Below are 72,089 nucleotides of genomic sequence, written 5' to 3' on the forward strand. Positions count from 1 at the left end.
GTAATCAGATTCGCTTCCCGTTGAATAATTATTTTTCATTTTTTAAAATTTATTTTTTTTTATTTAAAAAATTAAAAACAACTAAAAACAAAAGCAATCACCTGCTCTTAATTAATCACATATTTAATGTCATTGTTAAAGCACACGTTTTTCAAAAACTTTGAATTTTTTTCTTTTAAAATTATTTTTTTATTAAAAATACATTTAAAAAAAATAAAAAATGCATTATTTTAAATAAAAATATTTTGATAATTAGATACACCATTGATTTTTGGTTTTATAATATGATCACTTTATTTTTATACAGGTCACAGATGGATAACCTCAAACTCGGAGGATTGCAAAATCAAACTGCTAGGCCAAATGCCTCAAATCCTGTTTATAAAAAATAAAATACCTGATATTTGCCTCATCAACTCGGCAGAAAGAAACAACATACGCCCTTTTAATATCAAAAGCTAAATTAGTGGTCTTTGAGGTTACTTAAATTAAATATTGGTACGTAGCTTTTATTTATTTATTCATTTATTTCTAAATATTGACCTTAAGAATGATAAATGGATGCACTGGTTATAGTTAATTTGTAATATAAAAGATTTATAGATATTGTTTGATATGTCATTTCGATTTTCTTTTTAAAACCAAAATTTAAAATAGACACATAAAGTTTATTGGTTTGAATAAACGTTTAATTATTTGATAATCTAAGATTTTTAATACTAGGAAGCTCGCCACATATATGTCACAAGCAATTATTTGGTTGAATATATATATATATATTAGTTGTTAAAACTGTCTAGTTTGATGATTTATTTTAAAAAACTCAAAATTTTAAATTTAATTTAGATTGGATTTGTAATTGAATCAAATAAGATATTGATTCAGTGAAATTTTATTCATCTAATCAAACCAAACTACTTCATATCTAGCAATGTTAATAGAAAAAAATGAAGTAATATTATTTTAATAAAAATAATTAATAAATAAATAACTCGTAAGTTATTAAATATCTAATACTATATTAAAATATTATCTTAAACCAAATAAATTAAGCAGACTTAAAAATGTTATAATGTTACTTCCTAATAATTTAGTAAGGATAGAATATATATTCAAAAACAAACTTCATTAGAAGATTAAGTTATTTCAACAATGGGAGTGAATTGAGGATGAGGTCTGATGCACCTACCGACTTCAATATTTTCATTTAAGGATGTGCAGCGTTGTGTCCCGTGGGAGGCCACCAGGCAAATACTAGGATTATTTTTATTTTATAATGTAAATTTATTTTTGAAAAAAGTTAAAATTAATTTTTTTAAAATTTTTAAAATTATTTTAATATACTGATATTGAAAATAAATTTTAAAAATTAAAAAATTATTATAATATATTTTTTAAATAAAAATATTTTAAAATCAACTATAATTGATATAATTTAAACTGGCAGTGCCCTATACTAAACTATATTATAAACAAGATTTTCCTCGTATTAATTAAAGCATTCTGCATTTGACACAACTTGAAAACATGTTTCTTCTTAAAGCATTTGTAATTAGCACATTAACAAGTAAATTTGTTTTTGTGTTTTAAAAATATTTTTAAAAAAATTTTAAAGTTTTTTATTTATTTCAAATTAATATATTGTTAGTATTTTCAAATCATTTTAATGTACTGATGTTAAAAATAATTTTTTAAAAAATATTATTTGTATATATTTTAATATGAAAAGTTATTTAAAAAGCAACCGCAACCACACTCTTAAATAACCTTAGACATTGTCAGAAGTGATTTATCTTTGCAGTCACAATGTATTTTTCAAAAAATTTGATTTTGTTAAAAATAATTTTTTAATATTTTTAAATTATTTTTATGTATTAAAAAAATAAATTATTTTAAAAAATTATTTTAATATATTTTTAAATAAAAAATATTTTTTAAAAAAATTCACAGCATGCAGTAATATGCTATTCTTTTTAGAAAATCTCATGTGTTTACATTTTCTTGGCAGCTTCTTCAAAGTTTCAACATTGAGGCAGGTCCACACGTTAACTTTACATATCTTATAATATATCAAACAATACGTTAATTAATTATTATTGAGGCGACCTTACTAATAAATAATATTATGTAAAAGAGCTAGCTGCTGTAACATTCTCTTCCACATCTCATCTCATTATACAATTCCCTATTTTCCTTTCCCCATCTCATGATCAGTGCGAACTAGATTTATGTATACTGCATCTTTATTATTTTTCTAAACAATATATTAATTCTTCTCTGATCTGTGATTTCTCATCCTTTTCTTTTGGCTGATCACTGCTCAAGCAAACCAGCTAGCACTTGAAGAACATCTTGAATCCAGGTAAATTATTTGTCATTCATCTTGTCTGAATCTTTAAATTAATCCATGATAAATAGATAGATCTTTTTCTCAGATTTTATAATCCATGCCCTGTGGTGTTCATACTGTTTAAATTAACCCTAAACGTTGAATTCATTGTTTTCGTCTTTTCAAGATTCTTTGCTGTTTTTAACTCCTTATTTTAGATTCACCCTTTTCTTTTCCAATTAATGGGACTGCCATTTATTTTTATTCAATATTTTTCCACTTTTTTTTCTTACAATGATTCAATGAACTAACTTGATCAGTAATTACCTTTCATTACCTAAATCTTTTTGAACAAAACATTATCAAATTTTTTTTGTGTGTGTTTTATGATGTGTAACTAATTAAGGGTTAAAATAGAGGGAATTAATTTTTGTAATTAACAAAAATAATCTTGCATTTGTTTTGCTCCCCAAATTATGAATAAATAGGAGTTGAAAGAGGTTTTTGTTCACCCCGTCAAAACAATCAGCTCTTCTACCTTCCTTCCCCTGCATCTTTCTATCTATCATTCTAGAGTTTTAGGATCTCGTGTCATAAAAAGAATTTGAGTATGATAATTTAGCTTTAAATACAAAGGGTTAAATCATTAACAACAACATTTATATTTCATATTTTTCATCCGAATTTCTTTAACAAACAAAGAAAGTCATATATATATGTTCTTTTCTGATCTGTGCTTTCTGTTCTTTTTAAACCTCTGTACGTACTTATCATCTTATACTTGTGGTCAGATGGAAGGGTTCCTACCATCTTCTATGGAGGATGATGTAAACTTTACATCGAATCAGTTCGATTTTCAATCACTACTGTCGGAGCTTGAGCTTCTCTCGTACGTCATTCTTAAGCATATTTTATCAGAAGATGATTGCTTGCAGTTTAGTTATTCTTCAGTTTATCCTATTATTCCCAAAAAACAATATAATGTCGTCACTGTCCATGGAAGCAGGCCGCCACCAGAGGTTCCAGTCAGCCAAAGCTACATATCATGCAATGATCAAGGTGGACAGAACAATGTGATCAACGATAGTATTCAACAAACAACTCCGTTTCCAACGTCCTTTCCTGAAACAATGGTGAGTGCTCCAATTTGCTACAATGTGCATTGAATTAGCAAGTGTTTGTATTATGCAAAAAGTTTTATGTTTAGTGTATCGATCTCGAGCATCTTCAAATTGTTTACTGTTAAACAAACAGACAACAATTGGGAGATTTAGACATTTTTTATGATATTTTTTTATCATTAAGTTTTATATAAAGTTGTGATCATGTTTGGTGGGTGATCATGTTAAAAAAAATAAAATTAACAACTCTTACCATGTACCAATAGAGAAAACAAGGTAGATGTCTCTCTGTTTTTTTTTTTATAAAGCATTTTTGTTTTTAATTTTATTTGATAATTTATTTCAATAAACTTGTTATGGAGCTCTTGTGGTCTAAGAAGAAAAAACAATTCAATTTAGAGTTGATGTTTGACTTAACAAGATTTTGTTCAATTTAATTGATTAAAAATAAGTGAAATTTTGACCGTCAAATTTGATATTAAAATTTTGAAGATAAATATTCAAGACTGAATTTGATATTAAAACTAAAAATAAGTAGAAAGTTTTTACAAAGGTAAATGTTATGAAAAGAAATTGCTATCCAACTGATTTTGATAAGTGTATGAAAGTCTATTTTATTATTAGTTTGTTTTTGTATTTTAAAAGTATTTTTAGAAAATTAATTTTTTATTTTAAATTTATTCTTACTCTTTTGTTTTATCATTCTCAAAGTCCAAACAACAACGGTACTGTCAAGATTGTTATGCTTATGCCCGCATTCTAAACATAATTTGTTTTTGTACTCAGAGTTATGTTTATTAAAAAATCTGATTATTTAAAAAAAATATTAAATTAATATTTTTTAATATATTAATATTAAAAATAAAAAAATATTTTGCTTACTAAGAATAAATAGGAAGCTTACGAATCGTTAAGAAACGTATTCCAAAGTCTAGTTTACTGGTTGACTCACATATTAACTGAATAACCTGAGTAAAAAACTAAACCACATCATATTATGATGGTATTTATTAAAATAAAAAACTAAAATAACAACTTTTTTTTTAATATTATCTTTTTAAATATTTTTATTTTAAAAAAGTTTCACATAGTTGTAGATAAAAAAAAATGTTTTAATTTAGCAACGATAGAGCATCCACAAGAAAGATATTATACGGTTATTAATTTTCATTAAAAGAAAAGCTAAGAGATGTGGGAGAATCACTACATATATTCACACCTATTTCATTGTAAATTACAATAGTACGTAATTCAAGGTGTTTTGCCTTTTTTGTTTTGTTTTTTTTTTAAAAAAATTTGTTTATTTTATAATAGGCTGGTTATAATTCAGCTTTTATTTATTTATTTTTATTCTATTTTTTTATAAGATTAACGTGATTTACAAGTTTGTTAAAATAATTCAAATTATACTAGTTTTCAGGTTTAGTGGGATATTTTTTTGTTTATTAATTAAAAAAAAAAACTAAAAGGTGTAAGAGAATCATTATTCACCCACTCATTTCATTATGGATTACGTAGTAAACCATAGTGTTTTGCCTTTTCTATTTTGTTTTCCTTTTTTTTTCCTTTTTTTTATCATTTAATTTTTTTTTTGTCTATTTCATATTTGGGCCGAATTAGAATATATATATATATATATATATGTTATGATATTATTAAATAAAGATAATTTTTAAAAAAATTATAATGCTAGTTAAGTCCATAACCTAGTTCATAGGTTTGATGTGCTAGCCCAAATTACCTGATTCACAAGTTTGATAGGTTTATCCATTGATCAAATATGATTTTTTTTTTGTCTTTTAATTTTTTTAATTTTTTTTTTCAATTTTGTCTTTCAATATTGGATTGGTTTGGAAATAGACTAAATGCTTTATTTTTGTTTGATTTCTATAGGGTTATTAAAATCTTAAATAAATATTTATTTTAGGGATGATACTCAATTTTATGAGTATCTATTTTTATCATATAATTAAATAAAAAAAACTTATAAAAAATTACTAAATCCAATAGAATCCATGACCCAGGTCGCGAGGGACAAAGATCGATCAAATCTGTCATTGTTTCAATATTTTAATTTAAAAAAAAAAAAGTTGTTGTCTACAAGTTTTTTTAAAAGCTAAGCCATGTTTTTCTAGTTTTCTAAGTTGTATTTGGATATTGATCGATTTAAACTAAGTTAATTCCCATATAATTTAATTAAAAGTTTAAATTACATAAAAAGTTAAATTAGAATATTTTAATATTAACTCCCCTGACCAGGATTAATAATATCGCCAACAAACTTTCTTCACTCTTCACATTTTATTTTTATATTTTAAAAAATTAATCCCACCACGGAAAAACACTGGCCAAAAAAACTAGGACATATTATTGAGTGTAGGTTTTGTTTATTAAAAGTAAGGATGGAGTCTTTGACTGCATGTAATGGCATCGACTGAAAACCTTTAATCACATGCTATTAATCACATATTTAATTTGTTATTGTTAGAGCACATGCTTTTCAAAAACTTTGATTTTTTTTTCTTTTTAAATTATTATTTTTTTATTAAAAATAAATTTTAAAAAATAATTAAAAATTATTATTTTAATTTTTTTAAATAAAAAATATTTTAAAAAGAAAAGTATATTATTGTTTCTCATATTCATGTGTTTACATTTTCTAGGCATCTTCTTCTAAGCTTCATAATTGGGTAGGTAAAGTAGTGTTTTTAACTCCTTATTTTTTATTCACCCTTTTCTTTTCCAATTAATGGGACTGTCATTTTTATTCAATATTTTTCAACTTTTTTTTTTCTTACAATGATTCAATGAATTAACTTGATCGGTAATTACCTTTCAATAAACAAAATAAGAATAATTAAAATATCAAATGTGTTCAAGGGATTTCAACCAAGGTTGTTAAAATCGCGATTTTAACACGGCACGGAAAGCTGCTCACAAAATCGGATTGTAAAATCGTAAAAAAATCATAAGGAATTTTAAAATACATTAAAAAAAAATTCATGCTTCAAATAAAAATTCATACATAGTTCAAGCACCTTAAAAATAATGCTTGTGTTTCTTAGTCATATTTCTTTGTGTTTATATTTTAGTTATTTTTCTTTTAATTTGGTATGTTTATCCTAAATTAAAGTCTAATTTTATTTAATTAGGCGGTTTATTTAAAATTAAAAAAAAAATATGGGAAAAAACTGAACAACTTGACTGTTCATGTAAATACATGAAGATCCATGAAGTTTCTCATATTTTTCTATTAAAATAAATATTTTTTATGGTTAAGTACTTCCTTATGAATTAATAAGTGAAAAAAGAAGAAGAGAATCTCGTGAAGTGCTCATTCAATTTCAAAAATCTCAGTTCATAAAGGCATTTAGGACATAAAGCGGAAAATTAGTTTATTAACTAGTGTGTACTGTATTGTATTAATTAAGCAGTATTAAAAGCTGTAGACAAGACAACGCATGCTTCAAGTTGCAAATTCTTTTTAGTAGAAAGTGAAGAGAGAAGACTGATTCGATGAGTCACGGTTACTGAATAAATTGCCTTCGATCTGTTCAAGCCAATCGACGGGTGACACGTGGCAGATGCACTGGATTTTGTTCTCCTGCGGGTAAACTAGTGCAATCGGTGGTGAAATCGCGATTTTATGTGATTTCACCCGATTTTACCGATTTTAACTGTTTTTGACCCGATTTTGCTCATTTCCGAGTTTTATAAACGGTTTAGCACGTAAAGTCTATATTAACTCGTAAAAACGTACGATTTTACGACTTGAATCGTGATTTTAACAACCATGATTCCGACTATCTATCAGTTGTTTGTAGAATTTAAGCACTTTTTTCATTAGTCACTTTTATTAAATCATTTAATATTTGCTTTTATTTTTTTAATTTGCTTCAATGTGGAATCGACACTCCAGAGAATGTGTAAACTAAAAAACGGCAACGGTACTGCCAGGATTGTTATGCCCGCAATCAAAATATAATTTGTTTTTTAAAATCTGTTTATTTTGAAAAACAAATATTAAATTAATATTTTTTGATATATTAGTATTAAAAATAATAAAAAAAGGCTTTTCTTTTCTTAGATTCACCCTTTTCTTTTCCAATTAATGGGACTGCCATTAAAATATGCTTTTCACCATTTATTTGTTTTTCTTTTATTTTGACTTGCGTAACGTGTGTACCCAGTAATCCACTCAGATGTGCTTTCTGTTCATTTTTCACCTCAGTATGTACTAATCATCTTGTACTTTTGGTCAGATGGAAGGGTTCCCACCATCTTTTATGGAGGAGGATGACAACATGACATGGAATCAGCTTCTTCTCTCGTACGTCATTCTTAAGCATCTTTTATCAGAAGATGATTGCTTGCAATTTAGTTATTCTTCTGTTTATCCTCTATATTATTCCATGGAAGCAGGCCGGCACCGGAGGTTCCAGTCAACCAAAGCTCCATACTATGCAATGATCAAGGTGGACAGAACATTGTGATCAACGATAGTATTCAACAAACAACTCAGTTTCCAACTTCATTTCCTGAAACCATGGTGAGTACTCATGCTTACTCCAATTTGCTACAATGTCCATTGAATTAGGCATCATTATTCCTTTATTCATCAGCCTCAGACGGGACATGTTTATATGACACGGAACGCAACCACATCACAACATGGTGAATTCAATCAATCTGGACCTTCTTCTCCTTCTCCCTGGTATCCAATTTTTCATGTTTAGTATATTCTGAAAAATAAAATAAAAAAAATTTCAATCATTATTTAACTTCTTCTTCTTCTTCCTCTTGTTGTTGTACTTATCAGTGAATTCATTATGTTTGAATATAGGTGTCAGCCTAATCCCAATTTATTTGATCCCATGTTACCTGGACCATCAATGCCTTTGAGGTAAGCTAAAATGATATCAAATGCTTAGTGGATTAATAGCTAACAATTATGCATATGTATAAATAAATCACTAACAAATGTTGCTTATTTAGGGACCAACAATGGACTGATTATCAGTTACCAATGAGCAATCAAGTGCCTGCGATGCTACCTGGACCTCAACCTCCAATGAATGAAAGGTATTAACCTCGAATATACACTTTTTTAATCATGAAAACAATGAAGTTGACCAAAATTGACGAGGATCTTTCAAGTCTTTTTGAGCTCTCTATCTCTCTTTTTTGTGAGAATAACAGTTCTAAGTTTAACTATTTGAATATTATTCAGGCATCAGAACTCCAATATTCCTCAACCTTATCCGAGACATGGCTATATAACACCGAACGCAACCACTTCACAACATGGTGGCTTCAATCAACCTGGACCTTCTTTTCCTGCTCCATGGTATCGAATTTTTCATTTTTAGTATTTTCAGTAATAAAAACAATTATTTTTTCTACACTGTATTAATACCTTTCCGATAATTAGATACACCATTGATTTTTAGTGCTTAAGAGAGACTACCAATTATGGAAAGGTTTTATAATATGATCACTTCATTTATATATAGGTCACAGATGGATAACCTCCAAGTCCGAGGATTGCAAAATCAAACTGCTACGCCAAATGCCTCAAATCCTGGCCCTGACACTTCCTTGCAAAGTCAAAATAGGGGTTTAAATACTCAACAAGTAAGAAGTATAACTGAATTATCGTAGTCTTTTTTCCCCTATGATTGTGCTATAAACTAACTATCAATTTTGATAGCAAAATAATTTCTCAATCCGGAAACTTCTGTGCTGTAACTTGATCCGTCAATTTTTATTCCATATTTTGACTGATTTTTGTTCTATACTTTGACTTCTTTTTTCTATAGGTCGAAATGGTTGGATCAAATGATCCGTTTTGGAATTCTGTTGAAGAAAGTGATAAGGGTAGGATGAAGTGTACGTTTTGTCCACATACATATGACATTAAAACTTCCATTTCAAGGATCAAATGGCATTTATCAGGAGAGAAAGGGCATGGTGTTGCCATTTGTCGTGGGGTGCCCAAAGAAGTTCAAGAAGCAGCCTGGAAAGCTATGTGTGGTGGCAACAAAAGACATAAAATCACAGCAAGTTCAATCAATGTTAATGATTGTGGAATTTCAACAATGGTAGGAGGCATTGGAAGGGTACAAAGAGAAGTTCAGGTAGGGGAAGAGAGGATTTCTTCACAAGCAATAGCAGGCAACGACGAAGTAAGCATGACGGGAATGAGAGCACAAGAAGATAGAGTTTCCGAAGGGGCACTCGAGAGCAGAACGAGGACAGAGCCAGTGGGAGTTCAAGGTCCCGGAGAAGAGAGAATTCAGTCGCATTTACAAGCAGAAAATGACATGGAAAACACTGGTGAAGGATCTTTTCAGCATGATGCATTTGAGACTATTCCAAGAACAGAGCAAGTGCAGCTTCTGGAGCCTCGAGGAGATTCATCCCAATTTTGTCTTGACATTGGAAGATGTTATGATCAACCTTGTGCTCCATCAGTAAACAATGATGTAAATAGGCATGATGCGCTGGACATGGTTAGAGTGAGGACAGAACCAATGGAGGAGGCTGGCGCGGGAGCAAGATCTTCTGAAAGTCTGAAATACAACAAGACTAGAGGAGTTCCATTACCTACTAGCTCCACAAATCCAGTGGGTCAAGCATTTGAAGAGAATACGGAGGAGATACGGTCTTTGTTAATGGATGATAAAGTCCCAACCATTGGCATTTATGGCATTTATGGCATGGGGGGGATTGGTAAAACGACAATACTCAAACATATCTATAATGAGCTTCTACAAAGACCAGATATTTGTGATCATGTTTGGTGGGTGATTGTGTCTCAAGATTTTAGCATTACTAGATTGCAGAATCTCATAGCTAAATGTCTTCATCTAGACCTTGCAAACGAAGATGATGATGTGCATAGAGCTGCCAAATTGTCAGAAGAATTAAAGACGAAACAAAAATGGATTCTCATTTTAGATGATTTGTGGAACAATTTTGAGCTTGATGAAGTGGGAATTCCTGTGCTGTTGAAAGGATGCAAGCTGATTATGACAACTAGATCAGAAACGGTTTGTAATCGGATGGCTTGCCACCACAAAATCAAAGTGAAGCTACTTTCGGAGGGAGAAGCTTGGACTTTGTTCATGGGAAAACTTGGACGTGACATAGCACTTTTACCAGAAGTGGAAGGAATTGCAAAAGATATTGCTGGGGAATGTGCTGGTTTGCCATTGGGAATTATTGCAGTGGCAGGAAGCTTGAGGGGAGTGGATGACCCATATGAGTGGAGAAATACATTGAACAAATTGAGAGAATCAGAATTTAGGGACATAGATGAGAAAGTATTCAGGTTATTGAGGTTTAGTTATGATCGGTTAGGTGATTTAGCACTAAAGCAATGTCTCTTGTACTGTGCATTATTTCCTGAAGATGATGAGATTGAAAGGGAGGAGTTGATAGGTTATTTGATCGATGAGGGAATTATTAAAGGAAAGAGGAGCAGGGGAGATGCATTTGATGAGGGCAACACGATGCTTAATAGACTTGAATATGTCTGCCTATTGGAAAGTGCTAAAATGAGGTATGATGATATTAGACGTGTCAAGATGCATGACTTGATTAGGGACATGGCCATCCATATACTGCAAGACGAATATCAAGTCATGGTTAAAGCAGGTGCGCAATTAAAAGAGTTGCCAGATGCAGAGCAGTGGACGGAGAATCTGACGATGGTTTCACTAATGAGAAACAAGATCGAAGAAATTCCTTCCAGCTATTCACCAAGGTGTCCCTATCTATCAACTCTATTTCTATGTGATAATAAAGGGTTGAGATTTGTTGCGGATTCATTTTTCAAGCAATTGCATGGGCTCAAGGTCCTCGATCTGTCTTGGACAGGTATTGAAAACTTGCCAGACTCTGTCTCTGATTTGGTGAGTCTCACTGCGTTATTGCTTAAACAGTGTGAGAACTTACATCATGTTCCATCATTAAAGAAGCTTAGGGCACTGAAGAGGTTGGATCTCTCTCGTACTCGACTTGAAAAGATGCCGCAAGGAATGGAATGCCTAACCAACCTGAGGTATCTTAGAATGAATGGATATGGTGAAAAGGAGTTTCCTAGTAGGATATTAAAAAAACTCTCTCAACTGCAAGTCTTTGTACAAGAACAGTTTCCTAGTAGGATAATAGTTAAAGGAAAGGAAGTAGGATCATTGAGAAATTTGGAAACTTTGGAATGCCAATTCAAAGGTTTTTCTAACTTCGTGGAGTATCTCAAATCTCGGGATGGGATCCTATCATTAAGCACATGCAAGATTTTAGTAGGAAAGGTGGGTAGATATTTAGAGCAATGCATTGAAGATTTTCCAAGTAAAACAGTTGGGTTGGGTAATTTGAGTATCAACGGAGATAGAGATTTTCAGGTCAAGTTCTTAAATGGCATTCAAGGACTGATTTGTCAACGCATCGATGCAAGAAGTTTATGTGATGTTTTGTCATTAGAGAATGCAACTGAACTGGAGCGCATCAGCATTCGGGAATGCCATAACATGGAGAGCTTGGTTTCATCTTCTTGGTTCTGCTCTGCTCCACCACCATTGCCACCATATAATGGTATGTTTTCTAGTCTTAAAGAGTTTTATTGTTATGGATGTAAAAGTATGAAGAAGCTCTTCCCGCTTGTGTTGCTGCCAAACCTCGTAAACCTGGAAAGGATTGATGTGAGTTTCTGTTACGAAATGGAGGAGATAATAGGAACAACAAATGAAGAAAGCAGCACCTCCAATTCCATCATGGAAGTCATTCTCCCAAAGTTAAGAATTCTGAAATTGGTTATTTTACCAAAATTGAAAAGCATTTGCAGTGCAAAACTGATTTGCAATTCTCTTGAAGATATTGAAGTAACGTATTGTGAGAAGCTGAAGAGGATGCCAATTTGTCTTCCGTTGTCTGAAAATGACCAGCCATCTCCTCCCCCTTCTCTTAAGGAAATCCGAGCATGGCCAAAAAAATGGTGGGAGACAGTAGTGGAGTGGGAGCATCCTAATGCAAAGGATGTCCTTCATCCCTTTGTAAAGTAATATAATATAGTATGCTTACAATTACATAAATAACATTTTTCATTTTTTTATTTCAATAAAGACTACAGAATTGTCATATTTTTTTTAACTCTATAGATAAATAATTATAATTTGAAGTTTGATTAATATTATATTTTCATCCTAATGAATTTCTCCAATATGAAAATCCAAAAAATAAAAAAATACTATATTGATTTATCATTAAAGTAACCTAATATTATAAATCATCAGTGAAAGTATTCTTCTACACACATTTTTAAAATGTCTAAGAGAGAGTATGAATATGGTAGTTTTGGTTTCTAAACCTAAAACTGCCATATTCATAAACACATTTTTAAATACTAAATTTAATACTAAAACTAGAAAGTAGCATATGCGTGATTTCTAAAATTCTGATCCCAATAATTATTATCTTTTTTATTTTTAATTATAATCTAAAATTTTATTGTGTTTACCTTTTGGTCACGAGTTTAAGATGAAAGCACACAAAAAAGGAATTGCCAAAGCAATCGTGAAATTTCACTAATGAGGATTTCAAAAAAAGGAACTGCTAAAGCCTAAAATTTAGGCAATTTGTTTTTGACACAACGGGGATCATGGAGACGTGATGAAATATAATTTGAAAATTTAAAATATTTTTAAATAGTTAAGATTAAATAATTTTTTAACTTAAAACCATTCAACTTCAATAAAATATCAAAATATTATAAAATTAAAATATTTTAACACTAATATTTTAAATATAAAACTAAGTCAATGTTATCAAGGCTAATGAGATCTAAAACATCTATTTTTTTGTTTAAATTCCTACAAAGTATAAACTTGAAATAAAAAACATGAATATAAATCATATATATTAGTGATAAATCAAATTTTAAAAAATTAATATCATAGTTAATGAAAATAATAATGAAAAGGAGTTTTTTATACTTTGATGGTTTAATTAATTAATTGAACCAGGTTCAATTTGATTCAATGACTTTTTAAAATCGGAACAAAACATATAAAATGAAACCAGAACATTCTGAACGAAATTTAGCCGAAAAATTTGGAAGGCACCAAGATTTGAAATAAAATAAATATTATTTTATTTTATTTTATTTTTTAAATTGGTATGAAATCATTACAAATAAAACGAAACAAAATTAACAACTTTCATTTTAATATATTTATAAAAACAATATTTTAAAAATAATAATAATGACATTTCCTGCTACGATGTCAAAATCACTTTAAAAGTAGTAATGTTTTTTAATCACAACTTTCCACTCACATGTCAAACTGTTGTGATTCTTGACGCATTATCTTGTTTGGAAATGCTTGTGTTTTTAAAAATTTTGATTTTTTTTAAATAATTTTTTTATATTTTTAGATTATTTTAATATATTGATGTTAAAAATAATTTTTTAAAAATAAAAATATTATTTTTATATATTTTTAGATGGCCGCCAAAGAAGTCCTAAAATTTAGGTTTTTTGATGAAAACATGTGGGAGACAGGGACCATGGGGACATGATGAAAAAGAGGGTTTAAAAGTGGGGCGGACGTGTGGGAATTCCACCAGAGAAAAAAAAAAACAAGAAAAGAAAAGGGATTAATGTAGTTTGTGGATTCAGTAATATTTTTTCTATTAAATGGATTAATTGTTTAATTATATTTAGTTCATTTATTTATCTGTATTGATTTAATTTTTTTACTATAATATTGATTTAATAAAAAAAACTCCTAAAGCATGTATGTGGCTGCCAAAAAAAATCCTAAAATTAACTCAATTGGAAACGATCATGGTACTTACTGCCAAGATTGTTATGCTCGCAATCAAAATGTAATTTGTTTTTGTACTCAAAATTATGTTTGATTGCATTTAAAAATCTGTTTATTTTGACAAAAAATATTAAATTAATATTTTTAATATTTTCTTATATATTAATATTAAAAATAAAAAAAATATTTTGATTACTGAATCTCCACCCAACTTAAATCCATGCATTATGAAGAGGAAAAAAAAAGTAGGGTTTTTTCTTCTCTTTTTCCTCAATAGAATAACTTCAAGAAAAACTAAGAATGAATAAGAAGCTCACGAATAGTTAAGAGATCGTATTCACATCTATTTCATTATAAATTATAATAAGTAATCCAATGTGTTTTTTATTATTATTATTTTTTAAAATTTGTTTTTTTTTATTTCATATTGGGTGGTTTAAAATTCAATTTTATAATTTATTTATTTTTATTGTATCTTTTTATAAAGTTAACGTGATTTATACTAATTTACTGGTTTAATGAATTATTTTTTTGTTTATTAATTAAAAAAAAAAAGAAGCTAAACAGTGTGGGAAAACCAATATTCACTCACACCCATTTCATTATGAATTACAATAAAAATCTATAGTGTTTTGCTCCTGTTTTTTATTTCCCTTTTCTTTTTTTGGTTATCAATTTTTTTATTTGTTTTTCTATTTTATATTTGAGTTGGTTTAAAATTTAGTTTCATAATTAGTTTATTTTTCTTTGAATGATGTTATTGCGGTCTAAAAAAATATATATTAGTATTGGGCTGGTGTTTAATTTTATAATTATTCATTTTTATTATCATATTATTAAATAAATTTTTTAAAAAAAAATATAATCCTACTGGAGTCCATAACCTTGTTAATGATGGAAAGTGAATTGAACATTTATTACTTGAGTTTTCTTCTTCATTTTATTGAATAAAAATGATTTTTTTTTTTTATTTTATTAAGTTTTTTTATAAGCCTAATAATTTTTCAGATAATTTTAGCAGAGTCATATGTATGTTGGTCAAAAGCCATTCCCATCAATAAGATGGAGTAGCATGAACAATTTATTTATTTATTTTTGGTTTCTACTAACGATTTATTTGATGATTAATAATTTAATATCGATTTATTTCCACTTTCTAGTATACCATAGTAGCGTAGGTGTGTTTTTTCCGGAATGGTTATGACTTATGAGCATTTTTCCAATCTGCTGGGGGTGATGTTGGTGGGCTTGGGCTAGGAGCATGGTTATTTTTAATCTTGGGCTATTGGCGAGGCTTCACGCTGCTACCTTTTTAGTTAATGAATTTGAGATTAAAAAAATCACCAAAAAGCTTGGAAAAAGATAAAAAGTTATTGGTTTATAATTTTTTCAACAACAAAAAAACACGATCTTTATATTAATGGAAAAATCATGTGCAGATTGGATAGCAGGTCATAAGAGTGTGTTTGAAATTGTGATAACAGTTATAATTCAAAGTGTTTTTTACTTAGAAATACATTAAAATAATTTTTTTTAATTTTTTATTGATATAACACATTAAAATGATATGAAAATATAATAATTATAATTTTTAATAAAAAAAATCAAAATTTATAAATACATAATTAACACATCATTACCAAACACAACTCTTATAATAGATGTTGAAGTTTCCTACCGCAATGAAGCTCCCTCTTGTTGTTTGAAGCTAATGCTTGATTGCGTTCGTGGGGTTTCTACCCCCAGAATATGAAGTTATTTTCTAATTAAGGCTTTCTACCCTCTCTCTAATAAACTGAAAAACGGCAACATTCATTTTCTAGCCCAGCAGTGGTTCGACTAGCCTAGCTGTGATATAAAACAATTTTATTCCATATTTGAAGGAATAGATTGTTTCTTCAATCTATTTGTACAATATAACATCTTCTGCTACTGTGATTAATTATTAAAGCCTTACCAATAATTACAGATTATAGCACCCACGAGGATGACGTTCATTAAATTTTTCTCTACAGTCAATCTTTTTCCTTGACAAGCAAAGGCAATATTAGTGGTAAAATTTGGGATGTTATATTCCTTGACAAGCACAGGCAATATTATTGATTCAACTTTCCAAAATGTATTCTTTAGCCATCACAAAGCTTCACACACACACACACACACACACACACGAGTGTGAAAGTTTATACACTTCAAAGTAAAGTTAAAGATAAGAGCATATATAATTGTTAAACCCCGTACGATTTGTTTAAAAAAACACAAAATCTAAAATTTAACTTGGATTGGGTTTATAATTAAACCATATAAGATATTGATTTAGTAAAATTTGACCGATTCAATCAAACCTAGTTTATATCTGACCAGATTAATTAAAAAAAATGAAATGATATTATTTTAATAAAAATAATTAATTTGAATTAACTTAATAAATGACTTATAATATTAAAAAATTATCTTAAACCAAAAAATTTAAACGATTTAAAAATGTTATAATGTTACTTTCTAATAATTTAGTAAGGATTTGGAGAACACCAGGCTAAGCTCCAAACACATCGCCACCTGCATGCTCTCCAGCAGAATTCACGTTGCCTTTTCAACCATCGAACACCCCACAGCCTAGCTCCTTCTCCGGTTCTGGTGCATGGAGCCTTAACAAATGAGGTTCTCTGATCTGTTGATTGGGTTTGGGTCTCAAGAGTTTGTGAGATTACAAGAGCTTGGATGCTAAAAAAACTGGTCGCAATTACTTGTCAGGAGTTCTGGCAGTTGATAGTAATAGAACAAATTTATTATTTTCGTTTTGGTAAAACCATATTAAGATAATTTGCTAAAGATTAGTTAAGAGGAAGACAATTCTAGCCATTACGTCGATAAATTAGTGAGATTGCTCCAATCACGGGGAAGGCTTTGCCAAATACTTCATCTCATGGATTCTGAGTTCTTAGCTATCAAATACTTCCACTTATATTTCCTCGCCAACCAAGAAGATGAAGAAGACGAACTTTTCTATGACGAAGCTGCAATCAACTCTGTCCTTGATGAATCAAAGAGCAGATCCAGAAATATTACAAAAATTTAGGTAACAGGTTTACGTACAAAAATGATTTAATTTGTAGAGGAAAAAAGATTGAACTTCGCGTAATTAAATTGATGTCGTTCTCTGAAACTTACAGATCCTCTGTTTGTTATATTACGGTTTCTTATGAAGTGTAAATGGCTTCCTTACTTTATCCGTAAGAGAGTTGGAGGGAGTTAACCTCCATGAGATAGTTAACCAAGGAGTGGAGGAATGCCTTGGAGGACCTGAGACAATCAAGAGTTAGGCATAGCAACAATGTTTGTTGTATTGTTCATTATTGTGATGAAACGACTTTAGGGTACATGACCGACAATGTAAAAGCAGTGCTATAAAAACATCATATTTATGTTAAGTTTTGGAACATGTATATCAAAAAATAAATACATATAAATTTTGCACATCATTTCATAATTTTTTAAAATTTATTTTTTAAAAATTAATAAAATCAAATAATACTTCAAAATATATCAGATAAAATAAAACATCGTGGAGTAAAAATAAAATTCAATTTTGAAATAAAATCTAAATTTAAATAAAATATTATAATAGTGGAGTATCTAAATTATCTAATAAAATATTTTTATTTTTATAAATTTTGTGAAAAAAAATAAAAAAACTAATTTAGGAATTAATTGAGTAATTAATTAGTTCACAGAGGATTTTATTTTATTTTATTTTTAGTAACAGCTAATTTCATCAAACACCAATTGCCTTGTTTTCGGATCACATAAGCTTCAGACATGGCACGTGCTACACTACTAATGATGGGACACTGTCACGTTCTAACAATAATGTTTGAACCATTTAAGAGTGGACCCTACTTCACTTGAACTTTATTTTATATTTATAATGAGGAAAAAGTATGATTGGGTTGAAAACCATTTTATGCTTGGTCGAAAGCTTTTGGACAAGGTTATCATGTGTTTGATACTGTTATATAAAGTATTTTTAAAAAATATTTTTTTTAGATTTTTTTTAATATCAATACATTAAAATCATTAAAAAAAACTAAAAAATTATTAATTTAATATTTTTTAAAAACAAATATAAATTTTAAAAAATATTTAAAAGCATATGGACATACCCAAACCGGTAAACATCAAAAGCTATATTGGTATGTCTCTATGAATATATGATAATGGAGCCTTGTTTTGAATATTTAAAACTAGAAAGTAGCATAGGCGTGATTTTTAAAATCTCGATCGCTAGACTTTTGCATGTTTTATTTTATTTTTTTAGTTTTGATTCAAAATTTTATTTTATTCACTTTTGATATATGATTTTGAGATGAAAGAAAAAAGTCACCTAAAATACTTAAAAAAAGATAAAAAGTTATTGGTTGACAATTTTCCGGTAACAAAAATACAATATATTTTTTTTAATTCACTAAATTGTCTAAGCTAAATTATGCACATATCAACTAATTCTCACGGGTTTAAAGTTAATGATTAGATAAGCCTCCAATAGCTATCAATATTAATAATTATAGGGCTCGAACCTGAGACCACAGGATAAGCAAACCCCTTAATTACAAACTATTACTATTAGATGGTTAAAAATGCAGTAACCTTGTATCAATGGGAAACTGATGTGTGGATTGGATAGCAAATCAAGCTTCATAGTAGATGTTAAAGTTTTCTACTGCACTGAAGCTCCCGATCTGGTTGTTTGAAGCTAATGGTTGATGGCGTTCCTGGGGTTTTGATGAGTCTATGAAAGTGCATTCCAAATGCTCTGTCATTGGAATAAAATGCTAAAATGTGAATAGAAATAATAGAAAGTAAAGGGCATTTTTTAATCGAGCTTCTATTTAATTTGATATACTATCAAGCTTCATAGGCGTGCTTTTTTTTTTTCCTTAAAGTTTTTATTTTATTTTATTTTAATCTAAAACTTTATTTTCTTGACTTTTTAAACAGCAGCCTGGATAAACTTAAAATAATGTTCTTTTTTTTAGAAACAGCCTAGATACACTTAAAGTATTTTAATCATAACTTTCCACACACATATTAGATTGCTCTGATTCTTGATGCGTTGAAAAGGTATCGTAAAGGGCTACAAGTTAGTCTCTGATGAAAAAGGAGGGCTGCCTGCTTTTGAGAAAGGGGGCTGCCTCCTCTGTAAAGAGGGCTATTTGGCATAAAGAAGACGTGAGGGAATTGCACTAGAGAGAGGGAAAAAAAGAGAGCACAGATGAGGAAAGTGATGACTAATACAGTGATGGGTAACTAAATTGTTCAGATTTCTAATTATTCTAACTCTTTTGTTTTATCATTCTCAATTTGTTGTTGAGAAGTATTCTTCTCCGAATTTATGCAGTTTATGGATTCAGTCATGTTTTTTTCTATTGAATGGATTAATCTTTGGATCATTTATTTACCTGTATTGATTTAATTTCTTTGCTTTAATATTGCTCCTTAAACACATTGTCGTCATTGGATTTTCTTAATAGGGTTATTTATTTTAAAGTAGTGAATGATTTTTCAAAAGGGTTATATTAATTTGGTTTAATGTTGATTTAATTATCTATATATCAAATGTGTGCGCAAGGGATTCCGACTATCTATCTGCTGTTTGTAGGATTTAAGTACTTTTTTCATTAGTCACTTTGCTTTATTTTAATCTGCTTTGAAAATTTATTTTAAACTGAATCTCCCGATCTGGTTGTTTGAAGCTAAAGCTTGATTACGTTCCTGGGGTTTTGATGAGTCTATGAAAGTGCCTTCTATCATTGGAATAAAATGTTAAAATGTGAATAAAAATAATAGAAATTATACAGAGAAGTCAAGTCCAAGGAGTAGTGAAATTTCACTTTGAACCAGCCTCCACACACTAAAGTATTTTAATCGTAACTTTCCACTCACATATCGGATTGCTGTGATTCTTGACGCGTTGGAAAGGTATCTTGAAGGGCTATAAATTAGCCTCTAATGAGGATTTCAAAAAAGGAACTCCTAAAGCATGTACGTGGCTGCCAAAAAAAAGTCCTAAACTTTAGGCAGTTTGTTTGTGACACAACGGGAATCATGGAGATGTGATGAAAATGGAGGTTGAAGATGCCTAATTTGAAAAGAGGGATAAAGAAGACGCGTGGGAATTGCACCGGATAAGAAAAAGGGATTTATGTGGTTTATGGATTCAGTCATGTTTTCTCTATTAAATGGATTGATTCTTTATTATATTTGAGTTATTAAACGAAATAAGAATAATTAAATTACCAAAGATTCCCGACGCTCTAATGTTTGTAGAATTCCAGTTGTGCTTTCTCCATGAGTCACTCTGCTCTATTTTAATTTGCATTTAAAATTAAATTTTATTCTCTATTAAATCATTTACTGAAGTTCGGAGCTTTAAAGTGTATGCCATGTACAATTATATAACAATTAATTTTCATTGTCTCGACATTTTTCCTTGTTTCTAATCCTTCACCTGCATTTCCCACGCAAATATTTTATAATGATTAGGGGAATCACTAGGGATATATTATTAGTTATTATCTAAACTCACTTAAAAAGCTATTAGCCTGATATTTGCCTCATCAACTAGGCAGAGAGTAAACACATACACTCTTTTAATATCAAAAGCTAAATTAGTAGTCTTTGAAGTTACTTAAATTAAATATTGGTATGTAGCTTTTATTTATTTATTCATTTATTTCTAAATATTGACCTTAAAAAAATTGAATTTGTAATTGTATCAAATAAAATATTAATTTGATGAAATTTGATAAATTTAATAAAACCAATCTAGTTCATATTTGACTAGATTAATAAAAAATAATGAAATAATATTATTTTAATAAAAATAATTAATTTAAATTAACTTAACAAATAACTCATAAGTTATTAAATATCTGATACTATATTAAAAAAATTATTTTAAACCAAATAAATTAAGCAGACCTAAAAATATTATAATGTTACTTTCTAATAATTTAGTAAGGATTTGGAGAATATATATTCAGTAACAAACTTTATTAGAATATTAAGTTATTTCAACAACACGAGTCCATTAGACTTATATTGTCAAACAGACATAAGTCATAAATATACTATTCTTTTTTGAAAATTTCATGTGTTTACATTTGCCCTCGGGATGTTTAATCTGAGGCCCTTTTTGAATTGTTCTGGCAGCCAAATAGCCTACTGCATATGGTTGCTCAGTTCGATCTCAGTACTTTTAGGTTTTTCGCAGTTCTTGTTATGACCCGTGGCACCGCGCGGGCAATTCACCTAGTACATTCTATTTGTGTACTCTAATTTGTCTCCAATATCTCCCACCCCTTGTCAAATACTGACATGTAAACTGCTTGCATGGTTATCAATATCTTTCAAGTGAGTGTTGGATATATAGCTTAAGATAAAAAAAATTTCCTTTTTTATTTATTTTTCATTTTTTTTCTTAATGTTTGAGAAAGATGCCTACAGATGGGAATGAATGGACTGATTCGAAATCTTCTTCTCTTGAAAGGGATAGCAGATAAGCTAATGATGTTGGGTTGTGATGGAGATTCATTGTGTCTTGACCATGGAAGATATATATTATGATCAACTCTGTGCTCCATCGCTAAACAAAGATGTCATTATGTGTGATGTGCAGAACATGGTGGAAATGAAAGACGTATTGGTCTGAATATTTCTAATGAAAATGAGGAGCTGCATAGAGTGGTCGAATTGAAAAAAGAAATAATGGAGAAACATAAATGGGTTCTGATTTTAGATGGTCTAGATATTCTTACAACCCGATCAGAAAAGATTTGTCTATGGATGAAGTTTCCTATTTACTTTGCAACAACCCTTAGCATTGACGGGGGAGGAGTGAGAGGCATCATTCCTAGCTTAGTCCTCGCCGCTCTTGAAGCTAAGCTCTAGCTAGGTTCTTGAATAAAAAACTTACGCAGCGTGGGCCACCTTTCTTGGCTTTTTGCTCAGATGATTTTTGGGTTTTTTTAAAAAATATTTTTCATGTGTTTACATTTTCTTGGCAGCTTCTTTTGAAGTTTCAACATTGGGGTGGGTACACACGTTAACTTTTCATATCTTATAATATAATATGGAGAAGTGGTGGAATTAATACTCCCAAATTTCTGAGATTGTTTGAATTACCAGAATTGAAAAGTATTTGTAATGCAAAACTGATTTGCAATTTTCTTGAAGATATTAGTGTAATGTATTGTGAGAAGCTAAAGAGGATATCAATTTGTTTTTCGTTGCTTGAAAATAACCAACCATCTCCTCCCCTTCTCTTAGAACAATATTCTATGCATGGCCAAAAGAATGGTGGGAGACAGGAGTGAGGTGGGAGCATCCTAACGCAGAGAATATCCTTCATCCCTTTTACACTTTATGGGAGGAGAGAGAAGAAACTTTAAAAAAGAATAATAATCGAGTTACATGATTTGGAATTTTAAAATGTTTATAAGAATATATTTAGAATAAAATTTCATACCTCTATCTATTTTCTTTATGGGAGGTACAAAAATTCATCTTTTTTGTTGGGGTGATGTTGGTGGGCATGGTGTTGCCTCGAATATCTTTCCAAAGTTTTAACATTACCTCGCTTTCCCTAAGCGGTGGCCTGACAATACCTATCATCTTTAGATGAAAGCTAACACTGTTTCCTCGCAAAATCCCATGCTTTTTTTGCTGTTCTTCATGGAGTTCCATTGTCGGTCCTGCTTTGCCAGCATCATTCTCCTTCACTAGCCACATGCAAATCTTTGCTTTTTATTTCATCTGGCTCCACCATTATTTGCACTCATGATGTTGGGTTGTGATGGAGATTCATCTCAACCAAGAAGACGCGTGGGAGTTGCACCAGAGAAGAAAAGGGGGAAGAAAGAAAAAGGGATTTATGTAGTTTGTGGATTCAGTCATGTTTTCTCTATTAAATAGATTAATTCTTTATTATATTTGGATCATTTATTTATCTGTATTGATTTAATTGTTTTATAATATTGATTTAATAAAACCAGCACCAACAAATCCTATAATTTGCATTTAAAATTAAATTTTATTCTCTGTTAAATCATTGACTGCTGTTCGGAGCTTTAAAATGCATGCCATGTACAATTATATTAACTTAATACATTTAAAAGTCATAAATATTCCATCTTAATTAAGCAAACTTGATAGATATAACTTAAGATATGAAGCGAAGAGTTAGCAGGGAGTGCAGATAGATGGCATATCATAAAAAAAAAAAAAAAAAAAACACTTAATTTTCCTAATTTTTTTTAAAAATAAATCAGGTAGGATTGAGTTTTTTTAAGTAAAACAGTTGCGTTGGGTAATTTGAGTATCAACAGAGAGAGATTTACAGGTCAAGTACTTAAATGGCATTCAAGGACTGATTTGTGAATGCATCGATCCAAGAAGTTTATGTGATGTTTTGTCATTAGAGAATGCAACTGAACTGTAGGACATCAACATTTGGGATTGCAATAGCATGTAGAGCTTGGTTTCATCTTCCTGGTTCTGCAATGCTCCACCACCATTGCCATCATATAATGGTATGTTTTCTGGTCTTAAAGAGTTTTATTGTTATGGATGTAAGAGTATGAAGAAGCTGTTCCCACTTGTGTTGCTGTCAAACCTCGTAAACCGCATCCACACTTTTGAGCGGCACCGTCAAAATCCCATGCTTTTTTTGCTGTTCTTCATGGAGTTCCATTGTCGGTCCTGCTTTGCCAGCATATATATGCTTTTATCCCTTTTGCTTTGTATCTTGTCGTTTGTGTCTTTGTCCACTGGCTTAAGGGTGTTTAGTAATTCTACATACGGTTTTTTTTAAAATATTTTTCAAATAAAAATATATTAGTATAATGTTTTTTAATTTTTGTTAATACCAACGCATTAAAATTAATTTGATATTTTTAAATAAAAATAATTTAAAAAGTAATATCAATTACATTACCACCAACTCTATGGGTTGGTTTATTGGGATCAAAGTCAAGAGAAGCATAGGTTTACGCTAATGGATGATTACGACCAGAACAAGGGGTTTAGCAAGGATCGGAAGAGGGACAGGAGGGTTTAGAGGACACGTGTCAAGTCTTACCATAAAGTTAAAAAATGATTCATGAGATAAGCTCGTCCTTTGAACCAGTCGCCATCTTTCACCCTCTCCTCTGGAATATGGATCTTTTTTTTCTTTTTTCTTTTTCTGTTTGACACCTTTCGCTGTCTCCCTTTCCCACCTTCTTATTCAATTATCAATTCAACTAGGAACCTGATACGAGTTAGATTTTAAGTCTAGATTTTGACTTATTATATATTTTTAAATTTTTTTATTTTTATTTTTTCCATTAATATCTTTCCTTACAGTAAATAAGAAAACATATTTCATTGTTCTTTTTAGAAGATATTTGGAATCATTTGCTGGATCTATTTTCTGTTTTTATTTTCAAATTTGAGATGACTCCTCGAAAAACAAATCCAACCAATTATTTGCCCTGGAATTTGGATGATGTGTAATTCCAAGTGGGCACGCTGCATTTCTTAGCCAGGTGGAGCAAGACTTGAGGTAGCTTGTTTCTGGCTTTTGCTTCTCTGGGTATGATTTGTTGTTGTGTTTTCGTCCTTTCTGCTAATTTATCTAAATATGAACTTTAGAATCTTTTAAATGAAACTAGCGTTCTTGATTTCTAGGCGGTTGATATAACAGTAATATTATTAAAATAAAAATAAAAATAAAAAAATAAATATGCTCAGACTTTTACCATGTAGCAATAGAGAAAACACGGCGTCTCTCTGTTTTTTTTTTTTTAAGCATTTTTGTTTTTAATTTCATTATAATAATTTATTTCAATAAGCTTATTATGAGTCTCACAGTTTAAGAAAAAACATTTCAATGTAGAGTTGAAACTCTCACAGACAAGTCAAGGCCGAGGAGTCGTGAAATTCACTTTGATCCAGCCTGGACGCACTTAAAATAGTAATGCTTTTTTTCTTGGAAACAGCCTGGATGCACTTTAAGTATTTTAATCACAACTTTCCACTCATATATCGGATTGCTGTGATTCTTGACGCGTTGTATAGGTATCTTGAAGGGCTACAAATTAGCCTCTGATGAGGATTTCAAAAAAGGAACTGCTAAAGCCTAAAATTTAAGCAATTTGTTTTTGACACAACGGGGATCATGGAGACGTGATGAAAAAGGAGGTTGAAAAGTGGGGCTGCCTCCTTTAGAAAAAGGGGGCTGCCTAATTTGAAAAGAGTATTTCGTGTGGGAAATGCACCAGAGAAGAAAAGAAGAAAAAAAGAAAAAAAGAAAAGGGAATTATGTAGTTTATGGATTCAGAAATGTTTTTTCTATTAAATGGACTAATTCTTTGATTATATTTGGATCATTTATTTATCTGTATTGATTTGATTTCTTTACTGTAATATTGCTATTGAGTATATTGTTGTCGTTGAATTTTCTTAATAATCATTTGCGTTATTTAAAAGTGATGAATGATTTTTCAAAAGCGGAAATTCTGGGAATTGAACTTCCATTGAGTTATTAAACGAAATAAGAATAATTAAAATACAAAATGTGTGCAAGGATTCCCGACGCTCTACTCTTTGTAGAATTCCAGTAGTACTTTCTCCATTAGTCACTCTGTTTTATTTTAATTTGTATTTAAAATTAAATTTCATTCTCTATTAAATCTTTATTTTTAATCTGTGTTTTTTAAGTTTTTTCTGTCTTCATTAAAAAAAAAAAAAACTAAAAAGGATTGGTTAATCAATTCCTCAAGATTTTTTAATTTGTATTTTAAAGTTTTTTCTGTCTTTATGAACAACATAAAAAAATAAACTAAAAGAATTGGTTAATCCAAAGACGCGTGTTTCTAAAGGTTGTTTTTTTGTTTTTTTTCTTTTCATTTGATGTTTTTTTTTTTTTTGTTACTTTTGTATGCTTTCCTCTGTTGCTAATATCCACCTCAGCATGTAGCATCACTCTGTTATAAACACCTTGGGTATATTGGTAAAATAGAAAAACATTCACTATAATTTGTCTCACAAAATTTTCATGGTTAAATAAAATCACTCTGCTCTAATATACACACTCGAAGGCAGAAGCATAATAACTACCATACACACCTGCAAGCGAATATTGGTAATGGCGTTGACTCAAAACCTTTAATTTGTCTTTTAATTTCTTTTATCCCAATTAGTAATTGCTACCTTGAGAATATTGACTGGTTTATCTTTACAGTCATAATGTGTTTTTTAAAAATTTTGATTTTTTAAAAAAATAATTTTTTAATATTTTTAAATTATTTTGATGCGCTGATAAAAAAAAAAAATAATGTATTTTTAAATAAAAAATATTTTTTTTAGTTATGCTATTGTTCTTAGAAAATTTCATGTGTTTACATTTTCTTGCAGCTTCTTCCAAGTTTCAACATTAGGGCGGGTCCACACGTTAACTTTATATATCTTATAATATATCAAACAATACGTTAATTAATTATTATTGAGGCGACCTTACTAATAAATAATATTATGTAAAAGAGATAGCGACTGTAACATTCTCTTCCACATCTCATGATCAGTGCATGATAGAAAGCAGCACCTCCAATTCCATCACGGAATTCATTCTCCCAAAGTTAAGAACTCTAGCATTGTATTAAAATTAGCTAGCGTTCTTGATTTCTTGGCGGTAGAAATAACAGTACTATTATTAAAATTAAAATAAAAAAAAATCTGTTCAGACTTTTATCATATACCAATAGAGAAAACACGGTAGATGTCTCTCTGTTTTGTTTTTTTTTTAAATAAAAAAAGCATTTTTATTTTTAATTTCATTTAATAATTTACTTTAATAAGCTTTTTATGAAGCTCTTATTATCCAAAAAAAAAAGACGATTCAATAAAGAGTTGATGTTTGACTTGACAAGATTTTGTTCAATTTAATTGATTAAAAATAAATGAAACATCTACGAACAAATTTAATACTAAAACTAAAAAGAAGTATAGGCGTGATTTTTAAAATTTCGATCCCTATAATTTTTTGCATCTTATATTTTTTATTTTGGTTTAAAATTTTATTTTGTTTATTTTTTTTATTCACAAGTTAATTTGAGATGAAAGAAAAAAAGTCACCCAAAAAAAACAAGATGTTTTGATCCCTATACTATTATTTATTTATAAAAACTAAAACAATGGTATTTATTTTTAAAAAATTAAAATTAATATTTTTTTAAACATTATCTTTTTTGATATTTTTATTTTTAAAAAGTTTCACATAGTTGTAGATAAAAAAAGATATTTTAATTTAGCAACGATAGAGCGTCCACAAGGCTGATATTATAAGGTTATTAATTTTCATTACAAGAAAAGCTAAGAGACTTGGAGAATCACTATATAAAAATAGTATGTAATTCAAGGTGTTTTGTTTACCTCTTTCCCTTTCCACATCTAACCATTGTGCAGATAGAAGACCTGATATTTGCCTCATCACTAGGCAGAGAGTAACAACATAAGCCCTTTTAATATCAAAAAGCTAAATTAATGCAATTGAGGTCTTGACCCAGCGGTTAAAGGGACTTGTTCCCTTCCTCTGCATCCTAGGTTCAAAGCTCACCGTGCACGCCTGTCATCCCCACGGTGCCTTACATGCTCACTGGGTTTGCAGGATGTTCAGTGAGCCGTGAGATTAGTCATGGTGCGCGCAAGCTGGCCCGAACACCCACGTAAATGAAAAAAGAGCTAAATTAGCAGTCTTTCAGGTTACTTAAATTAAATATTGGTACGTAGCTTTTATTTATTTATTCATTTATTTCTAAATATTGACCTTAAGAATGATAAATGGGTGCACTGGTTATAGCTAATCTGTAATATAAAAGATTTATAGGTATTGTTTGATATATTATTTTGATTTTGTTTTTAAAACCAAAATTTAAAATAGACAAATAAAATTTATTGGTTTGGATTAAAAGTTTAATTATTTGATAATCTAATATTTTTATACTAGGAAGCTCTACACATATATGACACAAGCAATTATTTGGTTGAATAATATACACACACCGAGTGTGAAAGTTTACACACTTCAAAGTTTAGTTAAAGATAAGAAAATAATTGTTAAACCGTGTTTATTTTAAAAACTTAAAATTTAAAATTTAACTTGGATTGGATTTGTAATTAAACTAAATAAGATATTGATTGGGTGGAATTTAATCGATCAATCAAACCAAACTAGTTCATATCTAATTGGATTACTGAAAAAAAATGAAATGATATTATTTTAATAAAATAATTAATCTGAATTAAATTAATAAATAATTCATAAGTTATGGTATTATATTAAAAAAAATTATCTTAAACCAAATAAATTAAGTAACTTGAAAATGCTGTAAAGTTATTTTGATAATTTAGTAAGGATTTGGAGAATATATATTTAAAAACAAACTTTGTCATAAGATTAAGTTATTCCAACAATCCGAGTCAATTAAAACCTCGTTTGTTAAGGAGGTAAACCATAACAAAAACAACAATTTTTATTATTTTATTGGCAAAATGCAGGTATAACAGCATTGCATCATGTTGCCCAAAAAAAACACAAATCTTGAATTTTATTTTTAATTATTTTTTAAAACCGGAAAAGCAGGTAAAATGTGACTAAAATAATATTTGATATTATGACAGTAATTGTTTTTTAAAATATTTTTTATTTAAAAATATATTAAAATAATAATTTTTTATTTTTTAAATTTATTTTTAACATTAACATGTGAAAATAATAAAAAAATTAAATTAAAAAAATATCAAGTTATTTTAAAAGCATGGTTCAACAACATTATTATTATTATTATTATTGCTAGGGGTTTGGTTGTTCCAGGAAGGGCCAGAAAGGTCACGGGATGGAGAGTTGTTGATAACCATTAAACAATAATAGGGCTAAGATGAGTGAGGCTAATCAAAAGCCTGTAAAAGTGTATCAAGTGACTGTCTGCTATTAATATTTTTGAATTGTTCTGAGGTGGTAGTATAAAAAAAAATTAAAAATATTATTTTAATATATTTTAAATAAAAAATGTTTTTTTAAAAGAAACTTGAAATATAATATTCTTTCTCATATTCATGTGTGTACATTTTCTTGGCAGCTTCTTCAAAGTTTGAACATTGGATGGCCCACAGACTCCACACGTTAGCTTTCTATATCTTATAATATAGTTTATAGGTATTTTTGCACTAGGATTTTTGTCCTTATACTAATTTATCTAAATATAGGATTTATAATTTTGATGAATGAAACTAGCGTTCTCAATTTCTTGGGATAGAAAGAAAGTTGGAATAACTTATAATTTTGATGAATGAAACTAGCGTTCTCAATTTATCTGCGTTGCAGCCTGTGTTTTGCATCCAAAATTATTATTATTATTTGTGCTGCTTTGTGTGTGTGTATTCTTTAAGTTATGTATATATATATATATATTCTTTAAGTTCTGTAACGTCATTGTTATTGTAGGAACATTACTATTATTTAAGTATTATCGAAGTCCTAGACTTTGGTCAGCTTTTTCAAAGTTTCAACAATGGGGTGGGTCCACGAGTTAAAGTGTTTGGCATTATTGTCAGAAAATGTTTTTTTTTTTAAATAATTTTTAGCTTCTGATTCTTTTGTTGAAGATTTTAATTATATGCAGCGCTAGACAAAAGAAAAGCGAAATAGAGGTGTACAGCAACTTGTTGTCTCTTGTAATATGATCTTTGGTAGGAAAGTTATGGCTTTTTTCCTAGCAACTTCTTGTCAAACAATAAAAGAATCTTTGTTACTGTAACATTCTCTTCCAAATCTCATTCTCATTATACCATTGATTTCCAATTTCCCTCATCAAATTTCTTAAACCTTTCCGATGATCATCTGGAGCTCAACATCTTGCAACTTCCTTGTTATTTTTAAACCATATATTCTTCTCTGATCTTGTTTTTCTTCCTGAATACTACTTAAGCAAACCAGCACTTGAAGAACTACTTGAATCCAGGTAAATTATTTATAATCCATCTTCTTCTTTTTGTTTTTCACATGTAACTCTGGTTTGAATCTTTCAAGGAAAACACAAGTTGTAGAAATTATAATGAGAAACTTTGGAGATAGGATCATCAACAGTTTCCAAAAATAAATAATTTGATCTTTCTCAGTTGTAACAATCCATGCCTTATGGAGTTCATACTAAATTGACCCCAAGTTAACCTTGAATTCATTGTTTTTTCTTCATAGTTTCTTTGCTGTTTGTAACTTATTATTTTAGTTTCAACCTTCCTTTTAAAATTAATGTACTTCCATTAATTTTTATTCAATATTTTGACCCTTTTTATGTATAGGACAAAATGGTTAGACCAAATGATCCGTTTTGGAATCATGTTGAAGATATGAATGATGGAAGCATGAAGTGTAAGTTTTGTGGGCATTTATTTTCCAAGGATACTTCCATTTCGAGGATCAAATGGCATTTTTCGGGGGAGAGAGGGCATGGTGTTGGCATTTGTGGTCAGGTGCCTAAAGAAGTTCAAGAAGCAGCCTTCCTAGCTATGAATGGTGGCAACAAAAGACATAAAAGCATAGCAAGTTCAAGCATGGAATACACTGGTGAAGGATCTTTTCAGCATGTTGACAGAAGTGTGGATGCTCATGAGAATAGAGGAGAAGCAACACAAGGAACAGATTTAGTGGATCAATTTGCTGATGCTACTTGGGTTCAGATGCACTCTGCCCTTTCAAAGGAGCAACAGCTGAATGAAATCTCTACGTATTTAATGCAGGAAGATGAGGATGTGGAGCGTCTGCATGATGGATCTGAAACTATACCGAGAACAGAACAAGTGCAGCATCTGGAGAGAGGTAGCTCTTGTGAGAGGCCATCAATTAATCAAGCTGATGAGCCTCGAGGAGATTCATCCCAACCAACAGATCCATTGTGTCTTGATCATGGAAGATATTATGACCACCTATTTGCTCCATCAGTAAACAATGATGTCATTATGTATGATGTGCAGAACATGGTTAGAGTGAGGACAGAACCAGTGGAGGAGGATGTGGAGAATAGTCGAAGATCAATGCGGCCTGACGCTGGAGCTAGATCTTCTGAAAGTCTGAAATACAACACAAGTGAGACTAGAGGAGTTCCATTACCTACTAGCTCTATAAAGCCAGTGGGTCGAGCATTTGAAGAGAATAAGAAGGTGATATGGTCTTTGGTAATGGATGATGAAGTCTCAACCATTGGCATTTATGGAATGGGAGGAGTTGGTAAAACAACAATACTAAAACATGTCCATAATGAGCTTCTACAAAGAAAAGATATTTGTAATCATGTTTGGTGGGTGATTGTATCTCAAGATTTCAGCATTAATAGATTGCAGAATCTTATTGCTAAATGTCTTAAGCTAAACCTTTCAAGCGAAGATGATGATCTGCATAGAGCTGCTAAATTGTCAGAAGAACTAATGAAGAAACAAAAATGGATTCTCATTTTAGATGATTTGTGGAACAATTTTGAGCTTGACGAAGTGGGAATTCCTATCCCGTTGAAAGGATGCAATCTGATTATGACAACTCGATCAGAAACGGTTTGTCATCGGATGGCTTGCCACCACAAAATCAAGGTGAAGCCACTTTCTGAGGGAGAGGCTTGGACTTTGTTCATTGAGAAACTTGGACGTGACATAGCACTTTCATCAGAAGTGGAAGGAATTGCGAAAGATATTGCAAGGGAATGTGCTGGTTTGCCATTGGGAATTATTACAATTGCAGGAAGCTTGATGGGAGTGGATGATCTACATGAGTGGAGAAGTACATTGAAGAAATTGAGTGCATCAGAATTTAGGGACAAGAAATTATTCAAGTTATTGAAGTTTAGTTATGAACGGCTAGGTGATTCAGCACTCCAAAAATGTCTCTTGTACTGTGCATTATTTCCTGAAGATCATAAGATTAAGAGGGAGCAGCTGATAGGTTATTTGATCGATGTCGGAATAATTAAAGGAATGAGGAGCAGGAAAGATGCATTTGACGAGGGCCACACGATGCTTAATAGACTTGAATATGTCTGCCTATTGGAAAGTGCTCAAATGGGTTATGTTGATATTAGACGTGTCAAGATGCATGACTTGATTAGGGACATGGCCATCCAAATACTGCAAGACGAATATCAAGTCATGGTTAAAGCAGGTGCGCAATTAAAAGAGTTGCCAGATGCAGAGCAGTGGACGGAGAATCTGACGATAGTTTCACTAATGCAAAACGAGATCGAAGAAATTCCTTCCAGCTATTCACCCAGGTGTCCCAATCTATCAACACTATTGCTATGTAGCAGTCGTTGGTTGCGATTTATTGCGGATTCATTTTTCAAGCAATTGCATGGGCTCAAGGTCCTCGATCTGTCTTGGACAGGTATTCAAAACTTGCCAGACTCTGTCTCTGATTTGGTGAGTCTCACTGTGTTATTGCTCAATGATTGTCAGAAGTTAAGATATGTTCCATCATTAAAGAAGCTCACGGCACTGAAGAGGTTGAATCTCTCTCATACTACTCTTGAAAAGATGCCGCAAGGAATGGAATGCCTAACCAACCTGATGTATCTTAGAATGAATGGATGTGGTGAAAAGGAGTTTCCTAGTGGGATATTACCAAAACTCTCTCACCTGCAAGTCTTTGTACTAGAAGATGTTATGCCGCAAGATGAAGATGATGCTCCTATAACAGTTAAAGGAAAGGAAGTAGGATCCTTGAGAAATTTGGAAACTTTGGAATGCCATTTCGAAGGTTTTTCTGACTTCGTGGAGTATCTCAGATCTCGGGATGGGATCCTATCATTAAGCACATGCAAGATTTTAGTAGGAGAGGTGTTTAGATATATAGTGAAATTCATGGAAAGTTTTCCAAGTAAAACAGTTGGGTTGGGTAATTTGAGTATCAACGGAGATAAAGATTTTCAGGTCAAGCTCTTTAATGGCTTTCAAGGACTGGTTTGTCAATGCATCGATGCAAGAAGTTTATGTGATGTTTTGTCATTAGAGAATGCAACTGAACTGGAGCGCATCAACATTTGGGAATGCCATAACATGGAGAGCTTGGTTTCATCTTCTTGGTTCTGCTCTGCTCCACCACGATTGCCATCATGTAACGGTATGTTTTCTGGTCTTAAAGACTTTTTTTGTAATGACTGTAAAAGTATGAAGAAGCTGTTCCCGCTTGTGTTGCTGCCAAACCTCGTAAACCTGAGAAGGATTGAAGTGAGTTCCTGTAAGAAAATGGAGGAGATAATAGGAACAACAGATGAAGAAAGCGGCACCTCCAATTCCATCACGGAAGTCATTCTCCCAAAGTTAATAACTCTGGAATTGGTTGGCTTACCAGAACTGAAAAGCATTTGCAGTGCAAAACTGATTTGCAATTCTCTTGAAGATATTAAGTTAATGTTTTGTAAGAAGCTGAAGAGGATGCCAATTTGTCTTCCGTTGCTTGAAAATGGCCAGCCATCTCCTCCCTCTTCTCTTAGAAGTATTCAGATACATCCAAAAAAATGGTGGGAGACAGTAGTGGAGTGGGAGCAGCCTAACGCAAAGGATGTCCTTAGTCGCTTTGTACACTTTGCATAGGAGAAGACTACTCTGCCCTTAATATAATATAATATAATATAGAATAGAGGGTAAGCATCATCTCTCTCAATTGAATTGTACCTTTCGTTTTTTTTAATCCTCTCGTTGTTAGAATACTTCTTTGTTGCATCATTTATCAATTCTATCCTAATGCAAAGAATGTCCAAAGGACTTTTTTTTCTCGAAATAATTAATATGTAGAAGGGTGGGAGTCAGTAGTGGAGTGGGAGCATCCTAACGCAAAGGATGTCCTTCGTCCCTTTCTAAATTAATATAATATAGCATGCTTATAATTACATAAATAACATTTTTTATTTTTTTTTATTTCATTAAAGACTACTGAATTGTCATTTGTTTTTAACTCGATAGATAAACAATTATAATTTGAAGTTTGATTAATATTATATTTTCATCCTATTGAATTTCTCCAAGATGAAAATCCAAAAAATAAAAAAAATACTATATTGATTTATCATTAACGTAACCTAATATTATAAATCATCAGTGAAATATTCTTCTACACACATTTTTAAAATGTCTAAGAGAGAGTATATGAATATGACAGTTTTGGTTTCTACACCTGAAAGTAGAAACACATTTTTTAAAATACTAATTTTAATACTAAAACTAGAAAGTAGTATAGGCGTGATTTTTAAAATTTTTAAAATCTCCCTCTGGTTGTTTGAAGCTAAAGCTTGATTGCGTTCCAGTGGTTTTTGATGAGTACGAAATGCTAAAATGGAATAAAAATAATAGAAATAATGAGTCGTGAAATTTCACCAATGAGGATTTCAAAAAGGAACTGCTAAAGCTAAAATTTAGGCAATTTGTTTTTGACACAACGAGGATCATGGAAACGTGTGATGAAATATAATTTTAAAATTTAAAATATTTTTAAATGGTTAAGATTAAATAATTTTTAATTTAAAATAATTCAACTTCAATAAAATATCAAAATATTATAAAATTAAAATATTTTAACATTAATATTTTAAATATAAAACTAGTTCAATGTTATTAAAGCTAATAAGATCTAAAAAATAATTAATAAAGTGTAATTAATTAATCAATCGAATGCTGGAATTATTATTTACCCTGGAATTATTAGAAGTCAATTCACCACCAACTTAAAAATTCAACCTCTTTGATTAAAAATCCTTTTTATATATAAAAAAGTTGAATTTTCCATGAATGATTGGTGAGAGAATTTTTGTTGATTTCATATAATAATAATAATAGTTTTTTTTTGTAAAAATGATACCGAGAAAAAATAATCTCAAGTGTACAAGACAAAAATATAACCACCCCATTCATGTGTTAGGTTGGAATCCTTAAACTTTTTTTGCCACAGTTCTTCGACTAGGTTCAGGAATTCATTTTATAAAAACCTATAGATTTTGTATCGATTCGTGGGTATATAATAAAAAAAATTCCTTTTTATGTTAAGATTTAATAGTTTAGTACGTCACCGTTATACTAAATATTCAACTATTAAAAACTTAACTATGTTTTATTAAATTAATATTTTATTTGATTCAATTAAAAATTTAATACGAGAAAGATTTTAAGTATAGATTTTGACTTGTTATATATTTTTTAAATTGATTTTTTTAAAAAAAATTTCATTAATATCTTTCTTTACGGTAAATAAAAAAACATATTTCATCGTTCTTTTTAGAAGATATTTGGAATCATTTGCTGGATCTATTTTCTGTTTTTATTTTCAGATTTTGAAATGACCCCTCAGAAAACAATTCCAACCAATTATTTGCCATGGAATTTGGACGCTGTATAATTCCAAGTGGGCATGCTGCATTTCTTACCCTGGTGGAGCAAGAATCGAGGTAGCTTGTTTCTGGCTTTTGCTTCTCTGGGTATGATTTGTTGGGCTAGTTTATATATTTTTAGTGTTTTTGGTATTGCGATAGATATTTTTGATTGTGGTTTGAAAAAAATTATTTTATAAAAAGTATTTTTAGTTGAGATTGGTTTAAAAAAAATAAATGTTTGGTTAAAACTGTAGTTGAAATTGAGGTTGAAAAAAAAATAGTTTAATGTGTTTGGTTAAGAATGATTTTGAAATTGAGGTTGTAAAATAATTTTAAAAAATATATATTAATATTGATGATTTTTTTAATTTAAATATTGTGGATTTAACTATTGCTATTATATAATGAAATAAATCATATTTTATATAAAATATTTTTTATTATTTCATGAAACCATCTACAATTCCATTATATACGAAATACTTCTGACAAGAACTACAATTTCCATAATTTTTTGAGTACGTAATAAAATTAGATAAAATATTATCAGGTATAAAATTGATATTATAATGCAGGTGAATTTAATTCACTCTATACTACTTTTTTAGGAAAAAAAAATATTATTCACATCAGTGAATTTAATTTACTCTAAATTAGTGTTTTAAAAAAAAAAATCATTATTTTTTAAGTAAACAGTTAATTCTTTGTATTGTTCACATGAAAAGTATATTAATGTATACTATTCACACTTAGTATTTTAATCATAACTTTCCACTCACATATTGAATTACTGTGATTCTTGACGCGTTGGAAAGATATCTTGAAGGGCCACAAATTTATTTCTGATGAGGATTTCGAAAAAGGAACTCCTAAAGCCTAAAATTTAGGTAATTTGTTTTTGACACAACGGGATCATGGAGACATGATGAAAAAAGAGGTTGAAAAGTGGGGCTGCCTCCTTTGAAAAGAGGGGTATTTGGCATAAAGAAGACGTGTGGGAATTGCACCAGAGAAAGAAAAAGGAAGAAGGAGACACGCAAGGAAAGGAATGGCCATGAATACAGTGATGGGTACCCAAATTGCTGCCTAATTTGAAAAGAGTATTTCGTGTGGGAAAGGCACCAGAGAAGAACCAAAAAGAAAAGGGAATTATGTAGTTTATGGATTCAATAATGTTTTTTCTATTAAATGGACTAATTCTTTGATTATAAGATCAATTATTTATCTGTATTGATTTGATTTCTTTACTGTAATATTGCTCTTTAGTATATTGTTGTTGTCGTTGAATTTTCTTAGGCCTTGTTTGTTTCCCAGAAAGTAGTTTCCGGAAAACCATTTTCCAAACTTTCTTGTGTTTGTTTGTCATTAGGAAAGTTCGTCAACGGAAAACACTTTCTAGTCAACGGAAAACACTTTCCGGTCAACGGAAAACACTTTCCAGTCAATTTTAGTCAAAAAAAAATTGACTTGGTTTTCAGGAAAGTGTTTTCCTTTTAACTGTGTTTGTTTTCCGGAAAGTGGTTTCCGGGAAAGCACTTTCCAAACTTTCTTGTGTTTGTTTGCCAGTAGGAAAGTTGGTCAATGGAAAACACTTTCCAGTAAAAGGAAAATTTGGCTTGGTTTTCATGAAAGTGTTTTCCTGAAAAATTTGAGGGGAAAACACTTTCCGGAAGTTGTGAAAAATTTAGAAATGTCATTATTTGCTGATTATATCAAATTTGATCCTCAAACTTTTGATTGTTATATATATTTTGTTTTGAATATTTATTTTTTCAATTTCATCTCTTAAAATTTTATTTTTATATTAACTTTTGGTTCTTATTTTTATAATTGCTATTTGCTTTTTTCTTATCATTTTTATATTGAAATTTTTTATTTATCAAATTTGATCCTCATTCTTTTGATTGTTACATATTTTATTTGAAATAATTTATGAAATGTTGATTATTATTATTTTAATTTCTTCATTTTTCATTTTTTTTTAATTTTTTAGATTTGATCCCTATTATTTTGATTATTATTTGTTTTATTTGAGATAATTTATGAAATTATATATTTTTTTTCAATTTCCATTCTCATCCAACTTTTTAATTTGTAAGATTTGTTCCTCATTATTTTAATAAACTTGAGAAAAATAAAATATTAATAAGTTATTTTCCAGCTCATTTTCCATGACATAACTAAACACTGGAAAGTGTTTTCCAATTCATTTTCCATAACACTACCAAACATCGGAAAATACTTTCCCGGAATTCACTTTCCAGGAATTCATTTTTCCCGAAATTCACTTTCCAAAAGGAATTCACTTTCCTGCAAACAAACGGAGCCTTAATAGGGATAATCATTTGCGTACAAAGTCTGTTTCCCGTACAAAGTCTGTTTCCTGTACAAAGTGATTGTTGGCAATCAATTACTGTACTTGGATTTGAAAATAAAAACTAATAAAATACAGAATGGGTTCATGTTAACTGAGGATGAGGTCTGATGCAATATTTTCATTTAAGGATGTGCAGTGTTGTGTTCCGAGGGAGGCCACCAGGATATGCTTTCGTCCTTGCTATCAAATAATTTCTTTTCTTTTTTTGGTTACTTTTGTATGCTTTCCTCTGTTGCTAATATCCACCTCAGCATGTAGCATCACTCTGTTATAAACACCTTGGGTATATTGGTAAAATAGAAAAACATTCATTATAATTTGTCTCACAAAAATTTCATGGTTAAGTAAAATCACTCTGCTCTAATGTACACACTCAAAGGCAGAAGCATAAGAACTACCAAACACACCTGCAAACGAATATTGGTAATGGCGTTGACTCAAAACCTTTAATTTGTCTTTAATTTCTTTTTATCCCAATTAGTAATTGCTACGTAATTAGATTTGGAGCCTCACTCCCATTTGCACACTTAGCACTGGTTTATCTTTAGAGTTACAACGTATTTTTTAAATATTTTTAATTTTTTAATATTTTTAAATTATTTTGACGTGTTGATAAAAAAAAATTAAACAAATTATTTTAATGTATTTTTAAATAAAAAATATATTTTTAAAAAATTTACAGCATGCAGAAATATGCTATTCTTTTTAGAAAATTTCATGTGTTTACATTTTCTTGGCAGCTTCTTCGAAAATTTCAACATTGAGGCAGGTCCACACGTCAACTTTATATATCTTATAATATATCAAACAATACGTTAATTAATTATTATTGAGGCGACCTTACTAATAAATAATATTATGTAAAAGAGATAGCGACTGTAACATTCTCTTGCACATCTCATCTCATTTTACAATTCCCTATTTTCCTTTCCCCATCTCATGATCAGTGCGAACTAGATTTATGTATGCTGCAACTTTATTATTTTTCTAAACCATATATTCTTCTGTGATCTGTGATTTCTCTTCCTTTTCTTTTGGCTGATCACTGCTCAAGCAAACCAGCTAGCACTTGAAGAACATCTTGAATCCAGGTAAATTATTTGTCATTCATCTTGTCTGAATCTTTAAAGTAATCCATGATAAATAGATAGATCTTTTTCTCAGATTTTATAATCCATGCCCTATGGTGTTCATACTGATTAAATTAACCCTAAACGTTGAATTCATTGTTTTCGTCTTTTCAAGATTCTTTGCTGTTTTTAACTACTTATTTTAGATTCACCCTTTTCTTTTCCAATTAATGGGACTGCCATTTATTTTTATTCAATATTTTTCAACTTTTGTTTCTTACAATGATTCAATGAATTAACTTGATCGGTAATTACCTTTAATAAACAAAATAAGAATAATTAAAAAAGAACAAATAGGAGTTGAAAGAGGTTTGTTTAACAGTAAACAATGAATCTTGCATTTGTTTTGCTCCCCAAATTATGAATAAATAGGAGTTGAAAGAGGTTTTTGTTCACCCCGTCAAAACAATCAGCTCTTCTACCTTCCTTCCCCTGCTCTCTTCATCAGTTATCCTGCGTCTTTCTATCTATCATTCTAGAGTTTTAGGATCTCGTGTCATATAAAGAATTTGAGTATGATAATTTATCTTAAAAGACAAAGGATTAAATCATTAACAACAACATTTATATTTCATATTTTTCATCCGAATTTCTTTAACAAACAAGAAAGTCATATATATGTTCTTTTCTGATCTGTGCTTTCTGTTCTTTTTAAACCTCTGTACGTACTTATCATCTTATACTTGTGGTCAGATGGAAGGGTTCCTACCATCTTCTATGGAGGATGATGTCAACTTTACATCGAATCAGTTCGATTTTCAATCACTACTGTCGGAGCTTGAGCTTCTCTCGTACGTCATTCTTAAGCATATTTTATCAGAAGATGATTGCTTGCAGTTTAGTTATTCTTCAGTTTATCCTATTATTCCCAAAAAACAATATAATGTCGTCACTGTCCATGGAAGCAGGCCGCCACCAGAGGTTCCAGTCAGCCAAAGCTACATATCATGCAATGATCAAGGTGGACAGAACAATGTGATCAACGATAGTATTCAACAAACAACTCCGTTTCCAACGTCCTTTCCTGAAACAATGGTGAGTGCTCCAATTTGCTACAATGTGCATTGAATTAGCAAGTGTTTGTATTATGCAAAAAGTTTTATGTTTAGTGTATCGATCTCGAGCATCTTCAAATTGTTTACTGTTAAACAAACAGACAACAATTGGGAGATTTAGACATTTTTTATGATATTTTTTTATCATTAAGTTTTATATAAAATTGGGCTCAAACTCCATCAAGGCATCATAATTCCTTTATTCATCAACCTCAGCCGGGACATGGCTATATGACACCGAACGCAACCACTTCACAACATGGTGGCTTCAATCAACCGAAATTATCTAAATATGGACTTTAGAATCTTTTAGAGTAGTTCTTGATTTCTTGACGGTAGAAATAACAGGACTATTATTAAAATAAAAATAAATAAATAAATAAATAAATATGCTCAGACTCTTACCATGTACCAATAGAGAAAACAAGGTAGATGTCTCTCTGGTTTTTTTTTATAAAGCATTTTTGTTTTTAATTTTATTTGATAATTTATTTCAATAAACTTGTTATGGAGCTCTTGTGGTCTAAGAAGAAAAAACAATTCAATGTAGAGTTGATGTTTGACTTAACAAGATTTTGTTCAATTTAATTGATTAAAAATAAGTGAAATTTTGACCGTCAAATTTTATATTAAAATTTTGAAGATAAATATTCGAGACTGAATTTGATATTAAAACTAAAAATAAGTAGAAAGTTTTTACAAAGGTAAATGTTATGAAAAGAAATTGCTATCCAACTGGTGTGCAGATTGGATAGCAAATCAAGCTATGTTGAAGTTTTCTACTGCAGTGAAGCTCCCTCTGGTTGCTTGAAGCTAATGCCTGATTGTTGCGTTCCTGGATTTTGATAAGTGTATAAAAATCTATTTTATTATTAGTTTGTTTTTGTATTGTAAAAGTATTTTTTAAAAAATAATTTTTTATTTTAAATTTATTCTAACTCTTTTGTTTTATCATTCTCAAAGTCCGAACAACAACGGTACTGTCAAGATTGTTATGCTTATGCCCGCAATCTAAACATAATTTGTTTTTGTACTCAGAGTTATTTTTATTAAAAAATCTGATTATTTTAAAAAAAATATTAAATTAATATTTTTTAATATATTAATATTAAAAATAAAAAAAATATTTTGATTACTAGGAATAAATAGGAAGCTTACAAATAGTTAAGAAACGTATTTCAAAGTTTAGTCAACTGACTCACATATTAACTGAATAACTTGAGTAAAAAACAAAACCACATCATATTATGATGGTATTTATTAAAAATAAAAAACTAAAATAACAATGTTTTTTTTAATATTATCTTTTTAAATATTTTTATTTTAAAAAAGTTTCACATAGTTGTAGATAAAAAAAAAAAGATGTTTTAATTTAGCAACGATAGAGCATCCACAAGAAAGATATTATACGGTTATTAATTTTCATTAAAAGAAAAGCTAAGAGACGTGGGAGAATCACTATATATCCACACCTATTTCATTGTAAATTACAATAGTACGTAATTCAAGGTGTTTTGCCTTTTTTGTTTTGTTTTTTTAAATTTGTTTTTTTTTTTATTTATAATAGGCTGGTTATAATTCAGCTTTAATTTATTTATTTTTATTCTATTTTTTTTATAAAATTAACGTGATTTATAATTTTGTTAAAATAATTCAAATTATACTAGTTTTCAAGTTTAGTGGGATATTTTTTTGTTTATTAATTAAAAAAACACTAAAAGGTATAAGAGAATCATTATTCACCCACTCATTTCATTATGGACTACAATAGTAAATCATAGTGTTTTGCCTTTTCTATTTTTTTTTTCTTTTCTTTTTTTTATCATTTTAATTTTTTTTTGTCTATTTCATATTTGGGCCGAATTAGCAAATATATATATATATATATATATATATATATATATATATATATGTTATGATATTATTAAATAAAGATAATTTAAAACTTATAAAAAATTACTAAACCCAATAGAATCCATGACCCAGGTCGCGAGGGACCAGGATCGATCAAATCTGTTATTGTTTCAATATTTTTTTTTAAAAAAAGTTGTTGTCTAGAAGTTTTTTTTAAAAGCGAAGCCATGTTTTTCTAGTTTTCTAACTTGTATTTTGGATATTGATCGATTTAAACTAAGTTAATTCCCATATATTTTAATTAAAAATTTAAATTACATAAAAAGTTAAATTAGAAGATTTTAATATTAACTCCCCTGACTGGCTGACCAGGATTAATAATATCGCCAACAAACTTTCTTCACTCTTAACATTTTATTTTTATATTTTAAAAAAATTAATCCCACCACGGAAAAACACTGGCCAAAAAAACTAGGACATATTATCGAGTGTAGGTTTTGTTTATTAAAAGTAAGGATGGAGTCTTTGACTGCATGTAATGGCATCGACTGAAAACCTTTAATCACATATTTAATCTGTTATTGTTAGAGCACATGCTTTTCAAAAACTTTGATTTTTTTTTCTTTTTAAATTATTATTTTTTTATTAAAAATAAATTTTAAAAAATAATAAAAAAAATATTATATTAATTTTTTTAAATAAAAAATATTTTAAAAAGAAAAGTATATTATTGTTTCTCATATTCATGTGTTTACATTTTCTAGGCATCTTCTTCTAAGCTTCATAATTGGGTAGGTAAAGTAGTGTTTTTAACTCCTTATTTTTTATTCACCCTTTTCTTTTCCAATTAATGGGACTGCCATTCATTTTTATTCAGTATTTTTCAGCTTTTTTTTTTCTTACAATGATTAAATGAATTAACTTGATCGGTAATTACCTTTCAATAAACAAAATAAGAATAATTAAAATATCAAATGTGTTCAAGGGATTCCGACTATCTATCAGCTGTTTGTAGAATTTAAGCACTTTTTTCATTAGTCACTTTTATTAAATCATTTAATATTTGCTTTTATTCTTTTAATTTGCTTCAATGTGGAATCGACACTCCAGAGAATGTGTAAACAAAAAAACGGCAACGGTACTGCCAGGATTGTTATGCCCGCAATCAAAATATAATTTGTTTTTTTAAAATCTGTTTATTTTGAAAAAAAAATATTAAATTAATATTTTTTGATATATTAGTATTAAAAATAATAAAAAAGGCTTTTCTTTTCTTAGATTCACCCTTTTCTTTTCCAATTAATGGGACTGCCATTAAAATATGCTTTTCACCATTTATTTGTTTTTCTTTTATTTTGACTTACGTAACGTGTGTACCCAGTATGTACTAATCATCTTGTACTTTTGGTCAGATGGAAGGGTTCCCACCATCTTTTATGGAGGAGGATGACAACATGACATGGAATCAGCTTCTCTCGGACGTCATTTTTAAGCATCTTTTATCAGAAGATGATTGCTTGCAATTTAGTTATTCTTCAGTTTATCCTAATATATTATTCCATGGAAGCAGGCCGGCACCGGAGGTTCCAGTCAACCAAAGCTCCATATTATGCAATGATCAAGGTGGACAGAACCTTGTGATCAACAATAGTATTCAACAAACAACTCCGTTTCCAACTTCATTTCCTGAAATCTTGGTGAGTACTCATGCTTACTCCAATTTGCTACAATGTCCATTGAATTAGGCATCATTATTCCTTTATTCATCAACCTCAGACGGGACATCGCTATATGACACCGAACGCAACCACATCACAACATGGTGAATTCAATCAATCTGGACCTTCTTCTCCTGCTCCCTGGTATCCAATTTTTCATATTTAGTATTTTCTGAAAAAAAAAAAAGTTTTTCAATCATTATTTAACTTCTTCTTCTTCCTCTTGTTGTTGTACTTATCAATGAATTCATTATGTTTGAATATAGGGATCAGCCTAATCCTAATTTATGTGATCCTCAACGTGCCAATCCTTTGAGGTAAGCTAAAATGATATCAAATACTTAGTGGATTAATAGCAAAGAATTATGCATATGTATAAAGAAATTACTAACAAGTGTTGCTAATTCAGGGACCAACAATTGACTAATTATCAGTTACCAATGAGGAATCAAGTGCCTGCGATGCTACCTGGACCTCAACCTCCAATGAATCAAAGGTATTAACCTCGAATATACACTTTTTTAATCATGAAAACAATGAACTTGACCAAAATTGACGAGGATCTTTCAAGTCTTTTTGAGCTCTCTATCTCTCTTTTTTGTGAGAATAACAGTTCTAAGTTTAACTATTTGAATATTATTCAGGCTTCAGTACTCCAATATGACACCGAACGCAACCACTTCTCAACATGGTGGCTTCAATCAACCTGGACCTTCTTTTCCTGCTCCCCGGTATCCAATTTTTTATTTTTAGTATTTTCCGTAACATCATAGCTTGAACATAAACCAAACAAGATAATCATAAGTATGTAATGCTTCATATTGCTTACGAATGGTTTTTGATTCAGGATTCAATTTCCTTCTAATCAAGGACAAGTCGATCAAGCTGCTGTAATTCCTGACATAGACAATATGCAACAAGAGAACTTCCTGCGTCGAAACTCTGGCAACTCTACGAGGTACTGATTGACTTCTAGCTGTTGTGTTCTAACACGGTATTAAAACCTTTTTGATAATTAGATACACCATTGATTTTGACTGTTTAAGAGAGACTACCAAATATTGAATGGTTTTATAATAACACCTTTGATTTTTGGTTTTATAATATGATCACTTCATTTTTATACAGGTCACAGATGGATAACGTCCAAGTCCAAGAATTGCAAAATCAAACTGCTAGGTCAAATGCCTCAAATCCTGGCCTTGACACTTCCTTGCAAAGTCAAATTAGGGGTTTAAATACTCAACAAGTAAGAATTCTAACTGAATTATCGTCGTCTTTTTCCAATAAACTGACTGTCAATTTTAATAGCAAAATAAGGTAATAGCACTGAAGTAGTTTCTCATCCATCCAGATGTGATTTTTATTCTATATTTTGACCCCCCCCTTTGTTTTTTCTATAGGTTGAATCAAATGATCGGTTTTGGAATTATGTTGAAAAGAGGGATGAAATGGTTGGATCATTAATCAAAAAAGTACTGAAGTGTAAGTTTTGTCCACATACATTTGCCATTAAAACAGCCATTACAAGGATCAAATGGCATTTAGCAGGAGAAGAAAGGCGTGGTGTTGCCATTTGTCGTGGGGTGACTAAAGAAGTTCAAGAAGCAGCCTTTCTAGCAATGTGTGGTGGCAACAAAAGACAAAAAATCACAGCAACTGCAGTCAATGTTAATGACTGTGGAATTTCAACTTGTCCACAAGAACAAAAACAATGAGATTGAAAATTTGGGAGGAGGCATTGGAAGGGTACAAAGAGAAGTTCAGGTTGTAGAACCGGGAGTAGGGGAAGAGAGGATTTCTTCACAAGCAATAGCAGGAAACGACGAAGTAAGCATGACGGGAATGAGAGCACAAGAAGATAGAGTTTCCGAAGAGGCACTCGAGAGCAGAACGAGGACAGAACCAGTGGGAGTTCAAGGCGTGGAACAAGGTCCCGGAGAAGAGAGAATTCAGTCGCATTTACAAGCAGAAAATGACATGGAAAACACTGGTGAAGGATCTTTTCAGCATGATGCATTTGAGACTATTCCAAGAACAGAGCAAGTGCAGCTTCTGGAGCCTCGAGGAGATTCATCCCAATTTTGTCTTGACATTGGAAGATGTTATGATCAACCTTGTGCTCCATCAGTAAACAATGATGTAAATAGGCATGATGCACTGGACATGGTTAGAGTGAGGACAGAACCAATGGAGGAGGCTGGCGCAGGAGCAAAATCTTCTGAAAGTCTGAAATACAACAAGACTAGAGGAGTTCCATTACCTACTAGCTCCACAAAGCCAGTGGGTCAAGCATTTGAAGAGAAAACGAAGGAGATATGGTCTTTGTTAATGGATGATAAAGTCCCGACCATTGGCATTTATGGCATGGGGGGGATTGGTAAAACGACAATACTCAAACATATCTATAATGAGCTTCTACAAACACCAGATATTTGTCATCATGTTTGGTGGGTGACTGTGTCTCAAGATTTTAGCATTACTAGATTGCAGAATCTCATAGCTAAACATCTTCATCTAGACCTTGCAAACGAAGATGATGATGTGCATAGAGCTGCCAAATTGTCAGAAGAATTAAAGACGAAACAAAAATGGATTCTCATTTTAGATGATTTGTGGAACAATTTTGAGCTTGATGAAGTGGGAATTCCTGTGTTGTTGAAAGGATGCAAGCTGATTATGACAACTAGATCAGAAACGGTTTGTCATCGGATGGCTTGCCACCACAAAATCAAAGTGAAGCTACTTTCGGAGGGAGAAGCTTGGACTTTGTTCATGGAAAAACTTGGACGTGACATAGCACTTTTACCAGAAGTGGAAGGAATTGCAAAAGATATTGCTGGGGAATGTGCTGGTTTGCCATTGGGAATTATTGCAGTGGCAGGAAGCTTGAGGGGAGTGGACGACCCATATGAGTGGAGAAATACATTGAACAAATTGAGAGAATCAGAATTTAGGGACATAGATGAGAAAGTATTCAGGTTATTGAGGTTTAGTTATGATCGGTTAGGTGATTTAGCACTACAACGAAGTCTCTTGTACTGTGCATTATTTGGTGAAGATGATATGATTGCAAGGCAGAAGTTGATAGGTTATTTGATCGATGAAGGAATTATTAAAGGAAAGAGGAGCAGGGGAGATGCATTTGATGAGGGCAACACGATGCTTAATAGACTTGAATATGTCTGCCTATTGGAAAGTGCTAAAATGGAGTATGATGATACTAGACGTATCAAGATGCATGACTTGATTAGGGACATGGCCATCCATATACTGAAAGACGAATATCAAGTCATGGTTAAAGCAGGTGCGCAATTAAAAGAGTTGCCAGATGCAGAGCAGTGGACGGAGAATCTGATGATGGTTTCACTAATGAGAAACAAGATCAAAGAAATTCCTTCCAGCTATTCACCTAGGTGTCCCTTTCTATCAACTCTATTGCTATGTAAAAATCGTATGTTGCGATTTGTTGCGGATTCATTTTTCAAGCAATTGCATGGGCTCAAGGTCCTCGATCTGTCTTGGACAGGTATTCAAAACTTGCCAGACTCTGTTTCTGATTTGGAGAGTCTCACTGCGTTATTGCTCCGTAAGTGTGACAACTTAAGTCATGTTCCATCATTAAAGAAGCTCAGGGCACTGAAGAGGTTGGATCTCTCTCGTACTCGACTTGAAAAGATGCCGCAAGGAATGGAATGCCTAACCAACCTGAGGTATCTTAGAATGAATGGATGTGGTGAAAAGGAGTTTCCTAGTGGGATATTACCAAAACTTTCTCACCTGCAAGTCTTTGTACTAGAAAAGTTTATGTCGCAAGATGATGCGATAACAGTTAAAGGAAAGGAAGTAGGATCCTTGAGAAATTTGGAAACTTTGGAATGCCATTTCGAAGGTTTATCTGACTTCGTGGAGTATCTCAGATCTCGGGATGGGATCCTATCATTAAGCACATGCAAGATTTTAGTAGGAGAGGTGGGTAGACATTTAGGGCAATACATTGAAGATTTTCCAAGTAAAACAGTTGGGTTGGGTAATTTGAGTATCAACGGAGATAGAGATTTTCAGGTCAAGTTCTTAAATGGCATTCAAGGACTGATTTGTCAATGCATCGATGCAAGAAGTTTATGTGATGTTTTGTCATTAGAGAATGCAACTGAACTGGAGCGCATCAGCATTCGGAAATGCCATAACATGGAGAGCTTGGTTTCATCTTCTTGGTTCTGCTCTGCTCCACCACGATTGCCATCATGTAACGGTATGTTTTCTGGTCTTAAAGAATTTTTTTGTTATAGATGTGAAAGTATGAAGAAGCTGTTCCCGCTTGTGTTGCTGCCAAACCTCGTAAACCTGGAAGTGATTGAAGTTCGTGTGTGTCATAAAATGGAGGAGATAATAGGAACAACAGATGAAGAAAGCAGCAGCTCCAATTCCATCACGGAAGTCATTCTCCCAAAGTTAACAACTCTGATATTGTCTTGGTTACCAGAACTGAAAAGCATTTGCAGTGCAAAACTGATTTGCAATTCTCTTAAAAATATTTATGTAATAAATTGTGTGAAGCTGAAGAGGATGCCAATTTGTCTTCCGTTGCTTGAAAATGGCCAGCCATCTCCTCCCCCTTCTCTTAAAGAAATCAACGCATATCCAAAAAAATGGTGGGAGTCCGTAGTGGAGTGGGAGCATCCTAACGCAAAGAATGTCCTTCGTCCCTTTGTAAACTAATATAATATAGTATGCTTACAATTATATAAATAACATTTTTCATTTTTATTATTTCATTAAAGACTACTGAATTGTCATTTTTTTTTAACTCGATAGATAAACAATTATAATTTGAAGTTTGATTAATATTATATTTTCATCCTATTGAATTTCTCCAAGACGAAAATCCAAAAAATAAAAATAAAATACTATATTGATTTATCATTAAAGTAACCTAATATTATAAATCATCAGTGAAAGTATTCTTCTACACACATTTTTTAAATGTCTAAGAGAGAGTATGAATATGGCAGTTTTGGTTTCTAAACCTGAAACTGCCATATTCATAAACACATTTTTTAAATACTAAATTTAATACTAAAACTAGAAAGTAGCATAGGCGTGATCTTGATTTCGTTCCAGTGGTTTTGATGAGTATGAAATGCTAAAATGCTAAAATGGAATAAAAATAATAGAAATTAAACAGACAAGTCAAGGCCCAGTTGGAGTCGTGAAATTTCACTAATGAGGATTTCAAAAAAGGAACTGCTAAAGCCTAAAATTTAGGCAATTTGTTTTTGACACAACAGGGATCATAGAGACGTGATGAAATATAATTTTAAAATTTAAAATATTTTTAAATAGTTAAAGATTAAATAATTTTTTAACTTAAAACAATTCAACTTCAATAAAATATCAAAATATTATGAAATTAAAATATTTTAACACTAATATTTTAAATATAAAGCTATGTCAATGTTATCAAGGCTAATGAGAGCTAAAACATCTATTTTTTTGCTTAAATTCCTACAAATTATAAACTTAAAAAAAAAAATATGAATGTAAACCATATGTATTAGTGATAAATCAAATTTTAAAAAATTAATATCATAGTTAATGAAAATAATAATGAAAAAAAGCTAAGTTTTTATTTTTTTTTTACTCAAAGAAAAACCATATGTTTGGTTTGAAATAACTTTCTTGAATCAAAAACTTATTTCTACAATCAAGTTAAAAGTTGAAATTTCTAACTTGTAACCTATTGATTCTAATTTTTACCATCTCCATTTCTAAAAGAAATTGTTCTCAGCCAATGCCTCCCAAAGATATTTCCAACTTAAATTATTTTTGTCAGAAGTCATTCATGACAATTAACTTTAGAATTATGACTCGAAGTCAAAAAAGATTCTCTATAAGTCATACCAAATGGACTCTTCATCCATATCTCATTTGTTTTTCAGTTGGTGCCACCTCCATATAGGACTCAAAAGCTTTTAATTTTTATTTTTATTTTTTAGGGGGGGTTAGGTTATAAATGATTTGGTGCTATATCATGCCTTTGTTTGCGCTGTGGCTTTTATGAAAGCATACATGAAATAAAGAGCTTTGTTTTCTTTTTCCAATTTATCTTCCTGTAGCAGATTTAAGATGCTTGAACTATACTATATGAAACTATATTAAGAAGAAGTGTATTTGCAGATGATGCAAGGTAATATCTGGATATCTTTGAACCCTCTGGGTTTTGCACAAAGCATGACTCTGGTTCTTCGGTTTCAAATCCGACCGTCTTATGGAAGAGCCACATTTGCCTCGGGACTCTCCTCATAACAACCAAGTTCCATTCCTCAGTTCAGAGGCCTTCGTGTTATACTTGCTGATGATGATGCTTTAAACAGAACCGTTACCAAGGCCTTGTTTGTTTCTAGGAATTCACTTTCCTGGAAACCATTTTCCTCACTTTCCCATGTTTGGCAATACATGGAAAGTGAGTCAAAGGAAATGTAATTCCAGTCAAAGGAAAATGTTAAGTTTAACATAAGGAAAGTGTTTTCCATTTTTAATTCTCGGAAAACACTTTCCTGACGTGGGCCAATGCTGCGTTGTCATGTTTTTACGTAACTGTTCATGTTAATTGCACTGTTCAATACAGTGCAATTAACATGAACAGTGTATTGCATACACTGTTCACTAAAAAAATAGTGAACAGTGCAGTTTTAGTGCACTGTTCACTTGCCTGCGGGGACTTTTTTTTTTTTTTTTAATGTGTGCTATTTTTTTAACATTAAAAAAAAATAGTTTAGAGTGAATTTTATACCTTAATATTTTATCCAATTTTATTACATGCTAAAAATATTATTAAAACTATAGTTTTTGTCGAATGTATTTCGTACGTAATGAAATTATAAATGGTTTCATAGAATAGTAAAAAATATTTCACAAGTTTATTTCTTTATAATATGATATGATATATATAGTTATATTTTATAAAATAAGCTATGTATGAATATAGAATATAATAAAAAAAAATTCATCATTATACATTTTAGATTTTATTTTTTTTATTGTAAGTGATTAAATATTTTATATATATTAGATAAATTTGAAAAAAAAAATTAATTTATTAATAAATTATTTTCCAATTCATTTTCCATAACACAACCAAACACTGGAAAGTGTTTTCCATAACACTACCAAACATCGGAAAATACTTTCCCGAAATTCACTTTTCAGGAATTCACTTTTCCCGGAATTCATTTTCCAAAAGGAATTCACTTTCCTGCAAACAAACGGGGCCCAAGAAGTTGCTTGAGAAGTTAGGTTGTGAAGTGACCGCTGTTTCATCCGGGTTTGAATGCCTTAGTGCTCTTAACTCTGCTGAAAATTCTTTCAGACTAGTTGTCTTAGATATTCAAATGCCAGAAATGGATGGGTTCGAAGTGGCAACGCGAATCCGGAAGATCCGAAGTCGTAGTTGGCCATTGATTATAGCTGTGACTTCCAGTGCTGAGGATAATGTTTGGGAGAGATGCCTGCAGATGGGAATGAATGGAATGATCCGAAAACCAGTTCTCTTACAAGGGATGGCAGATGAGCTTCAAAGAGTTCTTCAGCGGGCCGGCGAAGGATTGTGAAAATAAGTTGTAAAGATGACCGGACATTGTTTTATAGCGCAATCTTTCAAGGGTCATCACAGCTCTTAAATCAAACAAATCCAGCTTGGAGATGTTTAACTCTTAGCGTTATACTTCATGGTATACAAAGTGTAAACTTATACCTCTCTCTAACGCTAGAATTTCATAGAATGGATATTAACTCATGAGAAACAGTAATTTTTATATAACAGCAAAAGGAACCTGAAAAATTATTCAGAGAAGTGAAATAATACAGAGACTAAATCTTCCAGATGTGCTCAAGTTGGTTGGATATTTCTTGGCTCAGTTGCTTTTACTAATTGCTTTCGTCTCTGTGAAAAAATAGTAAACTTTCAGCATTCAGGAACAAAGGGTAGCCTACTTTGATCCAATGTGAAACGTCGAAAACATGATTTTTAATTGGGTCAGTCACTTGAGCTTATAGTAGTCAGAACTGGCCTGGGGTCTGATCTTAAAATCTCGAAAAGGGCTCAAGTTATGAGTTGCGGATCAGTCTGGATTTTCAAAACTTTTTTTTAGAAGGAAAGATATTTCCTAGATTTGATTTGGTTAAGTTTTAACATGAGTAAATTGGATTGTAGGAAAATTATTTGGGATTAACCATATTAATATCAAAGTAATATAAATTAAAACTTAACCAAAACTAAGTATAAATTAAAACTTAACCCGAATCTGATTTTAAATTACATATTCACTAAATCAAATCATCTTACTACATCTATAGTTAAGACAATACACATGCTTAGATGTAGGAGATTGTTTTCTGAACTATAATTATAACTATAATTAAAACTAAGATTACTTTTAACTTCGAAACCTTTTTGTGCTTAGATGTAGGAGATTGTTTTCTGAACTATAATTATGAAAGATATAATTTATTTTTGGGTTTGAAAATTGCATTTAAGTATGTTTTAAAAATGTGTTTTATTCAAAATAACATTAAATTGATGATTTTTTAATATTTTTCAATGATTTTGATACATTGATATTAAAAAAAAATATTATTTTTATATATTTTCAAGCGAAAAATGACTTATACTATAATACCAAATATACATGTATTTTTATAGTACTTTTGTGATTGAAAAAAACATGTCGAGAGTGTTTGGAAACGCGGTTGAAACCGTGTTTCTATAAATTTCAATTTGTTTTTGTTAAAAAAAATTTTATATGTTTTTAGGTCGTTTTGATGTTTTCATCTCAAAAATAATTTTTTAAAAATAAAACAAATATTATTTTAATATATTTTTAAATAAAACATATTTTAAACTATAACCCCGCTAATATAATTCAAAACAAACCCGAAGTTTTGATACGTGATAGGACACATGAAACAGTTCACTTCCAACTGGCTATGCTAATAAGACCAAACATCCAATAAGTCGACGTTTTATTTCTTGGCATCTTGTCCTCTTCTCTTCTTCATTGCTTCTCTCCCACGTACAACGAAAAATGAACCATTAGTTGTCATGCACATTTCATTATACATTATTTAGAAGGATCAACCCAGTTACTGATTTGAAATCTGATTCAAACTGAGTTTATTTTTTATCTAAATAAAAAATTAATTTAATTTAATTTAAATAGATTAATTTGTGACTCTTAATGGATCAATTAATAGATCAATTTATGACTCAATTGATTTAAGTAAACTATTATGAAATCTAGTAGTATCAACTCCAAAGATTTGTTTATATATTTAGAAGAATGTTGTGTAAGTTTTTTTTAAAACAATATTATTCAATTAAAAATAGAAATTTAACATGGCAACCCCACAACTTATCTTTAGACCGACAAATAGGATAAACGAAAAAAACAAAAAACCACCATCACCATTCCTCACCAAATGGCTCAAAGGACACACAACATTATTTTAGTGTGATTGGTAATGGAAAGCAAATTTTTTTTTTTAATGTTGTTATTTAATTAAAAATATATTAAAATAATTTTTTTATATATTTGTATATTAATATATTAAAAAACACCTAAAATCAATATTAATTTAATATTTTTTCAACCAGTCGTACTTCCAGCATTTAAAACAAATTAGCGTTCCCTCAAAAGTCAAATCTAATACATCAAATAATTGAACATTAATTCAATACACATATAATGCGTGTTTAATAGTGTGATAGCGGTTACTTTTCAAATAGCTTTTCATGCCGAAATACATGTCAATGATGTTTTTTTATTTTTTAAAATTTTTTTTTGACATCAGCACATCAAAACGAACCAAAAATACAAACCGCATTCAATTTTAACAAAAAAAAAATCAAAATTTGGCGAAACACATAGCCAAACATTGCCATAATCTATCTTCAATAGTAAATAAAATCATTGCAATTTAAATACGATTTAATTATTGAATGTGAATAAAATAAGGTATAATAATAAAATAGAGATCGTCGTCTCCTCACCCTATGTAAGAGATGACTGCTTTTGCACAAAACTCTTCACCTCACCGATCAACAAAGAAAATTCAGGCGATTCAGGCAGGCAATAAAACCCACGAAAAGCATTTGGATACTCTACCAAATGTACTTCTTTCCCAGATTCCTTCAGCCCCTCATGGTACCTCTTCTGCCAATCTTGCAAGGGATCAAACCCTCCGACAAAGAGTAACGTCGCAGGGAACTTCACGCCTGAAATATCCACCGCATTTGGTCCGAAAACATTAACCACCGAGTGGTTTCGGTCCGATCCCTCAGGCAGAAACGCCTTCCACATCCAGTCTGTACCTTCCAGTGATATTAAAGGAACCCCAACAAGCTTGATTTCTGATTCTGTTCTTTCTTCCCCTCCGAAAAATGGCTGCATTGCTATGAGTCCCTTGATCTTTATGTTAGAAAATGTGTGTTCACAAGCTTTGAGCACGACATGATGAGCCACGTTACCTCCTGCACTATCACCGGCAATAAAACACCTTCCAAGATCCAAATTTGCTGGGAAATTCTCGAAGGTCATGTCATCGATGTAATTCAATGCATCAAAGCCATCTTCGTACTGGCATGGGTACTTGTACTCAGGAGCAAGCCGATAGTTTATAGAGATAACAACTGCATTAATTTCACGGGCAAGTCGCCGGCAGAGTAGATCAAAAGATTTTGAGTTAGCCGCCATGAATGCGAAGCCCCCACCATGAAAGAATATGATCACAGGCAGAGCATCGGTAGTGGTGGTGGATGTGGGGGCGTAGAGGCGGAACCACAGGTTGCGGGTAGGGTCAATAGTGTCGTCGAAAGAGGAGACCCCATTGATTGGTTTGGCGGAAGCAGCGGCCTTGGGGTCGAAGATGTTCAATACGCTGCGGTTTACGGTGTGGTCGGAACGGCTGGCGGCGCGAATCCCAAAGGAGTGGGCGGCGAGGAGGAGCCTGGTCTTCAATGAGAGGCGAAGAGTTCTTGGTGTTTCTGCCATTATCAATTTTGGCTTGAATTGTAAATGTTAAGATAGTTTATATACTCACATGAAGAGAGTAAAAAAAAAAAAAAAAATTGATAATGGCAGAAACACCAAGAACTCTTCGCCTCCCATTGATTTGGATTTTTCTTGGGGTGGAATTTCTTGCTCCATCTGCGTTGAAGCCTGTGTTTTGCATCCAGAATTATTATTATTTGTGCTTTGTACATCCCAAAAAAAAAACAATTCTTTAAGTTATGTAACGTCATTGTTATTGTAGGAACATTACTATTATCTAAGTCCTAGACTTTGATCCCAAATTACTATGTGTCTCTAGACTTATTAAACTTTATTTACATGTGAACAAATTTATAAAAATAATTTGTTATATAACTGATTTATGAGTTTGATAAATTAACTCTAGTAGATATAGATCAATTCAATATAGTTTTTTTTTTTTAAGAATGTTTAATTAATTTTTTAAAAAATTAAAACAATATTGTTTAAGAAAAATTAATTAATAATAAAATCGATAGTGTGGGTTGATTTTATAAGTTTAAGTCAAAATTAATAAAACAAAAGATTTGAAATTTAATTAATTATTAAATAACATGTTAATGGTTAGATACAGTTTCTTCTTTATAGATAACCATGAGAAAAAATTAACATAAAAACAAATCTTAATTTTTTTTTAATAAATTAGGCAGGATTGAGTTTTTCTAAGTAATTAATAATTTTATCTTTATTAGCTTAAACAAAGATACTTATTAAAAGGATAGATTAGAAAATGTCTTAAGGGCAATTTAAGAGTAATTAAACTTGTAAAAGCATGTTGAAGACGATATCTAAAATATAAGGACTAATTGGGAAAATTCTTCAAAGAAAAAGGACTACTTTTTTATGGGATGGTGGGGGAGTTTCTCGGAATTGAAATGGTCAAGGATGCAGAGAAGTGTCATCATTCCCATCACTGCTAACTTGGAGTGGATCAGATAATGATGGTCAATGCTTTGCTACAGCTCTTGAAGCTAAGCTTCAGGCTCTTACATTTTCAGGCCAGCTTTTTCCAAAGTTTCAACAATGGGGTGGGTCCACACGTTAACTCAGACAGCAATTAGCTTCTGATTCTTTTGTTGAAGTTTTTAATTATATGCAGCGCTAGACAAAAGAAAAGCAAATTTGAGGTGTACAGCAACTTGCCATATCTTATAATATAATATTTGGATGATCAGTGCTTGCTTTTCTGATTGAATCGAATCATCTGGAGCTCAACATCTTGCAACTTCCTTTTTATTTTTAAACCATATATTCTTCTCTGAGGTTACTTAAATTAAATATTGATGCGTAGCTTTTATTTATTTATTAATTTATTTTTAAATACTGACCTTAAAAAAATATTGAATTTGTAGGGATTGGAAGTTGGAGTGGATCAGATAATGAAGTGAGAGGCATAGCTTTTTCAAAGTTTCAACAATGGGGTGGGTCCACACGTTAACTCAGTCAGCAATTAGCTTCTAATTCTTTTGTTGAAGATTTTTATTATATGCAGCGCTAGACAAAAGAAAAGCAAATTAGATAAAGTTTGTGGCTTTCTTTCTAGCAACTTCCTTCTTCTCAAACAATACAATAATCTTTGCTACTGTAACATTCTCTTCCAAATCTCATCTCATTATACCATTGATTTCCCAATTTCCCTCATCAAATTTCTTAAACCTTTCTGATGATCAGTGCTTCCTTTTCCGATTGAATCGAATCATCCGGAGCTAAACATCTTGCAACTTCCTTGTTATTTTTAACCATATATTCTTCTCTGTTCTTGTTTTTCTTCCTGAATACTACTTAAGCGAACCAGCACTTGGAGCACAACTTGAATCCAGGTAGATTATTTATACTCCATCTTCTTCATTTTGTTTTTCACATGAAACTCTGGTTTGAATCTTTCAAGGAAAACACAAGTTGTAGAAATTCTAATGAGAAACTTTGGAGTTAGGATCATCAACAGCTTCCAAAAATAAATAATTTGATCTTTCTCAGTTGTAACAATCCATGCCTTAAGGAGTTCATAATAAATTGACCCCAAGTTAACCTTGAATTCATTTTTTTTTCTTCTTAGTTTCTTTGCTGTTTGGAACTTATTATTTTAGTTTCAACCTTCCTTTTCTAATTAATGTACTTCCATTAATTTTTATTCAATATTTTGACCCTTTTTATCTGTAGGACAAAATGGGTAGATCAGATGATCCGTTTTGGAAGGAAGTTGAAGATATGAATGATGGAAGCATGAAGTGTAAGTTTTGTGGGCATTTATTTGCCGATGGTACTTCCATTTCGAGGATAAAATGGCATTTATCAGGAGAGAAAGGGCATGGTGTTGGCATTTGTGGTCAGGTGCCTAAAGAAGTTCAAGGAGCAGCCTTTCTAGCTATGCGTGGTGGCAACAAAAGACATAAAAGCATAGCAAGTTCAAGCATGGAATACACTGGTGAAGGATCTTTTCAGCAAGTTGACAGAAGTGTCTCTCCTTGGAGACTCAGAGCTGATGCTCATGAGAATAGAGGAGAAGCAACACAAGGAACAGATGTAGTGGATCAATTTGTTGATGGCACTTGGGTTCAGATACACTCTGCCCTTTCAAAGGAGCAGCAGCTGAATGAAATCTCTACCTATTTAATGCAGGAAGATGAGGATGTGGAGCGTCTGCATGATGGATTTGAAACTGTAGCGAGAACAGAACAAGTGCAGCATCTGGAGAGAGGTAGCTCTTGTGAGAGGCCATCAATTAATCAAGCTGATGAGCCTCGAGGAGATTCATCCCAACCAACAGATCCATTGTTTCTTGATCATGGAAGATATTATGACCACCTATTTGCTCCATCAGTAAACAATGATGTCGTTATGTATGATGTGCAGAACATGGTTAGAGTGAGGACAGAACCAGTGGAGGAGGAGGGTGTGGAGAATAGTGGAAGATTAGTGCAGCCTGACGCTGGAGCTAGATCTTCTATAAGCCTTAAATACAACACAAGTGAGACTAGAGGAGTTCCATTACCTACTAGCTCTATAAAGCCAGTGGGTCGAGCATTTGAAGAGAATAAGAAGGTGATATGGTCTTTGTTAATGGATGATGAAGTCCCAACCATTGGCATTTATGGGATGGGGGGGATTGGTAAAACGACAATACTCAAACATATCTATAATGAGCTTTTACAAAGACGAGATATTTGTGATCATGTTTGGTGGGTGATTGTGTCTCAAGATTTTAGCATTACTAGATTGCAGAATCTCATAGCTAAATGTCTTCATCTAGACCTTGCAAACGAAGATGATGATGTGCATAGAGCTGCCAAATTGTCAGAAGAATTAAGGACGAAACAAAAATGGATTCTCATTTTAGATGATTTGTGGCACAATTTTGAGCTTGATGAAGTGGGAATTCCTGTGCTGTTGAAAGGATGCAAGCTGATTATGACAACTAGATCAGAAACGGTTTGTCATCAGATGGCTTGCCACCACAAAATCAAAGTGAAGCTACTTTCGGAGGGAGAAGCTTGGACTTTGTTCATGGAAAAACTTGGACGTGACATAGCACTTTTACCAGAAGTGGAAGGAATTGCGAAAGATATTGCTGGGGAATGTGCTGGTTTGCCATTGGGAATTATTGCAGTGGCAGGAAGCTTGAGGGGAGTGGACGACCCACATGAGTGGAGAAATACATTGAACAAATTAAGAGAATCAGAATTTAGGGACATAGATGATAAAGTATTCAGGTTATTGAGGTTTAGTTATGATCGGTTAGGTGATTTAGCACTAAAGCAATGTCTCCTGTACTGTGCATTATTTCCTGAAGATGATATGATTGCAAGGGTGGAGTTGATAGGTTATTTGATCGATGAGGGAATTATTAAAGGAAAGAGGAGCAGGGGAGATGCATTTGATGAGGGCAACACGATGCTTAATAGACTTGAATATGTCTGCCTATTGGAAAGTGCTCAAATAGATTATGATGATATTAGACGTGTCAAGATGCATGACTTGATTAGGGACATGGCCATCCATATACTGCAAGACGAATATCAAGTCATGGTTAAAGCAGGTGCGCAATTAAAAGAGTTGCCAGATGCAGAGCAGTGGACGGAGAATTTGACGATGGTTTCACTAATGAGAAACGAGATCGAAGAAATTCCTTCCAGCTATTCACCAAGGTGTCCCTATCTATCAACTCTATTTCTATGTGATAATAAAGGGTTGAGATTTATTGCGGATTCATTTTTCAAGCAATTGCATGGGCTTAAGGTCCTCGATCTGTCTTGGACAAATATTGGAAATTTGCCAGACTCTGTCTCTGATTTGGTGAGCCTCACAGCATTATTGCTCAATAATTGTGAGAAATTAAGACGTGTTCCATCATTAGAGAAGCTCCAGGCACTGAAGAGGTCGAGTCTCTCTAATACTGCACTTGAAAAGATACCACAAGGAATGGAATGCCTAACCAACCTGAGGTATCTTATAATGAATGGATGTGGTGAAAAGGAGTTTCCTAGTGGTATATTACCAAAACTCTCTCAACTGCAAGTCTTTGTACTAGAAGAGTTTATGCCGCAAGATGATGCTCCGATAACAGTTAAAGGAAAGGAAGTAGGATCCTTGAGAAATTTGGAAACTTTGATGTGCCATTTCGAAGGTTTTTCTGACTTCGTGGAGTATCTCAGATCTCGGGATGGGATCCTATCATTAAGCACATGCAAGATTTTAGTAGGAGAGGTGCGTAGATATTCAGACCAATGCATTGAAGAGTTTCCAAGTAAAACAGTTGGGTTGGGTAATTTGAGTATCAACGGAGATAGAGATTTTCAGGTCAAGTTCTTAAATGGCATTCAAGGACTGATTTGTGAATGCATCGATGCAAGAAGTTTATGTGATGTTTTGTCATTAGAGAATGCAACTGAACTGGAGCGCATCAACATTCGGGAATGCCATAACATGGAGAGCTTGGTTTCATCTTCTTGGTTCTGCTCTGCTCCACCACGATTGCCACCATATAATGGTATGTTTTCTGGTCTTAAAGAGTTTTATTGTTACAAGTGTAAAAGTATAAAGAAGTTGTTCCCGCTTGTGTTGCTGCCAAACCTCGTAAACCTGGCAAGGATTGATGTTAGTTATTGTGAGAAAATGGAGGAGATAATAGGAACAACAGATGAAGAAAGCAGCACCTCCAATTCCATCACGGAAGTCATTCTCCCAAAGTTAAGAATTTTGAAATTGTTTGATTTACCAGAACTGAAAAGCATTTGCAGTGCAAAACTGATTTGCAATTCTCTTAAAGATATTAGTGTAATGTATTGTGAGAAGCTGAAGAGGATGCCAATTTGTCTTCCGTTGCTTGAAAATGGCCAGCCATCTCCTCCCCCTTCTCTTAAAACAATCAAGGCATATCCAGAAGAATGGTGGGAGACAGTAGTGGAGTGGGAGCATCCTAATGCAAAGGATGTCCTTCGTCCCTTTGTAATGCCTTTGTAATGTAATATAATATAGTGTGCTTCCAATTACATAAATAACAATTTTCATTTTTTTTTCATTAAAGACTATTGAATTGTCATATTTTTTTTTAACTCAATAGATAAATAATTATAATTTGAAGTTTTGATTAATATTATATTTTCATCCTATTAAATTTCTCCAAGATGAAAATCCAAAAAATCAAAAAATACTATATTGATTTATAAATCATCAGTGAAAGTATTCTTCTACACACATTTCTAAAAATGTCCAAGAGAGAGTATGAATATGGCAGTTTTGGTTTCTACACCTGAAACTGCCATATTCATAAACACATTTTTTAAATACTAAATTTAATACTAAAACTAGAAAGTAGCATAAGCGTGATTTTTAAAAATTTTATCCCTATAAAATCTCCCTCTGGTTGTTTGAAGCTAAAGCTTGATTGCGTTCCAGTGGTTTTGATGAGTATGAAATGCTAAAATGGAATAAAAATAAGACAAGTTAAGACCCAGCTGGAGTCGTGAAATTTCATTAATGAGGATTTCAAAAAAGGAACTGCTAAAGCCTAAAATTTAGGCAATTTATTTTTGATACGACGGGATAATGAAGACGTGATGAAATATAATTTTTAAAATTTAAAATATTTTTAAAAATTATTATTTAAAATAAAAAACATTTTAAAAAGAAAAGTATGTTATTGTTTTCAATATTCACGTGTTTACATTTTCTAGGCATCTTCGTCCAAGCTTCATAATTGGGGTGGTCCACATGTTAACTTCCTAGCAATATTTATACCTTTTTTATAATTAGATACACCATTGATTTTTGGTTTTATAATATGATACTTCATGTTTATCATGATAAGTCAAAACAATTATATTGATTTAATACATATAAAAGTCATAAATATTCCATCTTAAATTAAGCAAACTTGATAGATATAACTTAAGAAATGAGGCAAAGAGTTAGCAGGGAGTAGTGGAGATAGAAGACCTGATATTTGCCTCATCAACTAGGCAGAGAGTAACGACATACGCCTTTTTAATATCAAAAGCTAAATTAATAGTCTTTGAGGTTACTTAAATTAAATATTGGTACGTAACTTTTATTTATTTATTCCTAAATAATGACCTTAAGAATGATAAATGAGTGTTATAGTTAATCTGTAATATAAAAGATTTTAGGTATTGTTTGATATGTCATTTTGATTTTCTTTCTAAAACCAAATTTTAAAATAGACACATAAAATTTATTGGTTTGGATAAAAAATTTAATTATTTGATAATCTTAAATTTTTAATACTAAGAAGCTCGCCACATATATGTCACAAGCAATTATTTGGTTGAATAATATATATATAAATCAAGAAGTTTATTAGACTTATTATTCTGTAAATTTGTTTTCTGAGTGTTGAGCATTTTAAACGACCATGTGATCGGAGAGATTTGATTCTCATATAATTGTTAGCAGCATATTTGTGAGCCAAGAAATATTAATGAATAAAAAAACTTTCATTTTTTATTGTCGGCTGGAAAGTGAATTGAACATTTATTACTTGAGTTTTCTTCTCCATTTTATTGAATAAAAATGATTTTTTTTTCTGATTTTATTAAGCTTTTTTATAAGCTTGATAATTTATCAGATAAATTTAGCAGAGTCGTATGTATGCTGGTCAAAAGTCACTCCCATCAATAAGATGGAGTAGCATGAACAATTTATTTATTTATTTTTGGTTTCTGCTAACGATTTATTTGATGATTAATATCGATTTATTTCCACTTTGTAGTATACCATAGTAGCCTAGGTGTGTTTTTCCGGAATTTGTTATGAGCATTTTTTCAATCTGCTGGGGGTGATGTTGGTGGGCTTGGGCTAGGAGCATGGTTATTTTTAATCTTGGGCTTTTGGCGAGGCTTCACGCTGCTACCTTTTTAGTTCATGAATTTGAGATTAAAAAAATCACCAAAAAGTTTGGAAAAAGATAAAAAGTTATTGGTTTATAATTTTTTAACAACAAAAAACATGATCTTTGTATTAATGGAAAAATCATGTGCAGATTGGATAGCAAATCATAAGGGCGTTTTTGAGATTGTGGTAGTGGTTATAGTTTAAAGTGTTTTTTATTTAGAAATACATTAAAATAATAATTTTTTAATTTTTTTTTAATTTTTTATTGATATAATACATCAAAATGTGACGCGGGACAACAAATAAAAAGAATTAAAGCTAGAAAAGAAAGAAGCTTTAGAGAAAGAAAGAAGCTAAAAAAGAGGAAGAGAGGGGATTGGAGAGATGCAAAACTTGCAAATTTTCATTAATCATTCAAAGTCCCTTAACATTTAGAAAAGTAGGGTATTTATACTAAAACTCTAACTAGAATAAGCGGTTGGGCTTATAGCCCACTAAATAAAATACTTAACATTAATTAAATCAAGCCCAACAAATAAAGCCAAATTAATAAAACTCATCTAAAAATTCATATAAATTAAACCCAAAAACATAAGTTAAAGCCTAATTTCTCAATGGTTTGGACTATCCTCCATCGTCGATGATCATATGTTTAGAGGTACAATTTAAAGACACTACAATATTCCTCTTTACCTATATCCCTAAATTTTTGGATGACTAAAGGTTTAGAGGTACAATTTAAAGAGATATGACCAAAACCTAGACAATTAGTACACTTAACCATTAAACTCACCTTAGACACTTCATTAACAACTCGTTTGCTTTTATCTTTCTTATAAAGTTGGGAGTTACTAGGATTAGGTACGTGGAGTGGAGCATCTAACAAAGAATCACTACTTCTGAATTGGGACCTAATAGGGATACTATAAGAGTCCTGATGATTCTTCCACTGATTCTTTGTGAGCAACTTGTAGTCTTTAACTAAGGTATAAGCTTGGTTAAGGGTAGATACACCTTGAAATACAACTTCTCTTCTAAGATCATCATTTAAGCCTCTACAAAATCTATGCAAAGTCATGGCTTCACTCTCTCTTATGGCACATCTAATCATGTAGTCGTTAAACTGCCTTATATACTCATTGATAGAATTATTCCCTTGTCTTAGATTGTTCTATTGGTCTAAGAGTTTATTCCTATAAGACTCGCTCATCAAAGTCATCGTGTTTAGAGTAACCTAAATGATGGTCATATTGGTGTCGCTCAGAGTGATCTTGTCCATAATGATTATTCTTGTGATATTTATTGGTCCTTGAGTGCCTTATTCGAAAACTCTCTTGGGGCTCAATTCTTCTAAACATGTTGATCACCTAAGTTTGCAGTTCCTTTGAAATGATCATCAGAGTATCACTAAAGGTTGAGTCTACAGTAAGTGTAAACTTGAGCTTAGACACTAGATGATCGTGACACAAATGCATGCAATACTAACTTATAAATGGAATTGAGATCACAAATGGTTCTTGCATGTAAAATCACAATACAAAAAATAAAGCTAATTTTTTTTTTTAAATGTGGAGATTAATCAAGAACAAATTACACTAATAAAATTGTAAGCATGTAATACTAGATTTTTTTTTTTAAGTGTAAATGATTAATCAAACACGATGTCACAAGCGAAAGAGGTTGATGAACATAATTAACCATAAAAATGCTAGGTGAGATTTTTTTTTTTTTTGGCACAAAAAGAAATATTAATGATAATTTCGAATACTAAGTGCAATACCAAAGAAGTAAAAATCAACAAACCAAAGAGTAGAGTAATTTACCGACCAAGATTTAATTGTGGAATTTATCGCGGATGGACCGTAGATTATGTAGCAGCTGATGTGGCAATAGTTGATGACATGGCGATTCTGCTGACGTGGCGAACAGTGGTGTAGCTGTCTGAACTGCTGATGTGGTTCCGGGGTGATGACGTGGCTCCAGGAAGCTGACGTGGCAGCTGACGTGTCTCAGTTAATTAAAATTTAGTGTCTGTTTCTTTCTTCCTTGGCTGCTGCGATTTGTGGCCACTGGCTTCTGTGACCTGTTGTCGCTGTTGTCGGCGACGGCGCACGAAGCCTGCTGGTTCTGATGGGTCTGGCGGTGCAAGGGCAGAGGTGGTGGTGTCTGTGGTGGTTGCGGCTGCTGGTTTGGAACCGAAGACAAGGAACTGCTGTGGGAGCGGCGCCGCGGGTTGTTAAGGCAGTGAACCGGCGTGTCCTTTTGATCGTTGGTTGTGACCGGCGTTGATGTTGAATGGCCGATCGATCTGTGGGATTGATGTCTAGGTATACCGGTGGTTACGGCTGATGGTTTGGAACCGAAGACAAGGGCGGCGTTGCGTGTTGTCGTTGGTGGTTTTGTGCTGCTGAAGCCGGAGATCCACTGATGTCTCCTACGGTGTCAGTCTGGTGGTTGCTGCTGGTCTGTGTCGGAGGTAGCAACTCGGCGTGGATCGGTGGACTGATGTGCAGGAGTGCCGCTGTGACGGGTTGAGGCGCCGCTGTGACTGGATGAGACGTCGCAGATGGCAGGGGCACCGCTGCTGGAAACCCGGTTACAGTCGCGGATGAACAATAATTTTTTTTTTGGATGAATAGTAACTTTTTTTTTTCCAGATTAATTGTAACACATAGATCGATTAATTGTAAGAACAATTAAAAACCGTGCTCTGATACCAAATTTGACGCGGGACAACAAATAAAAAGAATTAAAGCAAGAAAAGAAAGAAGCTTTAGAGAAAGAAAGAAGCTAAAAAAGAGAAAGAGAGGGGATTGGAGAGATGCAAAACTTGCAAATTTTCATTAATCATTCAAAGTCCCTTAACATTTAGAAAAGTAGGGAATTTATACTAAAACTCTAACTAGAATAAGCGGTTGGGCTTATAACCCACTAAATAAAATACTTAACATTAATTAAATCAAGCACAACAAATAAAGCCAAATTAATAAAACCCGTCTAAAAGTTCATATAAATTAAACCCAAAAACATAAGTTAAAGCTCAATTTCTCAATGGTTTGGACTATCCTCCATCGTCGATGATCATATGTGTGCGTAAATAATGTTTTCGGTTCGGTGTCCCCATCAAAATGATTTGAAAACATAATAATAATAATTTTTAATAAAAAAATCAAAATTTATAAATACATAATTTACACAACATTACCAAACACAACTTTTATAATAGATGTTGAAGTTTCCTACTGCACTGAAGCTCCCTCTCATTGTTTGAAGTAAATGCAAGATTGTGTTCGTGGGGTTTCTACCCCCAGAATATGAAGTTATTTTCTAAGAGTGTGTTTGGTATTGCAGTAGCGGTTGCGGTTGTGGTTTAAAAAAAGTTGTTTTATAAAAAGTACTTTTAGTTGAGGTTGGTTTGAAAAAATAGGTGTTTGGTTAAAACTGTGGTTGAAATTGAGGTTTTAAAAAAGTAGTTTTAATGTGTTTGGTTAAGAATGTTTTTAAAATTGAGGTTATAAAATAATTTTAAAAAATATATATTAATATTAATGTTTTTTAATTTAAATATTATGGATTTAACTATTACTATTACATCATGAAATAAATGACACTTTTATATATAAAAAAATTATTTTAACAAAAAACTATCTACAATTTCATTACGTACAAAATTCATCCGACAAGAACTACAAAATTAGGTAAAATATTATCAAGAATAAAATTAAGATTACATTACGAGTAAATTTAATTCACTTTAAACTAATTAAAAAAAATAAAAAAAAATTATTGTTCACGTGAACAATACGAGTGAAATTAATTACCTACATAGGTTATAAAAAAAAAAAAAAAGTGTTCTGCGAACAGTGGAGGCATGCTCCACTGTTCACTGAACAGTGGATGAATGCCTTCACTGTAATAAATAAATATATTAAAAAAAAAAAAAAACTGTTTAGTGAACAGTGGAGCATGATCCACTGTTCACAACAGTAGCATAACTTTGGACGCGCAAAAAGCAGGCAGGAGCTGCTTCTTCTTTTCTCACATTTTAAACAATAATACGCGTTTATTAATTACCAAACGGCTTGTTGCTTGAAATCGCAGGAAACGTGGAAGCCACCACGTTACCAAACGGGCTCTATTAAGGCTTTCTGCCCAGCAGCCACTAGCCTTCTTCTATCTGCCTAGCTGTGATATAAAACAATTTTAGTCTATATTTGAAGGAATAGCATCCACGAGGAAGTCCATATTAAATGCGCAGGCCTCCTGTTTCTTCCATATTAAATGGGGCCCATTCATGTGTTAGGTTGGAACCCTTAAACTGTTTTTGCCACAGTTCTTCGACTAGGTTCTGGAATTCATTTTATAAAAACCTATAGATTTTGTATCGATTCGTGGGTATATAATAAAAATTCCTTTTTATGTTAAGATTTAATAGTTTAGTACGTCACCGTTATACTAAATATTCAACTAGAGTATCCAAAACTTAACTACGTTTTATTAAATTAATATTTTATTTGATTCAATAAAAAATTTAATACGAGAAAGATTTTAAGTATAGATTTTGACTTGTTTATATATTTTTTAAATTGATTTTTAAAAAAAAAAAAATTCATTATTATCTTTCCTTACGGTAAATAAAAAAACATATTTCATTGTTCTTTTTAGAAGATATTTGGAATCATTTGCTGGATCTATTTTCTGTTTTTATTTTCAGATTTTGAAATGACCCCTCAGAAAACAATTCCAACCAATTATTTGCCATGGAATTTGGACGCTGTATAATTCCAAGTGGGCATGCTGCATTTCTTACCCTGGTGGAGCAAGAATCGAGGTAGCTTGTTTCTGGCTTTTGCTTCTCTTGATATGATTTGTTGGGCTAGTTTCTAGTTTTTTTAGTATTTTTATATTGTGTTAGTTATTATGGTTTTGATTTTGAATCATTTATTTATCTGTATTGATTTGATTTTTTTACTGTAATATTGCTCTCGAGTATATTGTTATCGTTGAATTTTTTTTAATAATCATTTGTGTTATTTAAAAATGATGAATGATTTTTCAAAAGCGGAAATTATGGGAATTGAACTTCCAATTGAGTTATTAAATGAAATAAGAATAATTAAAATACCAAATGTGTGTTTTTTAAGTTTTTTCTGTCTTCATTAAAAAAAAAAAAAAACTAAAAGGATTGGTTAATCAATTCCTCAAGATTTTTTAATTTGTATTTTAAAGTTTTTTCTGTCTTTATGAACAACATAAAAAATAAACTAAAAGAATTGGTTAATCCAAAGACGCGTGTTTCTAAAGGTTGTTTTTTTTTGTTACTTTTGTATGCTTTCCCCTGTTGCTAATATCCACCTCAGCATGTGGCATCACTCTGTTATAAACACCTCGGGTATATTGGTAAAATAGAAAAACATTCACTATAATTTGTCTCACAAAAATTTCATGGTTAAGTAAAATCACTCTGCTCTAATATACACACTCAAAGGCAGAAGCATAAGAACTACCATACACTCCTGCAAGCGAATATTGGTAATGGCGTTGACTCAAAACCTTTAATTTGTCTTTTAATTTCTTTTTATCCCAATTAGTAATTGCTACCTTGAGAATATTGACTGGTTTATATTTACAGTCATAATGTGTTTTGTAAAAATTTTGATTTTTAAAAAATTAATTTTTTAATATTTTTAAATTATTTTGATGTGCTGATAAAAAAAAAAATAATTTTATGTATTTTTAAATAAAAAATATATTTTTAATTATGCTATTCTTTTTAGAAAATTTCATGTGTTCTAAGTTTCAACATTGGAGCGGGTCCACACGTTAACTTTATATATCTTATAATATATCAAACAATACGTTAATTAATTATTATTGAGGCGACCTTACTAATTAAATAATATTATGTAAAAGAGATAGCGACTGTAACATTCTCTTCCACATCTCATGATCAGTGCATGATAGAAAGCAGCACCTCCAATTCCATCACGGAATTCATTCTCCCAAAGTTAAGAACTCTAGCATTGTATTAAAATTAGCTAGCTTTCTTGATTTCTTGGCGGTAGAAATAACAGTACTATTATTAAAATTAAAATAATAATAAAAAAAAATCTGTTCAGACTTTTATCATGTACCAATGGAGAAAACACGGTAGATGTTTCTCTGTTTTGTTTTTTTTTTTTTTTAAATAAAAAAAACATTTTTATTTTTAATTTCATTTAATAATTTATTTTAATAAGCTTTTTATGAAGCTCTTATTATCCAAAAAAAAAAAGACGATTCAATAAAGAGTTGATGTTTGACTTAACAAGATTTTGTTCAATTTAATTAATTAAAAATAAATGAAATTTCTACAAACAAATTTAATATTAAAACTAGAAAGAAGCATAGGCGTGATTTTTAAAATTTCAATCCCTATAATTTTTTGCATATTATATTTTGTATTTTTTATTTTGGTTTAAAATTTTATTTTGTTTATTTTTTTTATTCACAAGTTAATTTGAGATGAAAGAAAAAAAGTCACCCAAAAAAAACTTGGAAAAAGATAAAAAGTTCTACTGCAGTGGGATAAAAACTGGTGTGCAGATTGGATAGCAAATCAAGCTTCACAGTAGATGTTGAAGTTTTCTACTGCACTGAAGCTCCCTCTGGTTGTTTGAAGCTGATGCTTGATGGCGTTCCATGCGCATTCTAAATGTTCTATCATTGGGATAAAATGCTAAAATGATTAAAAAAAAAAATAGAAATGAAAGGGTATTTTTGAATTGAATTTCCAAGGTATTTTCCAAAGGACCTTTTTTTCTTGAAATAATTAATATGTAGAATGGTTAATTACTCCGTTAAATGTAATAATACGTATCCTTCTCTGTTGCATCATTTATCAATTCTATGCATCTGTAAAAATACTAATCATTTTTGTAATCTTAAATTTGCTCATATTCAATAATATATCATTTTTTCAATCATTTTTGTTAAAAATCAGGTGCAAAACATAATTTTTTTTTTTTTATGAAAATAGTCCTTTAAATCAACACGGATATTCTTATTCGATAGATAAATAATTATAATTTGAAGTTTGATTAATATTATATTTTTATCCTATTGAGTTTCTCCAAGATGAAAATCCAAAAAATAAAAAATAAAATACTATATTGATTTATCATTAAAGTAACCTAATAAAATAATAGATCTATTCACTATTATAGATCATTTTATATCATTAATTATAAATAAATTATTTAAATATATATATATATATATATATAAAATACAGATTAAAAATAAAAAGAGAGAGAGAGAGAAGACACATTCTTGAGTTTATCTGTACATAGTATTTAGAATCTTGATGAATGAAACTAGCATTCTTAATTTCTTGGGATAGAAAGAAAAGAAATATTATTAAAATTAAAAAAGAAAAAACTGCCCAGGCTTTTACCATGTACCAGGAGAGAAGACACTATAGATTAAAATAGTCATAAATATTCCATCTTAATTAAGCAAACTTGATAAATCAATTACACAAATCTTACTTAATACATATTAAAGTTTGTGAAGATTGAATAACTAGACTTAATTTTTGAGTTATTCTATAATAAAATATATTATTTTAATATATTTTTAAATAAAAAATATTTAAATTTTTTAAAAAATAACAATAACCACGTTTATTTTCGCATTATTAAAATCATTTTAAAAATAAGGATGCACTCTAGTATTTTAATCACAATTTTCCACTCACATGTTGGATTGTTGTGATTCTTTACGTGTTATCTTGAGAATGTTTTGTTTTTAAAAATTTTCATTTGTTTTAAATAATTTTTTATATTTTTATATTTTTTTAATAATTTTAATCATAATTATTTTAATTTGTTTTAAATTAACCTCTAATGAGGATTTCGAAAAAAGAACTCCTAAAGCATGTACGTGGCTGCCTAAGAAGTCCTGTAATTTAGGTTTTTAATGAAAACGTGTGGGATCATAGAGACGTGATGAAAAAGGAGGGCTGCCTCCTTTAGAAAAAGGGGTTTTTTTGGCAATTGCGCCAGAAAAAAAAAAGGAAAAAAAGAAAAAGGAGAACATGCAAGGAAAGAAATGGCTAATTAATACAGTGATGGGCAGAGGAAAATCAAGAAAAAAATAATTGAAAAAATAAAATCATAAAAAAAGACTAATTAAATCAATTAAAATTTTAAAAACACTTGTATTTTACATCCAAAATTATTATTATTATTATTATTATTTGTGCGTTCTTTAAGTTATGTGTGTGTATATATATATTCTTTAAGTTATGTAACGTCATTGTTATTGTAGGAACATTACTATTATTTAGAGGTGAGCAAAAAAATTGATAAACAGATTTAAATGAGAAAACCGATCAAAAATTAACCGAAAAAACCGAACCGAGAAAAAAAACCGATTAAACCGATTAGAATTTTTAGAAAAACTTCCGGTTCGGTTCGGTTTTCGGTTTTGTGCTGTTGAAACCGGTAAACCCAAACCGAATCGAACCAGTTCTAATAAAAAAAATACTATAAATAGAAAAAAAATATTTGCCTTCAGTAACCTAACCCTAGCGCTAGCAGTGCGGCCGCCCCTTCTCTTTCTCTCAAACATCAGAGACACGCTCAGTTAAATCCCAACCCTAGCACCCGCAATCGCCGCCTCTCCCTAGATTCTCAAACACCAGAGACACGCCAAGCATTAGCTGAAATCCTAACACCAGCACCCTCGGCCGCTCCCCCCTCTCCTTAGAGTCTTAGACTCTCAAACACAGACAACCAGAGAAACGTCAAGCATCAGCTGAAATTTGAAAGTTGAAACCAATCAAGCCTCTCAAGTCTCAACAATAGATCAACGTGTCCCGATTGCGTAGTTTAGTCAATGGGGGAGCTGAAAATCTAGATAGTGATACTTCATCCTTAAGCTTTCTTGGATCTCCTGGAAGTTTTAAGTGGGAAGGGTTTCATGGATCATCTAGTCCGCTTATGTCTGAAAATAGAATGTCTCAGGTACCCGTCTCTTGTTCTTAACCTTGACTATTTAACACAGAATTGTTGAATGACTCTCAGCTAAAATTCTTTTTGTGCTGTACTTTTATAGAATAAAGATTATGAAGTTGCCCTTGTCGGGGCTTTTAGAAGAGAAAAGGATAAGGACATAGCTTTGAAGGCATTGACAGCTGAAAATCAAGCAGTTATGCAACTGGTATGTGCGAAACATATTGCTTGGATTTAATTAATGATCTGAAATTTTTTCTGATTTTTTTTTGGAATGCACTAGACCAAACAGAGAGAGAATGAGATAAAAAGCTTAAAAATGATACTACGATTCCGAGAGGCAGGAGTTAAGAGGCTAGAGGCAGTTTCTGCTGGAAAGATTTCAGCTGAAACACACTTGTTGAAAGAAAAGGAGGAGCATCTGAAGCAAATTGAAGTTTTACGAACCCAGGTTGATCGCAACCAAGAAGTCACAAGATTTGCCACAGAAAATTTGCACCTAAAGGAAGAAATTAGAAGGCATGTCTTTTTCAGCCTCTTTAACTCTCTTTCTCAGTAAAGTGGCAAATTATATTGGTCTCGATACATATACATTGGTTGTCAATTCAATGAAATTCGAGCTGGATGTAGATTTATGTCAAAATAAGGCTAAAAAAAGTTAATAATATTAGCTACTAAAACCAACAAACATCTCTGCTAGCCATATCTAAGGTAACCATTTGTAGTTTTTTATTGGGTTTTTATTTTCCTGTATTGCTTGCGTAAATATTTGTGATTGCTTTAATTGGGTTTTTATT

The 72,089-nt window shown here is 31.1% G+C and overlaps 4 protein-coding genes across 6 annotated transcripts in view; 3 read left to right on the forward strand and 1 right to left on the reverse strand.

Moving 5' to 3' along the window:
- The first annotated feature begins 2,111 nt into the window (after nt 1-2,111).
- On the forward strand, nt 2,112-48,722 carry LOC140955117 (probable disease resistance protein At4g27220). The gene is given in 13 exon segments (XM_073406793.1): nt 2,112-2,362; nt 3,121-3,218; nt 3,336-3,462; nt 7,713-7,780; nt 7,873-7,999; nt 8,073-8,164; nt 8,294-8,353; nt 44,266-44,352; nt 44,501-44,587; nt 44,704-44,814; nt 44,985-45,105; nt 45,260-45,565; nt 45,567-48,722. Coding segments are annotated over 12 exon segments (4,296 nt in total). The 5' UTR covers nt 2,112-2,362; the 3' UTR covers nt 48,579-48,722.
- On the forward strand, nt 30,073-60,431 carry LOC118040074 (probable disease resistance protein At4g27220). 3 transcript variants are annotated; one of them, XM_035046937.2, is made up of 2 exons: nt 30,073-30,337; nt 57,107-60,431. In XM_035046937.2, exon 2 carries the CDS (start codon nt 57,113-57,115, stop codon nt 60,404-60,406), a length of 3,294 nt encoding a protein of 1,097 aa, XP_034902828.1. In that variant the 5' UTR covers nt 30,073-30,337; nt 57,107-57,112; the 3' UTR covers nt 60,407-60,431. The 3 variants fall into 3 exon arrangements, with proteins under 3 accessions (XP_034902828.1, XP_034902829.1, XP_073262896.1); XM_035046938.2 differs by lacking the exon at nt 57,107-60,431 and adding an exon at nt 30,678-34,277 and having other exon boundaries at nt 30,088-30,337; XM_073406795.1 differs by lacking the exon at nt 30,073-30,337 and adding an exon at nt 56,413-56,766.
- Nucleotides 53,814-54,945, reverse strand: LOC118040075 (probable carboxylesterase 18). Its single transcript, XM_035046939.2, has one exon. It carries the CDS (start codon nt 54,905-54,907, stop codon nt 53,909-53,911), a length of 999 nt encoding a protein of 332 aa, XP_034902830.1. The 5' UTR covers nt 54,908-54,945; the 3' UTR covers nt 53,814-53,908.
- Nucleotides 60,432-70,844: 10,413 nt separating the features above from the next.
- Nucleotides 70,845-72,089, forward strand: part of LOC118040076 (kinesin-like protein KIN-12E) — a 1,926-nt gene continuing 681 nt past the window's right edge. Inside the window, exons 1-3 of the mRNA XM_035046940.2 lie at nt 70,845-71,304; nt 71,396-71,500; nt 71,576-71,811. Coding sequence (XP_034902831.1) covers nt 71,281-71,304; nt 71,396-71,500; nt 71,576-71,811 — 365 coding nt within the window. The 5' untranslated portion in view covers nt 70,845-71,280. The remainder of the gene's footprint in view (nt 71,305-71,395; nt 71,501-71,575; nt 71,812-72,089) is intronic.

Source organism: Populus alba, chromosome 19 (genome assembly GCF_005239225.2).
Source record: "Populus alba chromosome 19, ASM523922v2, whole genome shotgun sequence".
Taxonomy (NCBI): domain Eukaryota; kingdom Viridiplantae; phylum Streptophyta; class Magnoliopsida; order Malpighiales; family Salicaceae; genus Populus; species Populus alba.

Coding starts and splice junctions, on each gene's coding strand:
- LOC118040075 (XM_035046939.2), bottom strand. CDS start 54,907: ATGGCAGAAACACCAAGAACTCTTCGCCTCTCATTGAAGACCAGGCTC.
- LOC118040074 (XM_035046937.2), top strand. CDS start 57,113: ATGGGTAGATCAGATGATCCGTTTTGGAAGGAAGTTGAAGATATGAAT.